At 42.6% G+C, this 72,089-nt stretch overlaps 1 long non-coding RNA gene across 2 annotated transcripts; it reads left to right on the top strand.

Annotated features, from left to right (window-relative positions):
- The first annotated feature begins 35,733 nt into the window (after window positions 1-35,733).
- LOC142600999 (uncharacterized) lies at window positions 35,734-48,834 on the top strand. 2 transcript variants are annotated; one of them, XR_012834543.1, is made up of 4 exons: window positions 35,734-36,902; window positions 41,933-42,013; window positions 43,489-43,564; window positions 47,594-48,834. It is a non-coding gene; the product is annotated as an uncharacterized LOC142600999 (long non-coding RNA). The 2 variants fall into 2 exon arrangements; XR_012834544.1 differs by lacking the exon at window positions 47,594-48,834 and adding an exon at window positions 45,840-45,938.
- Window positions 48,835-72,089: the final 23,255 nt, after the last annotated feature.

A 72,089-nucleotide genomic window follows, 5' to 3' on the forward strand; every position in this document is an offset into this window, starting at 1 on the left:
AGGCAATGCGGGAGCCCTTCTGTGGTAGGTGTTTGGCAGCGTGTTGCAGCAGGGAGCTGTAAAGGTCCGTCACACAGCTTATCTGAGGGGGTCCCGCAGAGGACTGTTGATCACCCAGAAACTGTCCCCAGAAGCTACAGGCAAAGGAACAAGAATCATAAAATCATAGAATCATAGAATTGTTTTGGTTGGAAAAGACCTTTAAGATCATGAAGTCCAACCATTAACCTAGCACTGCCAAGTCCACCATTAAACCATGTCCCTAAGCACCACATTTACACATCTTTTAAATACCTCCAGGGATGGTGACTCAACCACTTCCCTGGGCAGCCTGTTCCAGTGCTTGAAAACCCTTTTGGTGAAGAAAGTTTTCCTAGTATCCATTCTAAACCTCCTCTGGCACAACTTGGTGCCAAGAAGTGGCTGAAAGGAAGCTAGAACTGTTGCACTAAGGAGCAGGGTATTCCATTTAGCTGAATCAGGACACTATCTGATTATTAGAACCAGCCATAGATTTTGGACAGAAGACAGAAAAATGTCTCTTGTCAGAAAGATGATGCTGCAAAAATATGCTAAATTCTACTACATTTAAAAAATCAGATTTAAATATGCTGTCTTTATTTTCCCAATTATGTTTGATGCACTCAAAATATTTTTAATTCCTAATTTAGATATATTTTCATGTTTCATTATGAAGTCTAATGCATCACTAAATTAAGCATATTAGTATTTCATAAATTTTATCCAACATTATACTGCAATGTTTCAGCATTACCAAAGGCAAATACTGTAACCTTAGCGAATGCTGCAGCATTATAGAAAAAACAAACAAAAACCCCCAAACATTTTCCTTGATGTAAGACTAAGAACTTCAGTGACATGAAAAGTTTGAGCGTGTTGAACTTTCATTCCAGTTCAGAATGAAAACAAATGTCAAATCGCTGTGAATTCTTATGGGATAGAAATGCCATCCCTGACTGGCTCTCTAGACTGTAATTGAAGACAGCCCTTAAGCTGAGAATATTTTGAAGGTCAGTACAAGCGGATCTGTGGCAGAGCATAACAACTAATGATGCCTTTGATTTCAAAACCAGCAGTGTAGCCAGCTAGCCAACCAACAAGCAGTAAACAGTTGCTTCCTGAAAGGGGAGAGAGGATTAGAGAAAAGGGACGTGAGATCACCGCCTTGAAGCATCCTGAGTCAGCAAGTTAGGTGAGAAAGTTTGCTCTGGTCCCAAGAACTACATCTGCCTCCAGAAGTGCTGACTGGGCTCGTGCCGAGGCTTGCTCACTGCCGACCGGACACCCACGCAGCTGGGGGACTGCAGCTGGCTCCTGGCACCCGGGCAGCGTATGCATTTTGTAGTCACATTGAGCCTATGGCACTTTTAGATACGAGTTGTAAGAAACTGGCGGCTGGAAAGCAGCGAGCATGGCTTGCAACAGCATCTCCCTGGCTGTACTGCTCCTTACTCAGTCACCTGCCTGCTGGCGCGGCCAGCAAATCGCATTGGTGTCTACAGGTGCTGCTGCTGGCGCTGGGACGTGCCCTGTTAGCCAGTCCCTGCCCTCGTGGGGACCTGTCTGACCTGCAGAGAAGAGTTTGGAAGTTGAGTCTTGGTGTAAGAGCTAGCTCTAAAAGAAGTGGGTGGTTAAAATAGCAACACAGTGTCTCCCTAGGAGCTAAATCAGAGTTTTTCAATGCAATGGAAGTTGCAGCTGGACTAACTGTGTATGCAATGTGGCCAAACCAAACCAAGATATATTTCCTGCTGACTGTCTGGTGAAGAATTGTCCTGGGGTGTTGCTGCCATCAGTGGAAAGTAAAACACACCACTGTCACCAGGCACTGCCTGCCAGTGAGGGCAGGGAGCTGGCTGCTCTCTGCTCCCTTGTGAAACCTCACAGGTGTGCGCAAAGGCTTCTTTCCAGCTCAGATATTCTCAGAAATGATCTGTATGCCAGCACATACACACTTCCATTCCTTAATCCTAAAACCAACATTGCTTTGTTTATTATTTTCTGTCAAAAAGGGTGGCTCATCTAGGTACACATTAATTTTCTTTTCCTTTCTCTTTTCCTAAATATTGAAATTTTCTGATTTTGAAGGATCAGGAAAAGAGTTTTTTATCTCAGATATACTGCCTTGTTTGCTCCACAGGCAAACTAAAATAGCTCCTGAACAGAAACACAGTTGCCCCACGTCTATCAAAATATCCTATCCATTTCTTCTTCCCCTCCAGCTTGTGTCTATGGTGCAGGTTTAATCAAGTCATCTTAATTCTGCCACTCACTCACAAGCTGCAGTTACACAGTGTCTCACAGAGTCTCCTATCTGAAACCAGACTTCAGAATGCAAGGAAAAGCTTTTATTAATTTTGGGGTTGTTTTTTTTCCTCTTTTCTTAGAGTTTGGGCTGCAAGTGACTCATTTCTCCTTGTTTTCTTAGTGATAAACTACAAGATGTTTAGAACTTCTGGCTTGGATGCTTATCCTGACCTTAATGACAAATTGTAGGACCCTTTCTTCCTGTGACACAGAAACAACTTCTTTCTCAAGAAGTCCTGGCTGCTGTGGTAGCAGAAGTTTCTTAGGAAAGCTCAAACAGCGGTGTTCCTCCCTCCACTCAATGAGGCTGCTCTTGAGTCACTGAGGCATTTTTCTTTCCACAGTATATATTCAAGGGAAGAGTCCTTTCCAACTTCACACCCACAGCATTTCTCATCTCCTGTGCATGGTGTGGAGTGAGGATCTTACAACAAGTAAATAAAATCATAAAAACCCCAGCCTGCTTTGAGGCCAGGAGACTAGTGTTACAGAAGGACCATACTGTGTCCCCAAGGCTCAGGAGAAGGGAACAAGGCTGCAGCCACCTGGGATTCTCACTACATCTTGAAATTAATAGAAAGCTCCAGTGTTTGTCTGGGTCAAAGGTATGTGAAGGAAACCAGTAACTGTGGTGGGAGGAGAGAGGATGACAGATCACTGACGAAGTGCTTCAGATGATGGTCTGCAGCCCTGTTTTCTTCTCTGAATTGCAGTAGTGGCCCATGCAGACACCTTACTGCTGGCCAGTGTTGCTCTGACAGTTGCCACAGTAGGGTGATGCTCAAAATATCTCAGGGACACCCTTGCTCAGTGGCTCACCAAGGGGTTTTCCAAAGAAGCCACAGGATGATTATGTCTCTCAAGGTCTATGACAACCCCGCCAAGGAGAAACTGAGGCACAGAGGTGTCAGTAACTTCGGATATATGCACCTCCCAGAATTGGTAAAGCTGCCCTGGCATTTCAGGTGCTCTCTTATCCCTAACCCAATGACTTTGTCACCCAAATGAGATGACATCAGCTTGGGCAACACCATTTCCTCAACGTTCAGTTTGCCTGGTGCGTGTCCGGCTGGCTTTGGTATGTGTGTAGAGTGCTGTGGGCACGTGAATCCTGCATTGCCAAGGAGCCTCAGAGCAAGGCTCTGCGTTGCTGCCATCCCCAGTTATACTCCATGGCTATGTTCACCGGCTGGATGGGCTCAGAAAAACCACCAATTGCAACGCACCATCACACTTCAAACCTGGCCAAGGAGGCGAGCAGGCCACGGGGAAATATCGCTGGATCCTGGCCAGCGTTTGGAGATTTTCACTTGACTCGTAGGAATGCAAAGTAACACTTGCAAAAACCAGCCAGGGTGCCAGGTCAGGCCTTTTCTATCCCTTTTATATTTATAACTGTAATGTGAACTGTCACGGGGTTCATTTAAACATGACTTTTAGCAGGCATCTTACAGTTCATCTCTGCCATAGAAGTCCATGTTTTTGTAAGACCTTATTCTGAAGATCTATCTACTCTCCCTTAACATAAGGCAAACAGCACTATAAACCAGGCAATTTCTGTGCAAAGCAGTGTGCTTTCATAAGTACAGTAAAGCAGTTGGTTTATCTGTTGTTCCCTTAATAGGAATAATTTTGTTTCTCATTTTTAGGGGCAGGGAGAGGAAGGAAGGGAGGAAAGGATTTGCCTCTGTAATTCATCTCCCCTGACAAAGCTAGTTCTTGGTTATTCCTTAGGAAAAAAAAAAGTCTACAGGAATGAGGTAAAGACTTTATCATTTTGGCTGGCTAATGTGTCCAATTGCAGCTTTCAGAAGACACAAATCGAAAAATAAGATCAGCTGCAGGCTGGACAGTAAGCCGGCAGTCTGATTTATGCAGGCTGTTTCAAGTATGTATTTGAAGAAGACTTGGGAAAGAGGCTGGCAGCCCCTCTGCAGGTGATTAGTACCCAACACTGCCCTCACCATAGAACAGCGACACTGTGGGGAAGGACCAAGGGCCAGATATTCCACTCTGGATGCTATAGTCATCCTGGTTATAGAGGTATATAAATACAGGATAGTGTGCAAAGGAAGCAGGTCTGCAGAGAGACATTAAGTCATGACTAGGAGGGAAAATATCAGTGACCTATGAGGCAGCCAGTGGAAGCCAAAAGGACTTCATCAGTCCTCCAGCCACATACCTACCAGTGCTCGGGTTCCTTGTTCGTCGAGCACTGGCACAGGAGTTAGCTGACTCCGCATGGCCCATCCAAATCATGTTTTCAGCACTGACAGCTGGCAACCAGGAATCCTTGGGGCTTCCAAATAACCACTTACAGCTCCACTTACTCTGTAATGACCATTCATCTTCCATGCCTGGGCATCTCTTCTGTTACTCACCCATAGCCTTATTTTGGTGCTTCTTTCCCTGTTCTGTTTGACTTGTTTTGGAGAGGTTTCTCAGTAAACAAGCAACAGTGTGTCAGCTGCAAGTCAGTATTATATTATAATTACATTATATTGTATTATGGAGGCAATGACGATTTTCACGTAGAAAGAGATAGCATATACCTCACATTACAAAAATATATCCAATTTTAAAGCCATTGACAGCAATAAAATCAAAAGTCAACCTATGTATTGAACACGCTTTGGGTTAGAGATACAGCTAGTGTTACGTGAGTAAGAATAAAAGGCACCAGATGTTTTCTTTGCTTACTGTATCCTTTGCAAAGAAGCTAGCCACAACGTCTGCTCATAAATATGGGGAAGGTTGCTTCCCACCAGGTCTGGTCTTCCCAAAGGGGATAAAGAGGAATATGGACCCATGGCCTATGTGGAAAACAAGCTGAAAAGCCATATCAGCCAAGTGCTGGCACAGAGCATCCTCCAGACAGTGAATCCTGTTAGACTGGCCTGCACAATGTGTGGGACTTACTGGCTTGGGTCTCCTCAGTACACTAAATTTCATCCTGGGATGAACACATTCTGACTAGACTGATGTAACAACTATTAGCTCAAGGCTACATTCAAGCTTATAATGTTTGTCTAGACAACATCATTGGTTAATATCTCAATCCATTTTTAATTGGAAAATTGTCTGCATTTTTGCAAAATAGCATTATTTATTCCAGTTTATCTAGATTTTTTTTTTTAAATTAGCAATAAAGAAAAAACATACGAATACATCTGGATCTTATAATTTCAGTATATATATATGTTTTCAGTTTTTGTGGAGTAAATCTGTACGTCTGCTACTCCACACTCATACCACTACAGCTTGGAGCAGAACTTGGCTCTAATTTAGACTGAATCTCTAGGGTATGGATGTGTTGTAACTAGTTCTGCTGACTTTAGAGTCAGCCTTACAATTCATTATTCCTAAAGGCTTCCTCAGAAGTCCAACGATTACTGAGAAATCTCAACTTTCATTTAAGTGAAAGCCAAGAGGTTTTAGACACATCACTGAAAAGTCCAAAATATGCGAATCCTCAATTTTTTTTTTTTTTTTTAAAGAAAAACTCAGCATGGCTATTCTTTAAAATAATGTGGTTTTAAATCACAACTTGGTGGGTGTTGGGGGGTGTGGTTTCAGTGCTTGGTTTGGCAACGATGCACTCTGTATTCTTCCTTGCTCAGCATTAAGTATGTATTCAGACATGGTAATAAGCCACAAAAACAGTCACAGCAGAATTTATAAACACAGCATAGGGACCCCTCTCCTCAAAAAGCAGTTGGTATTAACAGGAAGCTTATACTCTGTTCTGTAACAGAGTGAGAAGGTGAAAGAGCAGCCCTATGATGTTCGTAGAGGATAGGCTTGTAATGAATGGGTCCTAAACCAAATGAATAAACGGGTGGTCTTAGGTCAGGGTTTATCTCAGAAAAACGGTCATCTCCCTTCTCAGTCTTAGACAAGACATGCCAGACTAAATAACAGCAGTGAAAGACTCGGTTGTCTGCTGCTCTTCAAAGTGGTCCTCTCTAGTGAAGTTTGTCGTATTCTGGTGCACAGCTGTAGTGAGATCCTGCCGTGCTCTCGTACCTCTTCTGGATTCATGTAGAGGAGCAGTTTTGAGCATGCTCAAGCCAACAGTGCTCTTGATGACTAAATTCTCTTTTTGAAAGACAAGAGTGCACAGTGGCTTGAGAGTTCTCCCTAGGATTTTGGTTTTCTTATTTACAGTGCCATTTTTGGCCAAGGGCTGATCTGAATATTAACGGTGCTGATTTGCATTTGTTTTTTGAGGCTACGCTTTTGTCTATAATGAGCCAAAACCAAACACTTTGGGAAAAATGTGGATCTAAATCTGCACATTCCATTTTTTGCTCCTCTCTAGCTTGGTTCTTCTAACCCCTGGAGGAATTTTTGTTTGTTTGTTTGTTTTAAAAAAGCAAAAGCCATATATAAACTTACTGTTACCAGAAACCTCTTAAAAACTCCAAATGGCATGAGTTTATACAATAGCAAATGCCCCACTAATATAATTAGGAGGTGGGAATCTCTCCTGCATCTCTCCAGTGTTGTGCTAGTGTAAGTCTGCTTGTGCCAGTAGATTTCATGCAGGGGAAAACTGAAGCAGTATAGTAGTGAATCAGGCCCGGTGGTTTGGTTCATATGCAAGTATGAAATACTTAGGAGTTATTGTGCAAGTTCCCACTGTGTTTATAAGGGAAAATATTTTCCATGCACCATTCAGCATGATACCCCTGCACAAAACAAAATGCTGTTTCTTCCAGTAGACACAACCTCTGAAATACCAAACACCTAGACAAGTAGCAAGGGCTGGATAAAACTAATGCCATTTCCATGTTAGAAACATTTTTTTCTTACTCATGCACATCTTCACACACACACAAAATAAATGTCAATACTGTATTAGAGAAGTAAGATGGAGAACACTGCAATTTTATGTAGGTTATTCAAATAGGATACCTATAAATAGGAAAACACAGGAAATTGCTGCTGTTGCAGAATGTTCCCTCTATCAGCTTTTTCAGATGTGTCCACTGAAAAGTTTCCAGCATGTTCCCCTTCCTTGCCTGCCTGCTATTTGCCAACCGTTCTCACCCTTCCCCTCTTCTCTCATTTCTCCCCTTTCTCTGCCCTTTTCCTTTCCCCTTTGGGAACACGTCTCTGTGGCTCTGTGTTTTACCCTTTCCACTGCAATCTCTCTGTCTCTCCCGTCAAGCCAAATGCAAGTCCCATACCCCTGCCATCCTGCTTTCGCCTGGCCTCTCTTCACCTTGCCACCAGCCCTGGCTGTTCTCCAGCCTTACACTATTCACCTCATATGTCTGGTCCCCCTAACACCTTCATCATCTCATGCCTATTGCTCTTTTGCATTGTTTCTTGAGAGCCAGCTCCATTCCTACTGTGATCTGGCACCGTTGAACTCAACATGACCTGCTCCTCTCAGCTGCTGGTTATGCTAAACATGTAGACCCACCTGGCAGTCTTTCTGCTGCGTTTCTTCTCTCACACTCCCCAGGCTGTAAGAATCAGCTTTTTCTCTTTCATTTCTTCTCTCTCCAGTTTTCCCCACTCTGCCTCCTATCTGGCTCCTTATCTTCCCTTCTCAACATTTCTGTCATCCACTGACTACCCAGGTCCTTCCTCTTTGATTTGCATTTGCTTGGAAACCAGAACTTTTAGTATTTCCTTCATGCCACCCTTCACATTAGGTAGTTAGCACTAGGAAGTTCTCTACAAACAATCACAAGAAACTGTTCTTCAGGTTCCCATGAACTTTTTTTTTTTTCTTTTTTTTTTTCCAGAAAACTTGGCAATGGCTAAGCTGCTGATGTGCTGGGGCAATTATTCAAGATATGTTGGTCAGTACTGTGTTACTGGACATAATATTCTGGATGTATCCATCTTTTGTCTCTCAATTTTCAGTAACCTTATAGCTCTTTGTAAAACACAAAAAACTCCTTTTTTCCCCCTGTGTTATTATATTGCCTGATACTAAGGAGACTTGATCTTTTTCTTGGGTTTTCAAACTCCACGGCAATGAAAATGATAAAGAATATAATTTCAAAACATGATAGCAAGACATACGTCAAATAAAGAAAATGCAAAGGAAAACTAAACTAAACAAACCTTACACTGCAAATATTCAGAAACATGGTTCCTTTCTATCTGGGAAAATATATCTGAGAGGAAGACAGTATAGTTTTCTGGATACATGAAAAATCACTTTTGAAGGATGATACTGTATTACTCCACTGTATCACTCAACAGTGATTGAACTGTTTCTGCAGTACTTGTGCGGCTTCCCCAAAACCAGAAACAAGATGAGTTTTAACAGGCCCTTTGTTCACCTCTCTAGGTGGTACCCAGCAGTCCAGGAGAATTCCTGCAGCAGATGGAGCCTGCTCTTTTTCCACCATAAGGACTTCTGCAGGCAGAGAGTGCAGAGCAGATTAGCCAGGTGGTTTTAAGTGAAAGAGCTAGGGTGCTGGGAGGTATTTAATTGTCATAGTATGCAGCTCTTCTTGGTTTAATTTAACATGAGAACGGGCAACCTGCCTGTTGATATAACCTCAGCGGCACCGTGAGAATGAAAAAACACTTTTCTCTGGTGTAATCTAACTTCAGACTCTTTCATTTTCTATTGCCAGAATAGCTCTAATGAACATATGAATGCAACTTCACCTGCCCCAGATTTAGATAGATAATGCTTTTAGTGTTACAGAGCCTCAGGCAGACTTCCTCAACGTTTGGCCACCAGCAGGAGAGATAGAGGAACAGAAACTGAGTTTCTTCTGAGACATTTACATCTTTTCTCTGTGCTCTGGACTGGAAAAGTATCTAATGCTAACAACAGCCTTTATACTGACTTCTAGCATAGCCCGAACTGCAACCACTTCCTTGCTTTACTTCTACTGTTTCTGTTTTTACAAAGTACAGATCTAGAGGTGGAAGTGAAAGGACTTCAGTGTCCCCCACCTGTTTTAGGAGAGGCTGGAGGGATACCAGCTCCTTCACCATTTGACAGTGTAAAGTGCCATGGTGCCTGTGCTTTGTCATTTGACTCGGGGTAGGATCCACCTCTATTTCACAAAAAAGATAGCTTTTATCAATTTGAAAAGGAAACATATAACTCTTGCCTTAGAGATTACATTCAGTAGAATGTAGATGAAAATGAAAATTCCTGAGAGGGAGACAATGCAGTAAGATCAAGATCCAGCACATAAAAAGTTATGGACTACAAAAGAAGTGAAGGGGGACTTTGAAAGTCCACCTCTGACACTATGCTCATATCAGTGGTGCTAGAACAACCTAAGCCTACTGAGACAGCTCCAGATCAACCTCCTAGGAGGGTTTTTCACTCAATTCGAGTTCACCATAAGTCCTCAGAATAACATGCTAGTGCTATTAAAGCCCCCTGCAGAGCATCTGTAGAGAGAAACATTTAACAGACGGGATTGGATTCAGCTCCTGTAACACCAGCCATCAAAAAAATAGGCAGCTAGCCTAGGGTCCCTAGTCAGGCAGTGATGTGCTTCTAGTGAGTGATTTATCCCCTTATAGGATGTGTGATAAGAGGGTCTTCGTCCCATCTTGAGTTGGGTAAGAGGCTACTTTCTCTTCTGTGACTACACACTTCAGACTATTCCTAACACTGAAACTGAAGAAATAGCAATATGAACTCTTAGAATAGAAAAAAATGTCTCTGTGGTGCTCCTCTGCCCCATTTTGCACTTGTGGTAAGTTCTGTCAAATGTTTTGGAAATGCTAATGGAGGAGGATACTGGTAAGCAGCAATTCATTTTGGCAGCTGAGCCTCAGAAAAAGGGCAGCTCCCAGCCAACAACATTTCAAACTTTCTGAAAGGGTCTGCTGAGACCTTGTTCAAGAAGGCTGGGGACTAAGGCAAATCACAGATTTTGGTCTTCCCCAACACCTTTTTTCCGGGAAATGTCTACTCCCAGCCAACTAGCAGTTTTGGAGAAGGGGATGCCTCAGCATAATGCACAAATAAATCTGTGTGTTAGTCTCTCCTGCATGTTTTCTGTGGGTAAAAAAAGGACTAACCTTCTGGACCATCAACCACTGACTTCTGGAAACTGCATTTACTTCACATGTGAGGTAAACTGAAGCTCCACAGCTCAGCTGCATTCAAATTCAGGGCTGAATTCCAAGCACCACACAACATGATGACTTTCAGTCCAACTGTTTGCCTGTTCAATTTTGTTATTGAATATAGATCTGGCTGAACTCTCATGCAATTGGAATTTCGATTCACTGCTCTCTTGTGACCAGTCTCTGGTACAAAACACACATGCACACATGCATACAGATACTGTGCTGCAAACTCAAGTGTTAAAGAAACCAGCAAATTCCAGAATTACAGTTTTCTATCCTTTCTTATTTCAGCTGTCCTGGGTGTATGCCTTATGGCAAAGATTTTTTGATTACAACAGATTACACTGGCCCTTGCCTCATTCAGGGCCTGAAATATGTGAAGCTCAGTTGATGAGCAGCTACTGAATGTTAGATTTTTTCCTCCTCATCTAGTGGTTCTCATTCTGCACAAGCCAAATCCCCTTCCAAGGGCAATATTATTTGTTAGCTCATGAGCTAATAAATGAGCTCTGCAAGTCATCACCAGGAGATCTGAGAACTTCTACAGTCACCAGTGAATTTGTTCTCATATTGGGAGGGGAAGAGCTGAGGAAGCTGGAAGGAAGCAACCTGGATGTTCATGTTTCAGTGCCTGGTAACAGATGTCTAGAACACATTTTCAGAGCATGTCACATAGAGAAATATTGTGATCAATAACAAACCTTTGCAAAAGCAATTTGCCAAGCATCACTGAGCCCCCTCTACAAAGAACTAGAAACTACTTCATGTGACAAAAGTACTTATTTACAGTTCCCTCCGCACACAGAGTTTAGATAAGTCTAACTGGGGTTAAGAGGCTTTTGATTCATCTTTCTATTAACATTTTTGGAAGGACAGTTTTGGATAAAAATAGGGGCAAGATGACAAAGCATGAGCTTTTACAAAACAAAATAACACCCAACTGACTTTAATTACACCCAGTACCCTTGCTTTTCATATATATGCATCCCAAGCCCCGACCCTTCCCCACGTTTATTTCCCGCCGTTACTACATCTCCAGCTCTCAGTAGTTTCAGCTGAAGCTTCAGGTGCTTCTGAAAAGTCCAGCTGCCCCCGTCTCGCTGCTGGTTTTGCTGATGCTGGGGAGCACAGACGCATGATGTGCTGCCCCCTCAGCTATGAATAGTTGTGTTATAGCTCAAGCCTCCAGCCAGGACTGCCACCTGTGAGGACTGGGTGACTTGGGACAGAAAGTCCTTGGCAGGAACTAAACCTTAATGAGCTTAAAATGCATCGAGGAGTTTGGCAAATACAAAGCCAGGCCACAGAATAAGTAGTTGCAGAAAGTTTCCAATGCAAAATGTTTACAAGACAATTATTTACATTATCTGGATGGTTTTAATTACAGGACAGTTCAGAACAGTTGCTTAAGTTTTCCCAAGGGGTAATTAGTCACCCTGTGAATTTGCATATTTTCCATTGCTGTATTGAGGCAAATCAGCCGTACTTATCAGAAGATTGACCTGGCAACCTCTGTTCTTGGCAGATTATAGTCTGAGTTTCATCATGACGGTATCTAATGTATTAGCAAATGTTGCACTGCAGTACTACAGCAAGCAAACCTGGGGGAGATCACAGGGCTCCTCATTTGAAATGTAAGACGTTTCAAGCACAGACAGAAGAAGGGGACCATTTTTTACAGCCACTACTTGTGACAGCTGCAGTACATTTCAACATCTTATAAATATATTAATATTCTAGCATCTGTTGGCATGGCAAAACGACTTGTTCATCTTATAGTAATATAAGTACAATAATCACACGAACTTCATATGTCTACATGATATACAGACTACCACATGTTATACAGTCTGTGCTTTTAGTTTTGGCCAGATTTACTAAACTGAATGGAAGTAGATTCATTCTAACCACAATTGCTCAGAAGTAAATGGGTTTCACAAAGAAATAGGGCATAGTATATTCCAAATAGCTCATGTTATGTTATTTCATCAGCATGTCCTAAGTTTTTATATATAAGTAACAGAACAGTTAATGAGTGACAGACACATTTTCAGATATCCTTGCCTTATGAAGCAGATCAGAATCTGATATTATTTAATAACTCACAAATGTATATATGTATAGACACATATATAAACATAAAACATCTTAAATAAAAACTGAATGGCAAGTTTAGGCAGATTAATTTCCATTACTTTATATATGAAAACAAAGTAGTAAATTCTCCTTTTCTTGGCATCTGTGCCTTTGCTTTAGCATGTAATGAAGCTAACCGTTTGGGTCAGTTAGTTTTTCCTCTGGTTATTTTTTAAGCCCTTGTTAAATAGAAGGTCAGATATCACAATCACAATAGTCTCTTTGGTCTGAAAATTGCGGAAAAGTGTTGATTTTCTCAGACAGAGAAAAAAACACACGACCAGATTCTCTTCTGCTGACAGCTTCTACCAGATGGGGGTGGGGGGTGGGGGATGGATCTTTAGGGAGCTGGTGGCTGCTGACACCTTAAGCACTCACCAGCAGCCCATTTATCACGTGCAAGGGACGGACCTGAGGAGGGGCTCATACTGCACACACCGTGTCTGTGATAAAGGTATCCTCTCTAGAGGATGCATTAGTGAACTACTGCCCTGCAAATGCTTCACACGTTCACTCTCTCTCCTAATGTACAGTTCACACCAGCGAATAAGATAGAGAACTGGCCTGCAGCAAGAGCCACTTCTCTGTACCAGTTCTGCAGGATCCAGCCGATCTTGCAGGAATTCCTTGCTGAGCCGGGTTTCGGCTCCTTCAGACCATCTGAGCACTGCCAAGACCCTGGCTCTTTGCCTGCCTGCCACATTGCCTCCCAGAGTACTTATGAAGCACACAGCAGAATGTCTAACCCGTTGTCTTTTACCCTGCCACCCATTTAAAAGTTCACAGTGATTGATGTAAAGCAGGAGAGCTGCAAAACCTGATGAAGAACAGCAAGAGAGCCAAGGTGGTCTCACCCATTTTTCTCATGTGGGATAGAAATATACAGATACTCACAGCCTGCTGGACAACCAAGGGAAATGAGCAAAGTTCAGTAAGTTGTGAATAACCACACATGCATACATGTAAATTCATTTAAACATGCAGTTATTCCTTGCTTTCTGAAATAGTATCCATACTGAATTTAGATCCAAGCAATAATATACCAGAAGAAGAAAGAGCTCGCAGATTTCTGGGGTTAACATGGAAATTAATGGCCTTGAAAGTGTGTTTTCTGGAGAGAGGAAGGGAGGGAGGAGGCAATTCAGTAGCAGAAGTTTATCTGAATCACATTAATGCGATGCTATAGAGGAAGAACCTTCATTGTAACAACAGCCTGGCACCAATGGCTAGATATTTAAATCGATGCTCTAATTGTTAAACTCAATTTCTTTAATTTTTTATTATGTACCAAGTTTCCAAAAGGAGAGCAATTGTTTACTGTAGATGTCCTTTTATGAATCATCAAGAGTCAGTGAAAATGTACTCACGTTGCAATCCTTAAAATAATAAATTAGTAATAGGGACCTACACACTAAGGTGCTTTGCATGTCATACCTTCTGTTCTTGTTATTTAACAAAGACATTTCACAGCTTGTGGCAAAAAATAATTTCTCCTCTTTAAAATAAAGCAAGTTGATGCCTGCTTTATTTCAATGTGCGTAGCGAAATACGAGCTTTTACTGAAGTTATCGAGTGACTCAGAATGCTTAAGTGTTTCAGTCTTCTGCTACAGGCAGCAAAGTGACCATGATTTTATTGCCTACTTTGCCTTTGCCAGAGAGCGAAGCTGTCTTCTGCTACAGGTGATGCAGACTTTTGTAGGGCTGGGTAGCGGCTACCTACTGTAGCTGTAGTCGCTACCTAGAGGGGTAACTACCCTAGAGGGGTACCCTACTCTAGAGGCAACAGGGTCATCCTGGCCCAGCAGCTGCCGTCCCTCATCTCAGGTCAGTTACTGGTGGTAGCGTGGTCAGGAAGCACAAGTCACCAGGCCTCTTCTCCTCTACCTTTCTTTGTGCATGGGTTGTAAATTCATGGTCTTTTTATTCTGCTTGTACAGCAGCAAACATAGCAGATGTCCAGCTTTGTAAATGTGCGGTAGATATAATAACAGCAACCTAAATAATGGTCATTGCATGCAAATAAAAGTTTAGATGTGCTGCAGGTATGTTAGTGGAAGAGAAAAAATAAGTGATAGCTCACATTAAGCCAAGTGATTCAATTTTCATAAGAAATGTTGTGAATACTTTTTCCACAAGCCACCCAGCTCTACCCATGAATAAAATTGGTTCTAGTGGCAGTCATACTGCACATGGTTGCAGCTCACTGTTCTCTGGTGAATGAATGTGATGGGGATGTCTCCATTTGCACTCTACCTAAAATCGGCTCTTCCACAGAGTGCCCAATACTGCTTAGGAATATGGACATAAGAATCATGTTTAACAAACACGGGTGAGCTGCCAAGCTTTAGCAAAGATTCCTTTATACTGACAAAGCTAAATCTGCCTACCAGTAGGGCGGGGAAGGGCTTATGGTTGTAGTTCTGTTGGTTAATCCATGCCAGCAAACACTTTGAAGCATAATAAAAGCCCAGAGTTAAAGGGCATGATGTATTTGTGAATGCATTTCCACCGAACATGATTGTGCTGGTTTTGGCTGGGATAGTTACTTTTCTTCGCAGTAGCTAGTATGGGGCTATAGTTTGGATTTGTGCTGAAAACAGTGTTGATAACCCAGGGATGTTTTTGTTACTGCTGAGCAGTGTTCACGCAGAGCCAAGGTCTTTTCTACTCCTCACCCCACCCCACCAGCGAGGGGGCTGGGGGTGCACAAGGAGTTGGGAGGGGACACAGCCGGGACAGCTGACCCCAGCTGACCAAAGGGATATTCCACACCATATGATGTCATGCTCAGCAAATAAAACTGGAGGAAGAAGAAGGAAGGGGGGATGTTCAGAGCAATGGTGTTTGTCTTCCCCAGTCACCGTTACGCGTGATGGAGCCCTGCTTTCCTGGAGGTGCTGAACACCTGCCTGCCCATGGGGAGTGGCGAATGAATTCCTTGCTTTGCTTGCATGTGTGACTTTTGATTTACCTATTGAACTGTCTTTATCTCAACCCACCAGTTTTCTCACTTTTACCCTTCCAATTCTCTCCCCCATCCCACCAGGGAAAGGGAGTGAGCGAGCAGCTGTGTGGTGCTTAGCTGCTGGCTGGGGTTAAATGACATCAATGATGTAAAGAATTATTCTTCCTGTCTAATGTTAATAGAATTAAAGCAGAGATATTTCGTCCCTTTATTTAAACCATGAATAAAAATAGAATAATAATAAAACTGTGCATAACCCAAGAGCTGCAGAAGGCATGTTCAGTAATAATTCTAGTGGCTCCTCCTCATCCCCCTTCGAGTGCCTTTCACCTGCCCCAGAGCTACATCTGGAAAAAGACTAGAAGTACAGCCTCCTGAAAGAGCTTGTTTTGCTGAAGTTGGCATGGGAGCACTGGGCAAGACTTCAAACCCAGGCATCAGCTGAGGATTACGTAAGGTCAATTCTCTTCATTGTTTCTGCAGATCTTTAAGCTGTTAGTATAGAGTCAGTGAGACTTGATTCCTTCTAATGGAAAACAACACAATGGTTTCATGATGAAAATGGTTGTACTGATTAGCAAAGCAGTTTTCCATCACGAAAGCAAATATGTGGCCATACTTCCATGTAGGTACTGAATGCCATGTGCTTACTTTTTTCTTTTTATGCAAGCAAACAATACCCCCAACTCTTGCTTGCTACGGAGACTTTTTATGTACGATGTGGACTCAAGAACTGCTTGAAGACTGGGGTTTTGGGATAGTCATCAAAAGCTGTCTGTTTTCCTCAGGATTTTGCCTTGCAGGTGACTGTCCTTTTAACAGAATTCTATTCATTTCTGTCTTCTCACCAACTCATACAAGCAAATAATCCTTTCTTCCTAGTAGCTGAACCAGATTGTCTTGAATTAACCAAATCTAGCTAAGGAAGCACAGTAAATGGGCATGGGAATGTCAGTACAGGGGAAACAGGGAGCCATCTCAGCTCCTGTTCTAACTGGCATGCTTTCCATCACCTATAAATCACAATAATCTGCACAGTGATATTCACATGCTGTGCTGGAAGAAGGAAAGCATGTTATTTGACACCTCGTACCAAAAGCAGGTGAGGAGGCTGCAAAGGGCATGGATAGTATTGACACTGTGGGATGCCATGGCAGCTCATGAGGGGTGGATGGTCTTACAGCTCTCATCTTCACTGCCTCATTAAAGCTGCGCTGCTGCCCTAGGTTGGCTTTCAATTGAGATCATCACACTGCTTCCTCCTCTTTTCTGACCTATCTTCTGCTGTAATGAGCCTAAGTCTCTTTTTCATCTCCTGTTATTGACAAAATTTGCAGGAAGTTAAATATCTTGGCAGCCTATCTGCACCTCAGCCAAGACAGCTTCAAATCAGACAGTCATCACAAGAAATGTTGATGGGGATTAGGCAAGGTGCATACAGTTATACAGAGCACTGACGTGTGCTTGTGTTTCTCTGGGAAGCCAAGCTAAGACTGAAAAATCCCACATGGTCCAGGCTGCTCACCACAGCTCAATTTTTTCCTCTTTTTTTTTTTTTTGTTTTTCTTTTTTTTAATGAAATAGACTAACCTCATTTTCTGCTAAGTTGAAACATTGTGATCAATTGAAAATGAAACATTTCATTTTTTTTCTTTTGGGAGATAGTTTACCTGGTAAAATCAGATCTATTTCAAAACTAGAAGTTGAAATTCTTGGAAAATGTAACCATGAACATGTTTCAATTTTTTTTTCTTTCTTTCTTTTTTTTTTTTTTTTTTGTAACACAACCCTTCAACTTCAGCTGATGATTGATTCAAATGCAAACTGTTTGGTTGCTTGAAACCATTTACTGATTTAGATCCAACTTCACAAATAGTTTCCATTCTCCCTGAGTGCACTTTCTGGCAAAGCAATTCCTTGCAGCTCTGTTGGCTCCACTCTTTTCAATGTCTTTACTCTCAAAAGCAAAGTATATGAGCCTATAACATAAATGGTAGCCACACACAAAGAAGGAACCAAGATGCATAAAGTGGTGGAGGAGATGATAGGGGATCTTGAAGTAGTTTTATTTTAAATTCATTCATATTGGAAAACTTAGGAAGGGTAATTCTTATGTGCCCCCATGAGTGGGGCAATGGATGATTTATGTGAGAATTGAGACAGACCTTTCCTCCCTGCTTTTGCCACAGCGGTATTCTGCCCAGCAGTGACTGGCATTGAGAAATTCCCATGTGCAGCCATAGAGACTTTTAACTTCTCCCTCCCAGTCTCCTGCTGCTGCAGCTGAGGAAGCTCAGCGTTGCCAGCAGCACATCAGCAGCTTCTTGATGGCTCCTCGGTCCCACGCAGTTGATGCAGCAGGATGCAGGGGAGGCTCGGCACTGCAGGCGCTGGGGATGTGCTGGGGCAGGTGATCGCGCTCCCCTCCAGCCCCTGCCGCTGCTGTCCTGTGCTGCCCCAGTACGTGGTGCTGCGTCGGGGGACAACGGCCACTTAAGGGCTGAAACTCTAAAACTTTCTACTTGTAAGGAGAAAAGTCCTCACAGGGGAAGCAAGAGACGCACTGTATGCCCCATCTTTCAGGTGAAGGAATTACAGCGGCATAAGTTTTAGCTCTCTTAGTCACGCTTGCACAGACAGTTCAACAACATCTCTGAGAACCTCCCGGACACAAAGATCAGCTGAAGTATTCAAATCTCCATGTGACCATTGTTTAGCAAACCTTCCTTCAATTCAATTATAAATTACAGTGCAGGACCAGGAAATGAAATAACAAACCCCAACCTATCTAGCAAGGAGCCAAGTCTGGTCTTTACATAACAACCATGACTTGGTTAGTATTTTGGAAAATACTTGAAAGCAAAGGTTGGACAAATCAAAGGCCACAGAACAGCAGGAGATGTTTTCTTTTCTCCTGTTCACTGTACTACATAACTTTCTGACCAAATACTGCTAGAACTGGCTCTTGTTGGCATCAACTGGTAATTAACTGACAATGAGTATATGCACTTATGAGATTAATTTCTAATCCTTAAAAAAAGTAGCACTATTGCCTTGCTTCCGAACAAAGGGTGAGAGAGGTTTAGAGAAAGAAAGTGCAGTGCACTCATTAACTAACAAGATTAGAAATCCAAAGGTACAGACCAGTTTGAACAACATATTTTTCACAATATTTGAGTTGATAAGCCGTGTCAGCTAGAAAAACATGCTAAATCATAACCAAGCACTAGATTAGGAAAAATAATGGGATTTCCAAAGAAGTATAGGAGAAAAACATTCAATAAAAATTGATCAAGTGTGTTTGGGAACCAAGAGTAAAACGTTGAAAATTTTCTGGTAGAAGACTAGTCTGATAGAATTCAATGAAATCAAAACATTTCACAGGAATGTAAATAACTATTTGATTCTCTCTAAAAAGTCATAAACATACATGTGAAGCATCTGATGGACTTGTGTAGAAACAAGGAGTCAAAAAAGAAACAACATTCTGACATAGCAATTTTATAAGGCCCTTTTGATATTTTGTGGGCCATTCTGAAATATCATTTTGCCCAATTGGAGCTAAAAGTAAAATTTCAAATTTTCACATTTTTCATAGAATGGATGTAATCCTTTGCAAACCCTTCTAATCAGAAGACAGATAGATGATATGCTTGTTCGCAGTCACTCCCACACCAAGTAGTCATTAGAGACTCTGGAATTAATGTTCCCAGAGATGGAGTGGCACTGAACAGAGGTTCAAATTCTCAGAATTAACCAGAGACAAATGGGGAGATGTATCTTCTGGTCAATTGTAAAAAGAATACCTGGGATTATACAGTCAAGCAACCAACTAAAAACAGTATGAAACAAAAATACCATGAATTTTATAACACCACAACAGATCACCAGACTATACAGCCAGTCTATAAGGTAAGTTATATAATATTCTCCCTGTGGCTCCAGAACAATTAAGTAGAGTTATTAAAACTAGCCTGTGCTCAGACTACAACTAATTTCACATGTCTTCCTTTGTTTGTACTGTTCCAGGTCATAGGAATGACTGGATCAAATGACAATGAGACAGTTGTGTCCAGATTTCTATGTAGTATATACAGATGAGAAATTTGATCTTGAAGGTGTGGAGAGCTATGCGTCACTGATGCATGAAAGCCTATTGGGAAACTGCATGCAAAATTCAGGTATATCTACAACTGGATATGCAGCTACATAAAATGTACCTTTTTGGTTTCTTTGCTGTGGCAAGTATTCTACCATTTAATTGCACACATATAATTAAATCTTCACGTATTGCGGCAACATCATGTCTGCTTTCATTTTTTAGCCATTCCCTCAAAGGATCAGTTCTGCTCCATTTAGGTCCAAAGCCTGACAGTGTTCCCTGAATTGTGCACTGGGTTGCGCTGACAGCAGAGACAGTGGCACAGTTACAAGGCTTTGGAACGAGCTTTGCATTGAAGTTCTTAAACCTCCAAAACAACTGAAAAGCAGTCATGGTAGCACAGAGTTCAGGCAGGCTGGTTTACCAGGCTCCTAAGCAGACTAGCTGTGCATCTGTAGCCTGTGTGTGTCTCTCCAGCAATATAGCCAGAGCTTACTATGTCACAGGGAATTCAGAAGTAAAAGATTACCAAAACGGCATGAAAAATTACAAACATAAAAACATGCTTGACAGGTTTCAGTTCTGTTCAAACACTATTTATCTCAGTTACCCACACCCTTTGCAAAGAAGTTATTTTTTTAAGCAATGCTTAATCCATTTCTAGTGTATCTGGGATGGGCGTTTGCTTACATAGGTAAAAGCAACACCAGTGTGTGCAGGAGGGCCTTTCCGAGGCATTATAGATGGTGTCGGCATTAGCATGTAATTCTGTGCAATAGGAGGGGATCAGTAAATTAAAGCTTCCTCTTTTGTTCCTAGCCCACCAGCATGCAAACTCCACCAAAGCACAGTCAGGGAACAACGAGGATATTTGTGTAGAAACACGCTGCTACTCCAGGCCAAAATGTCAGCACAGCCACACCTGTCTTTCCAGAGAGCCTCGGAAACCTAGCTCTTCATGGCTTTTCCTGTGAAGGAGATGATATAGAAGAGTCAGTTTTGCCACTGACAAATCTAAATGTAGACACAACCTCCTGCTTTTCTATAAATGTCTCCCTTGCAGGTAGCTTCAGTTCTATAGCAAGGGCATCCAGCCTGTCAGACTTGAGGCTACTTGGGGGTTTTTTTAATCATGCAATACGAACAGTTTTGTGGCAGGTGAGTGAGTGTATTTGGAAGCATCTTTCTAGTCACCTGACAAAATTTGGCCCTAAGCTTCTGCATCAAATCATTCTCGGCTCTAGAGCTCACTGAAAGCAACAGCGTGACACCGGGACGTAATACAGCTCTTTGTGTTACAGCAGTTATAATCGAACTATTGTGCTTCATGCTTTAATGGAGTTCCTAGAAAAGGAGATTTGAAAAAGAGGGTTAAGACTAGGTTTATAAAACTTAAGTATGTACCTAATCTGTCTGGGAAAATTCTTAATTCACTTTGCACACATTTTCAAAGCTGTCTCCGACCTTAATGTCAGAGCAGCATGCAGAGTCTGGAAGTAGGTAATTAATGGCTTCACTTATAAAAAACACAGAAAAGTTTATATTTAAACCTGTCTGTTTGTATGCTAAATACATATACAAAGGCATGGTGTATATTGTGTGTATGTGTATATGTATATAAAAACATACATACCTACCTAGTACTATGTATATAGTAATGAAAGAACATTGGTTAAAATGAAGTTGCCACTTTCCAGAACACCATTGTAAAAATGCCAAAGCCAGGCTTCAAGAGCTCTGCCTGACCCTTTCTACCAAGTATATGAAGACAAATGGCCATTGACCGTTTCTACATCACCAAGAAATGGGATCCTCTTTCAGCTGACATTAAGCCTGTCAAAGCTTTATTAAAGAACCAGTGGGACTGTAGCAATGCTCACCAGCTCAGGTGCTGCCTTCTGATTCTCTCTTAGTTACTCCAACTTGATGGTATTTGACCTAGCTTTCTGTCTATGGTATCACTCTTGGTCTTGGTCAGTGCTGGAGGAGCCTTCAAAGATAAAATATTACTGACCACCAAGACAATTCATACAGCAACTGAGGGCTGCCTCCAACAGCAGGTATAGGCTACATCTGTGCAGGGCAGTGTCACACTGACATGTCCTTTAGGTGCTGCAGTTCCTAGCTTTAGGTGCCTGCCTTGCAGTGCAGAGTTCAATGTTAGACTCCTCAACCCACTGGACAGCACAGGGGCACAAATGGCTGCTTCAAAATGGCATTCAAGGCAGTCAGCAAAGAGAGGAGTTTCCTAGAGTCTCCCAGGAGTTTCTTAGTTTCATTCAGATTTGCTTAATTAACTGCTACCTAGAACCAACTAATAGGAAAGGCTGGAAACCAAACCACTTCCTAAAATGCATCCCTGCTGGCCTGTCACTTGCTGGGCAAAGGTGGTGATACTCATCTAATGTGATTAAAAGTGACATAGGGCACTGGTCCACGTTTGGCCATATTTTTTGAAGAAAGCCACAACTGTCTGAGAAAAGTGTTCATTCATCTGTTGGTGTGCAAGACCTGCAGGCTGAATCATCATCAAAGGATGTGGTAGAAGGGTGGGATTTAGCTGAACAGAGATTGCAATGTAGAGGTGGGATTCCCACATGAACTGGTGATAACTATCAAATCATTGCAGATGTTTTGGGTATCTACACCTCTCGACTCCAGCTTTCTGTTAGGCCTGATGTTACACTGTCTTCAACTTTTCCCGAAAACCCATAGGAGCAGAATTATCTTTGAGGCTCCAGCCATCTTCCAAGCATGGTGTGAATTGTCCCAAGGGTTCAAAAGCTATCACGAGGAGGCAGGCAGACAGTGCAATCTCATGAACTTATTTCCTTAGAAAATCAGACTAACGAGCCTGTCAGAGAGCTTAGGTACTTTCAGGATTTGACAGGAGGTCAGCAGGAGTTCTCAGCTTTACTTAAATATTTACCGAAGTACTTCCTTTAATAATACATACTTGAATACTATGTGAGTCCCTTCTTCAATCATATTCTTAGAATTTCTTGGCTTTTTTTTTTTTTTTTTTTTACCCATTGCAATAACAAGCAAGTTCATGACACAAAGCCATCTGTCTGGCCCACTGGTGAACAGCAGACAAGCTTCTGCATGTTGCAAAAGGACATGGCCTTTTACAAGGTAAACTTTTCATCTTGCCTAATTGCTGAGCCAAGAGGGCTGGAGCCAGAAGGGTGGTGGAGTGGGGCTGGGGAAATGTCTGCAGAAAGTACAGGAGGGACACAACCCCTTCCTCCTGTGCTGCCTCGGGGAGGCAAAAGCCAGCTGAGAGGGGGCTTTTCCTCTTCCTCACAAGCTACAGAGCAAAGAGCAATTTGATATCTTGTATTTTGTATTCTGCCAAAGCAGAGTGCCACATGTCAGAGACATCCTCTGCCCCCCTGTCCCCCCCAGCCCCCCAGTTTTTGGCTGTTCCTAACCTTCTCAGGTTTCACAGTACATTAAGGAGAGTTTCAGGACACTGCTGCCACAGATTACTACATTTTAGCAGACCTAGCTAAACAATTTTAGGAGACCTATGAAAACAATTCCTTCAAAGTGCGAAGTCAAATTTAGAGGTAGTCTAAGCTGAGAAAGAAGGCACTGATGTGCCATCTGCCTTTTAGTTGTTTTCAGCTATTAATTCAGTCTAATTCACTGTGTAAGTGGAACAACTGTGTCAAGAAGTTATGTTTCGTACAGCTCACTGTTGCAGGAATGGTCCCTGTGCAATTTCCTATTCCCAGCACATCTGGATGAGTTGCAAGTGAAATCAGTCATTTTGAAAAATGACTACAATTTTCAGTAATTTTTCAGTAATTTTTCAGTCATCCAGTTAGCGGAATGAGTAGCAGGCTTTCGGTGAACTGACTAGTCTCCTAGCTTGCTTTTTATCCAGTTGTTTTATGAAACGCCTGAATGTTTCAAGCAGCTCATGAAACGTCCAGGTTACCGTTCCCATCACACTGTGAAATCGGCCGTTATTACACTTTCATTGTGAAAAGTGACTCTCCTGGGCCGAAAGAGTCCCAGGCTTGGTGTGACTCACGTGCCAGCCCCTCTGGATGAGGCAGGGCTCAGCCCGGGCTCTGCACGAGACTCTTCTCCGGCATTTTCCCAGTTGGAGAACAGCACTGTGTAAAATGTCACTATACACTTGGCAACAGGAGGAGAAAACAGACAGATGCAAATGTTCAAAAAGGAAGTCGGAGTGTGACAGGCAATGTCGCAGTAGTCTTAGAGGGGAAAATAAGCACTGGCTGCTCTTCAATTGCCTGTCAACATGCCTGCTCACAGCTCCAATGCTTGGCCTGGGGAGCGGTTTTTCCATTTGCGGTATCTGTGCCCCGTGCATGTGCTGCTTCCCGCACGTGCTGGGCACATTGCGCCTTCTCCCGCAGCTCAGGAAAACGCTGCCTTTGCCTGCTTCTTCCTGATTTCCTCCTGCTGGCCCTTTTCTTGTATTCTTCCCTTCTCTGCCTTTATAGTTATTTCTTTCAACTTGTTTGTCAGTTAAAAACAAAAATTGTTTCTTTCTGGCAGAAGACCCTGTATCTTCTGGGGCAGTTTTCACACTACCTGGTGCTTATGCAGGTTAAGGCCTCTCCATCCACTTCCTCCCCAGTCCTCCACCTTCCCCCACCTTTCCTGTGGAGCTGAGAGTGTAAAACTATAATTTTTACTTTTTTCTTTCCATTGGATTTAAATTATTTGCACATCTTTCTCTGACCAGTAATGGATATATTCATATATTAACTACAGCTCAGTTATGACTTTTATTAGGCTGTTTTACACTCTCTAGCTTCCTCCACATCCCCAGGTTTCCAATCTCTGTGAGCTGCGGTAGCCAGGGGCCGGTGATGGGCACTGATGTGGTGTTCTTTTACTGCCTTGGGGAAGTCCTGCAGTCCTTGGTTTTTCGCCCGCTCGCTCTGACACTTGCGGCCCTCTCCAGGTCCCAGTTTCCTAGCATGACTACTGGGGCAGAGGCAGCTCCCATAAAGGGGAGACAGAAGGGGACTGCCTTGTGCCGGACCCTGTAGATGAGGGTGTGCACCCCGGCTCGTGTCTTGGGGCTGGGGGGAAGACACTGGGCTTTCCCCACTGCTGCAATTTCCCACTGGCTCTGAAGCAGCTGGAAAGATGGGGCAGTGCTGCCTGGGGGGGCAGATGCATGTCTGCTCCTGGTGCTCAGTTGAGTTGTAGCAGAGGGAATTAATGAAGAGGGTTTTAAAGCTCACCTCAAATCCTCTCCTCGGGGAAATCCAAATGTGAGCGCAGCTCATCTGCGCCTACACATTCAGACTTCATAACAACACGCACCAGATCCTGAGAGCTAATTGTATAGAGTTAGCTCTGTTCATTAGCTGGGCTGCTCTACAAATTTGAAAGGCATCCTTTCAAGTAAGCAGTTGTATGTGTAACAACAGAGGCTTCTGCTCCAAGTGCCAGCAGTTTCCTGGAGGGTTTCATATAGCTCTGAAGATACACAAAAAAGAAAGCCAGCAGAGCAGCATGTTCTCTGTTTACCTTTCTTCCACTTATCACCTTGCCTATTTCCTTTTTAACCATTTATGATCAAGTAATTAGTGTTGACCCACTTGCAGTGGATTCTTTAGTTGCAGTTTGTTTTCTTAACTGAAAGAGTTCTATTTAATCTCAGGGCCTAGCCAGAGAAATGCTCTTCAGAGATGAGGATGCATATGGTTTTATTTACACTGTAATATAACTTCACTTTTCTTATACTGTTCAGTGCACCAGGTATATTAACTAGTGTTTTTATTTAATAATCTAGCTGAATAGTTGAGCACCCTGGAGAAGATTTATATTTTTTTATCATCTGTTAACTGGTTCTGAAAGCAAGAGAAATGGCGTGTTGATAAGGAGAAGGAGGAGCAGATCGCATTTCTAATCAGAGTTCAGAAGCCCCACAGGCACCTTGCCATGCCCAGGTAGGGTGGCCTGCACTGGTGGGGGTCATGACAGGAGGCTCTGCTCAGAGCAGCATCCACATAGCTGTGTGCCAGACTTCTGGAAGGAGATGGGGACTTGGTTCAGTAGTTCTTTGAGCTTAAGGAATTGACAGAGGAATAAAACAGAGAGTGGCTGACTCATGGAATGGAGAACCATGTCACTATATGCAGGCAGGAAGAACCTTGGTGGCTTCTGATCCTTGGTTTTCCGATCCCTTTTTTCACTATTTCTTCTTCTGTTGTTGAATATTGCCTGCCTTAAGGGCACGAAAATGTTTGTTATTCCAGGCATAGAGCTTCCTCCTCCAGTTCATACAGTCTTTTGTTTTTCAGTTCATATGCTCTTGAAAAACATTTCTCAAGAGAGCAGAGAAGGTTTTATGATACTACAGAGCTGGCTTAAGAAAGATAGCAGCAATTTTCAAACAAGCAGCAAATTATAATGGTTGCATGTGCTGGATGGAAAAATTTCTTTTGTATTTCATTAAACTCCACAGGACTGAATCAGCTGAGTCAACTCAAGTGGCTCTTCCCAGAAAAGATAAGTGGCCACTTATTTCCTATTGCCACACAAAGTGTTTCTCAAATGTACCTTAAGTTATAAATAAAGACAAAAGACAATGAAGAATTTTCTTTTTATTTTCTTCAGATGGGACAAAGGTGCAATTTAGTGCTGTGGAACAAACTGAAGGTGAGAGTACTAACATAAAAAAGCCTTTCAAGGAAAATTAAAGCTTTTATGTAAATTCCTACAACATGCTTCCAGATGTCACGTCCAGCCAATGTGTCAAACAGTTGATATAAGGCAGGCTTTGCTTCAGGTCTTCCTAGAGAATGTTTCCCCATTAGAGACCTTCCAACTGTTTCTCTTGTTTCTACTGTTTCTGTTTTATCCCCTTTGCTAAAGGCACCTTTCCAATCACGTTCCCTCAAGAGACAGGTTCCAAAACCTTTGCTATCCCTTGGCAAGATGATCTTTTGTCCCTTCAAAAGGTACCTCCTCTACAACTGGTCCTAGTAATGCCACTGGAGGTCATTGCTTATCACAGAGATTTGGGGGTACATGCAGTGTAGTATTTTGTCTTAGCAGTAGTCTTGCTGTGTCCTACAGGTAAGTAGTGCTTAGAATAAGTGAGAGAATCTGTCTCTTGTAGACTGACTACCAGAACATGAAGCCAGATGTTATCACTACTGCTCATTCTGTGGATATGGCCACAAAGCACCCAGCATAATGATCAGATCCTTGTTTATCTGAAGATTATTCTAAGGAAGAATAACGTGTTATTTATTTAATGATGTCAAAATGCTGTTGTCCTTGACTCCCACTACTACAGCATTTAAAAATGAAAAATAACTCCTTTGCAGACACTGGGTAGGGTCTAGAAAGTCATGTTACACCTTCAAGGTTAATTTGGCAAGGGACTAAAGCAGAAAGCTCAGTGGAGGAGACTAAGGCAAGCTGTTTGATAAAAGCCTCTGTAGATTAGATCACTGCTCTGCTTCCTCTTGTGACGCTAATGGAAATGAATTGATCCACCTACAAGGACGTGTGCCTGTTACTAACACAGGCACTTGTACATTTCTTCACTCTTCTCTTTCAGAGGCAAAAGATGAGAGGTCAGATGAGGTCATAGTAGCTCTTTATGTTGGGGTTTTTTTTTTCCTCCCATGTTTGCTTCTCCTGTGGAGGATAACAAGCAGTTTTAACAAGCCATGAAGCTTCACAACCACTTAGATTGCCCAACATCTTTATTGCTTTTTGTGGTATGTGTCAGTGAGAGTGTGCTAAGGCTAAAATTCAATCTGAAATCCCGTGAGTGTCGACAGATGTAGGAATCTGACCGGGATGCAGGGCACTGCTGTACCCTTTCCGCTGGGCTCTGCCAGCACCCTAAGCCAAACACCCTGAGTTTTGGAGAGTTCATAATTAGTCAAGATCTGCATCAAAAATGTGCAGTTCAGATCCACTTTTGGTCTAAAATATGCCAGGCTGCATGCCAGAGGACACATACCTAATTACCAGGCTCTGCTGATTATTCCTTCTTCTGTACTTTTCTCAGTAAATTTAGAATAAATTATATCTTTGGCAAATTACACAAAGAGATGATTATACATTTAATTAGATGTTTACCTCTTGTTTTCTTCATGCAATAGTAACTAGTGCAGATTACAGGAACTCAGAATAATTTTTCTGTATGGCCACATTTTCCCAGGGTTAGATTCAATGAAAAAAAAAGTAAGGCTTTTGGTTAGGGGAATATTTATAACATATTCAGCTTTTTTCCTTCCTTTAACTTGAAAATGAATAGTATCAGGGGATAGTGTCTCGGCTATTTGCAATCCATTGGAAAATGCATATTAGAGGGGAAAATACATAATTTATTAAATGTATTGCTTAAGGTGAGAAACTTGAAATCGAGTTTTGTAAGTCTGGGGATTTTGGGTTATACTTGGCATAGGCTACTCAGTCTGCTGAATTATTCCGTGCTAAACCTGCCAGTGGGAATAACAAGAAAACAGACATAGATTTTGAAATGTGTTTTCATTTGATTGGGAAAAAAAGTTTAAAAATTAAATAGCTACACTCAAAAAAAGCTTTGTTCCCTCCTCATTGAACAACTGTTGATGGAGGACTGCAGTTCTGCCTGTAAAAGGAGTACCCATGTGTATTCACTTAGTGGCACTTAAACAAGAATGTTATAAGAAACTGTACTGCCTATTACACTGCCACAAATGTTAAATATAATTAGAAATTGCTTCCCATTGCAACCATTTTTTCCCAAGTAACCAAAAAGTACACATTTGTTGGAAGATAAGGACAGAAGGTGGTCAAAATGCTGATGTCTCTTAGACCTGTTTGAGGGAATTGAAAGGAAAACCCATCTCTTAGGATTGCTCTTTCACCACAAAATCAGTTCCCTATGTTAAAAAAGCACTCTGATTTCCTTCAGAAATTGAAAGAATTGTGCAAATAGTAGTAATTTTTACTCAGATGTCAATGTTGTTAAAGGAAAGTCTGCCTTTGCTTTAATGGAAGCTAAATCTGGCTTTTTGTTATCCAAGTATCAGATTACCTACTGTCTGAAAGATTTCTTATGTATATAAAGAAAAACAATTTCTTGGCAACAAATATCTTCAATCATCACAAAGAAAGAATTGTTACAGGAACTGAAGTAACCCCCCCTTATTTTGTCAAATCCTATTTTTTTTCATCATTAATAGGGGGTAACTCCCCTTGATAGCAGTAGGATCTTTTTCTCCTCATCACAAGGTTGGGTACCTCAGGAGACAGGAGTGATCAAAGTAAGACAGACCACACTCCATCTTACCTATGCTGAATCACACTCTTTAGTTGGAAACAGGAATTGCAAGCAAGGGGCAAAAAACCCCATCTGAATCTGAAAGCTTTTCATTCCTGTCCATCCCATTTTTCCCACACCCTACAATATTCTACCCACAGGTCTCCTGTGCCCTACAACCAACACTTCAAATAATCTCATTGAGAAGGGATGAAGACAGAGGCTCTGCCCGTGGTTGCAGTCTCACACCTCTGTTCCTGCACTTGCTCAGCAAAATATAAGCTTGCAAAAGTGAGGAAGTGAAGGTAGCAAAATGACCTCTTGGCAAAACACCAGCAAGTGTAATGATTAAAAAAAAAAAAAAAAAAGTAGCAAATTTCCCAGGTCCTTCAAAGTGTGAGCATGGTCCTCCACACTCAGAGTCCTCCATGTAAAACCCCAGGCAGAATGGTGCACCACAGGAGCATGGCATTCACTTTTGGGGCAGAGCAAGGTGAAGCCTCCACTGCTACAAACCAAACTCTGAAACGTTGCAGCAAAGCCAGTGAGGAGTTACTATGTGACTAGTTAATACCACAGCACTTTACACAATGACTAAGAAAAAGGATGTACCAAGTTGATGAATTTTACATCTGCCCATTTCATCATATGACACCTTTCCTTATCTTCGGATGAGACTGAATGGATTCACTGACATCAGGGTAAGACAGTGCCAATGTGTTCGTTCACGGAGAGCTAACAGTTACAGCAAAGCAAAAAGCTAATTTCTGGACATCCACTTCCTTAAGCTGTAGGAAATAATTGACTTTCACAAGGAGAAAGCTTTTCAGAGTTTCATATGTGTGTGCTTTCTCTGAATCACTGTTTTTGACATTTTGTTTATTATGTCATAAATTCATGCTACAATTGACTGGCATACATCATGATAGCACTAATATTTCAATAATACACTATTTTATCTATTCTTCATTATGTTTTGGTAAAAAGGAAAATGGTGTTTGTATTTTCTTTGATTAATTTTAACAACAAGGGGAGCAGTTGCCAGGCCTAGAAGTAGCACTTTTGCAGATTAAAAAGGCTGTGGAAAATTTCTAGGTTTGTTCAAGGAGAGAGAGTCTAGGGTGAGGAAGAAACCAGTGGAACTGGAACTTTAAGACAAACACAGAAATATCAGTTTAATCAACATGTACAACTCCTTTTGGAAGAAAAAGTTCTGCTTTTTTAATACAAGCAAATACAAGCTAGCATTTCTCATGTTCAGAGAGTTCACCAAACAGTGACTAATAAACATACTTTTGCAAAGCTTTCTAAAGGTCTTTTTATTTAGCAATATGAGGCAAATATTTCAGCTTGATGACAATAGATCAGAAGTATGGAATAACAAATACAAATTGGATTTTTTTTTTCCACCCTAGGACTTGAGAAATATCCTTAAGCTGACTGATAACTCTGGTCACTTCCCCTATGTCTTGTTCTTGTGAAGGACTCTTAAATACTTGTCAAATGCAAACAAAAATAAGAAATAGGAAAGATATTGTGGCTATGTACAGGAAAATGGCTATCTAAAATTTTTAAGGAAAAAAAAAAAGAGAGAGAAGTCTAAATTACACACATTAGCCTGCTCCATGGCTATTGAATTCAGCTGGAGCTTTTCCATCAGCCTCAATGACCTCTGGAGCAGACCCACCACTGTTGTGATGAAGTGCAGAGTTCTCATCTCTTGCAGAAATTGCCTGTACAACCCAGACCCCAGTCTCTGTGCTGGAGCCCTCCCACCCCAGCTGGGGCTGCATTCAGACCACACTTCAGCCAGGACACCTGAGCTGAAATCCGACCTATTTAGCAAACACAGCACATTGTTTATTGAAGCAGATATTCCACTTAAAATGCAAGCATCATGTGGATGGACTCTGTCCAAGTCTCCTTTGAGTCCAACTGATTGGAATCAAATTTATCCGTCTACTCCTGCTGCTCTGTGACAGTCTGGCAACACAAAGCAGTTGTGAACTTAAGGGACCAATTGAAACATACTTGGCCCAGGTATAAAGGGTTACAAAAGGGACAAGGTAGCGTGATCTACCCAGCCCAGTCATTTTAAGGTAGGGTTATGTCTTTTAAAGATTTACTTTTCCATAGGTGACCTCCTTGCTCTGTGCAGCAGTGAGAACAAGGGACTGGACAGTGGACGGCAGCTTGCATTTGTCACAGGAATTTTTCCAGTGCGTTTCCTGCTCTGGAGAAGGTGAAATAATTCACCTAAATTTCCCCAGCTCCTTTGCAGTTTTATAAAAGGCAAAACTGATATGGCTATGGAAACAGAGTGTTTATGGGCAAGATGAAATCAGAGTGGTGCATTTTGTAGTCTTTTCCAAATACAATAAATTAGAGGTGTGGTTTGTTGGTGGGTTTTTTTGTTGTTGTTGTTGTTTTGTTTTTTTTTTTTAAAAAAAGGAAAACAGCTCTTGAAAAATTCTGGTAATTCAGAAATTACCTGAATCTTTCACCATTTGAAATCTTTTAACAACTTTAAAAAATGTAATCTTTTTAGCAGGAACCTTTCTAAACAATTCCTAAAATATTACTAAGTGCTTTTTTTCTTTCTTTTTTTTTTTTTTAAGTGAGCCTACTCAATCCTGAAACAAGCTTAGACTGATATTCTGAACAATCTTTATGTTCTTTTACTGTGTAATGAAGTACTCCCTTGGGCTTACCCAGTTCCAGTATGAACTTACATGAAAAATAATATGAGCTGTTACAGTACTCTCAGCTTAACTGGAATAAAGACAAGATTTTTTTTTCAGAAGCATTCATCCATTTGGAAAAAAATAGCTCAGTAAGTAAATGAATACATGGGTCCTCAAATACAATCACCTTCTATAACTCCTGTAATTAACTAATTTCCAGCTATATAACTCTTCATGCTGTTTTCATCTTCTTCCTATAGCCCTGGAAACCATGCCTGTTCCATTTGGTAGCTGGTTCTTACCGGTGTGTAAGTGTCTCAGCACTTCACTAGGTCACTTTTCTTCTTACTGACAGTTATACACTTTCCAGTACAAACCACAAGAGCAAAGCAGACTTCTATCTGCTTTACACAACTCAACTTTTGAAACAATTTGAAAACCTAGAGGCATTCGGATCTTCATTCACCTCTCCCTTTTTGTTATATCACCACACTCACTGCTTTTTCAGAAAGATAAGAGAGGTTGGGGTCTTTCCATAGTTTGGTCTCTTTGTTCCCATATTAACTTGCATGTTTTAGCTTCACAGTTTTTGTTATTTAAAATGTTAGCGTATTTTGTCTTGGGAAGATCTTAAAAAACCCTAAACTTAGAAACACTATGTCACATCTCATTTCTGAGCTCAAGACAGCCTAATAATTGTGGTATAGAAACTTAACTCCAGATTTCTGAGTATTAATTGTATTTATTAATGTCTGTGCATTGACAGCATTAATGACTATAGTGCAATTGATGGCATCACTTGAATCAAAATGAGTTGTGCTATATGAACCCAAATTGCGATCTTGCACTTCCATGAGAATAAAACCCCTGGCAGATATCTCTCACTAATCGTTGCACCAGGAGCAAAACAGGCTCTGAAGGGCTAGTAAGTATAATGTCAATAATGTCATGCCACCCTCTATCAGTGCTAAATGTTAGAGCCATTCTGGGGCAAATCACAGATGGCAAAGGGCCATTACTGGCCAGCATGGAGTAGGAAAGCCATCAGGGTACACCAATCTGTTTGAGGGCTGGGACTCCTAAATGAGAGCTACAGCTGACCCTCTTGTGCTTTCCCTTCAACTAAACTAGTAAAAACTGAATATATACATGCATATGTACATGTACATGTTTATATTTGTAAACATTTCCTGCCAGGAGCCAGATTTTCCTCTTCCATGTATTAATTTGCTCTCTAACACACTCACATTCCTTAGACCATAATTCATCAATACTTGGAGGACCCTTAAGTTTGCTGTGTTTGGACATGGCCTACTAAGCATAATAAATATAGGCTGTATCCTACAAGCTAATGCTGCAAGGCAGAGTTGTAATTTCTTTTAAAATCAATTTCATTCAAAAAAAATAAAAGTTACATTCTCCTCAGATACCCCTTAACATTTCACACTGATAACCTTACTAGACATTTAAGGTATGACATAAACCAGTGAACAGATCAATGAAGACATATTTTAGGTAGTCTGGGTGTCTGCCAGCTGCTTTTCTCTCCTCATAAAGGTGCTGTAGGACCACTGCTTACGATCCACACTGATTCACATGTGCCTCTGGTACCTAGTGACTGGGCTCCTGGTGCTCCAGGTCCTTTGGCTGGCATCATGTGGCTCCTCGTAAATCAGACAGAGACCTCTGCTTGACTGCAGCACCTGGCATAAACACAAAGCTGTTCGAACAGCTTCTCCCACAGCAGGGTGCCTTGCCCGTTGCAGCAGTGTCTTTGAGCTGTCACGGCGCCTGGTGAGGCAATAAAAGTCGAAAGGAGGGAATGGAGCCTGCGGCCTGCCGCAGCCCCATGGAAAGGGCACTACGGCTTCCCGTCTGGTAGGAAGTGCCTGCTCCGTGACCTGTATTTCTGCTGTCTGGACGACTGTCTCTCCGCTTCCTGGAGCAAAACAGCACCGAAAGAGAGTGTCTCTCTCTTCCTTTTGTTTCACTACTGCTCTTCCACAGAGGGTCTCTGAACTTGTGTGTCCAGCTGGAATTAATACACCCAGAGTCTCTGCGAAGGCAGCTGGGGAAGTGGAAGAGGCCCAAGGGGGTGGTGTGAGTATTTGCTGTTGATATACACATAAATCAGAACCAGCATATCACTCTGTTGGATCTCTGAGGCAGGATCAAGGACAAAAGAACCTCTGCTCCTAACTTTTATGTGTCTGGTCCCAGACATGTATGGACAGTCCTAGGCATAAGTAATAGGAAATGCCAAGGAGAGAAAAGCATGTCTGTCTTCAGCTCCACATAAGCCAGGATGGATGCACTATAAGCAGACTGCAAGGACTCAGGTACATCGTCTACCTGAGCTGCAGAGCTGGCACCTCTTTGCAGAAGAGGCTGAGGCAAAGGCAAAGTAGTCAGGGAGGGAGGAGAAGGCAACTGCAGAAGTAGTAGACACTACTCTCAAGTTAGTTTTTTGATGCCACTTTGTTGTAGAAGCAGCGTGGCACTGATTGGTACGTGATCCAGCAGAATATCACCTGCTGGTGCATCTGCATCACAGGCAAGAGTCCAGCTTCTGGATTTCTGCTTTCCAATACAAGGGGGATATCAAGAGAAATGGTGAAGGAGGCATGACAGGGTCTCCTCCAGATAATCTTTCTGAGAAAGTCTATCTTCTCATTCACACACAGTGATATACCTGGTTTTGGCTAGAATAGAGTTAATTTTCTTCGCAGCAGCTAGTATGGAGTTATGGTTTGGATTTGTGCTGAAAACAGTGTTGATAACCCAGGGATGTTTTCATTACTGCTGAGCAGTTCTTACAGACAGCCAAGGCCTTTTCTACTCCTCACCCCACCCCACCAGCGAGGGGGCTGGGGGTGCACAAGGAGTTGAGAGGGGACACAGCCGGGACAGCTGACCCCAGCTGACCAAAGGGATATTCCATACCATACGATGTCATGCTCAGCATATAAAGCAGGCGGAAGAAGGAGGAAGGGGGAGACATTCAGAGTGATGGTGTTTGTCTTCCCAAGTCACCATTATGCGTGATGGAGCCCGGTTTTCCTGGAGATGGCTGAACACCTGCCTGCCCGTGGGAACTGGTGAATGGATTCCTTGCTTTGCTTCCCTTGCATGTGTGACTTTTGCTTTACCTATTAAATCTATTATGTCAACCCACCAGTTTTCTCACTTTTACCATTCTGATTCTCTGCCCCATCCCACCAGGGAGGAGTGAGCTAGTGGCTGCATGGGGCTTAGTTGCCGGCTGGGGTTAAACCACAAAGGTGAGCGAGTTTTATAGCGCTTTTTTTCTGCCAATTCACTCCAGACTATAAGCCTGGAGAGCTTCCTGCTGTAAGCCTTTGCTTTTAACTTTAGATCCCTGGCACACTGGTGTCTGAGAGAGATAAATTACTAAATGGAAGAGGGCCAGCTCAGCACTACACATACACGTGTCTACATTGCTTAAGTGTTACCTCACTGGTTCCGATCACTGCAGCTAGCTCTCTCTAAGACAATCTCCCAGCATAGTTTGAGTGACAAGTCACTCAACAAATCAATCTCAAAAGTTCTTGTGGATGCTCTAGAATTGGCTCCCCTGCCTTACATAGTCCTCTAGTAGGCTTTGTCCCCTGCAATGGTTCCACATGGCCTCTAGCCTCAAGCCATAGCACGCATGGCTTTCAGGGCACAAAAACACCAGCTGAGTGGGCTGCAAAGCAACTCTGCCGTTATTTCAATCACTTTGAATGGAAAAAAATACAGAAAAGATTGTGTCTTAAAGGCAGAAATATGCCCCATCAGACCCAAAGAGACCCAGAGCCAACTGCTACAACACATGAATGTAGCCAGTTGCTCCAGAAGCGCTGGAACAGAGCTGCACGGGTGGAGGACATTCTGATGCCTTTTGGCTTTTGGGCTAGGAATCACTTCATTTAGTCTGCAGTATAGTCACAGCCAGATAGACCCCAGTCTTGACATCACACTGTAGTAAGTGGTTCTCATTGTGCTCTGATCCTTACTAAATCTAAAAACTATTGCCAGGAGCATTTACAAATGAGGGAAACGCGGTACAAAATGGGTGATGGTGATCAAGAAGGTGATCAAGTCCAAAGCATTGACACTAATCAAAGAAGATAAGAGTTTTATGATAATTTCATAGTAGAAATAAAAAAGTTGAGAAGGTTTTCTGAGGTAAAGACAAGAAGCCTAAATTTGATTCAGTAAGTCTCTGTACTGATTTGCATCCCTAAAAATAACCATCATTTCAGAACATAGATTTGGCCCGCTGGGTGAAGTTATTAGTCAATCCTGTCTGGTATTCAGCCTGGGTAGTAACAAATAGCACGTGGTGATCAAATGGAATTACAGACAAAACGTGCTGTCCTTACCCAATTAGGCATTGCTACACATGGAGTGAAGCATTTATTTCTAGCTCTTACTGCTGATGACTTTATGCCTTCGAGTATCAGGCTGAATTAGCCTTATCTCCTGCAAAGCTATATATAGTATTATGCTGTTGTAAAACCTGGCATTAAAGGGGTTTTTGTACACGTTAACCTTAGGCCGTTTGTGGTGGTTGAAACTACTGGGCTTTCCAACACCACAGTATTCTAAAAATATCATAGAAAGCCTTGACTGTCCACGTGGAAAGCAACAGTCCCTCAGAAACTCTTGGAACAAGGTGTACAGTTTGCTTCCAGGTAAGTTATGGTGTCATGACTGCAGCAAATCAGCTGGGAGCAAAGCTGAGCAAATAGAGCTGGTGGGAGATTTATTGATTAGATGAGAAGAATGAGTATGTGCCAGACCTTCTACACATCTATACTGACAGATCCTGACATCTCCACTGTGCATGGTCAAGAGAGTCATTGCCCAGGGTCATGGATCAAGCTAAACTGAGGTGTCTCAGTTAAGAAGCAGTAAAAAGTAGCCAGGTGTTCCCTTTTCTTTCTTGTGCTGAATAGATTTCTATCAGAACAGAAAAGCTGGACTCGTGTACTCCTGAACCTGGATTTGTCCTAAGGGAACACCAATGACAAACTATTCTTCAGTATTTTTTCCCTGACAACACAGGCTGCCTGGAAATGATGTGAAGAAGTAGCATGCAGGCAGAAACAGATGGCATTAACTAAGAGGAAGCACCACCTTAGTTTGTTCCTTGGACCTGATGCATCTCTTTATGATTGTAAATGTTTTTAATGCCCAAGCAGTAAAACAACCTTAGCAGTAGATGCCAACTGACCATGTTCCTAAGTGGCAACTGGGGAAGGGCAATTCATGCAGCATCACAGCTGCTGTGTCTTCAGAAATGTGTATCTACAAAACAAATGGAACAGACAGGAAAGAGGTGAGTAATCAGACAATCCTCTGCTTTTTTGGTTTTTTAATTTATCACCGGAAATGCTGAATGAAGAAACTGTAGGAAATATTCATGTCATCAGTAAGACTTTGGGTGGGGAAAAAAAACAGTACACAAGCAAGAAATTTGTATCTATCATGTTCATTTAGCAAGTGGTTTTTAGCATTTGTTTTCCAATTCTACTAAGGACTTGTGCCATGCCTGTCTGTTTCTATTGTCAGCGCTGCAGACCTTGCTGCTCTGGAATTGCCTTAAAGTCCCTTTCAACTTGCAGACTAGGAACAGTGACAAAAGTACATAAATTTTCTCAGCAAGTTGCTTTCCCTGGCAGCCCTCTAGCCTAGTCCAGAAGCTATGTGTATTTATCACCATCTAACTGAAGAGCAGTACTGCTTCCAAAGGAGCTCTTTGCTTTTTTGCAACAGAGCTGTCACTCCCTCAGTATAAGCAGGTCCTAAGTGAGCAGCTAATATCTCCTGATGGTGGTTCCAGGAGCCCTCCATGATCATGTTTTTCCAGAAGAAGAAGGGCTTGCCTTTGTGGTTAACTGGGAAGACTCCTTCCTGAGGCTCCTTCCAAGCATGTCTGGGGTTTTTTTTGTTTTTAATTCCTCTTTTCATGGCACCAGGGCTAAAGCTGATCATTGTCAGCTAACGGTGTCAACGCAGTTTGATGCCTAAACATGTAGACAGGCACTGACTGGGAGTCTCCAAAGCGCATTGCCCTGCAGCTCACAAACCAGTGGGAGCTAAGCACTGCCAGGTGTGCAAAGCTTAGATATTTAACTTCTATCTAACCTTTATTTTGGGGCACTTAAACACAATCCCATAAGCCTCAAAGGCTCCAGCCTGCTACCACCTGTAGGTGTGAGCAGCAAAGTCCCCCCGGTGCTCAGAGACATGCTCAGAAACAGCTCCGTGGTGACTCAGCTGAGGAGGGAAGCAATTTGTTCTTGCAGGTCCCCTTACCTTGGCCTTCACACAGATCAGTCTAGGGATGTCTCATGGCCAGACCGCTACAAATTAGCAACCATCCTGGTAAGTATGGTGACATTTTAAGCTTTTCACAGTTTCAGTCCCTTGCCATTTTTTTCCAATCCACATAAGTATTTCTCTGCTTCCAAAGGCACCCAAATGCATCTAAAAGTCTGTCCTTGGTTGCAAGTGAAGGATTGATATTTTCTTTTTTTTTATTATTTGTATATTTTCACTTAAATGGTAATCCTACTTTCAGCTACGGCTTTTAGTGGATTATAGGATAACATAGGAATTTTAAGCAACAATATGTGTGATTAGTAGTTATGGTGCACCTTGACTACTCTAAGGAAGGATAGCTCTTGCAGCCACAGGAGTTTTCACTGTTGTGTGTTGTTGGATTTTTATTGCTATCTCATGGTGTACCCAAATACTAGTGGGTGCATCCAGAGCTGCCTTGAGCCCTGCCAGATACTTAACTATTGAACTGACCCATCACGGCCAAAGGAAATAACACTCATTGGCACTCATCAAGTTGCTCTGACATGCATTAGGAACTACCCACCACAAATTGGTCTGTAACATGGGAAAAGAGTTACGGATTTATTCTTTTCTCTTTTGCTAAACTGTGCCAAATATTTGCAGTTCAAGCCTGTAAGTGAACTGGGGATTTCATGCAGGGATACCTTGAATTTCTCTGTGCCACGCATTTTAATGTTTTCGGTTTTGTTCATCCAGGACATCCCACTGCCATCATGTCAGCTCTTAATAGTATCATTCTTTCTCCACGAGCCGTATGGCATACTTCAGAAGCCACAGATGATATATCTGCACTGATTAATGTGCTCATGTGTCAGAAGTTATCTCCCCGGCTTCCACAGAAAAGCATGGCATCCTTGAGAAAGTGATTTAAACATAACCATGGGCCAAATTAATTCTTGAGGTAACCACTAAACTAAAAAGTTCATCCAGGCATACATTTGGCCTTATTTGTCAGCAGTTTTTTCAAAACGTCTCTCTCCTTCTGTCTGGTGGAGGCTGGTGGCAACATGCCATCAGCAGCTGACTAGCATGACACTTTGTCCAGAAATGGGGCGAGCAAGGTTATCAGGAGACAACTCAGCATCACTGTCACCATTCAGTCATCATCTTCCCTGGCTGGGTTGCCATGGAGTTGCGGCATATGCTACACAAAATAACAATGTTATTTTAGGAGAACTATGCAATGAACTTCTGTCCGTAGTCCACCAAGCTCCCTGCATGCCAATTGCTCAGATGCTAACTAGCCGGAGCTTGCAGGGTTGCCATTGATGGAAAACTTGAAAGTTTGTGTTTTACCAAATGATATGATACACCTCTACGGCATGGGCATAAGACATAGTTATGCATGACCAATGTAGGCTGAATGCTCTTAGACTGTATCTGTGGAAAATTAGCGTTTCCCCCTGATGTGCTTGACTGGCTTCACGTCATTCCTCTGGCGAGAGGGACAGAATTACAAAAGCTTTTTTTTTTTCTTTTTTTCCATGTGCCATAGCCAACAATGTTGTACGTTACTAGCCTGTAGCACAGTTTCTAAAATTGGAATTTCCATTGCTTGGAAGGCAGACTACATGTTTTCTTTTTGGAAAGGCTCTATCTGTTTCTCTCTCTGCTGGCTTTCTCCCATACCTCTCCAAAACATATGTTTTCAATCTTTTTTATTTATATGTAAGAAATCACTGCTGGTAGACATTTTTTATTTGCAGTTTATCTCCCACTGACCTCAAAAAAAACCCCAACTAATGAGATAAGGAAGAGAAACCAGAGATGGATTTACTGATATGATAGATGAGAAAGAAGAAAAAAACCCAAAACCAAATAAATTCCTCAGTTCAAACATGAGCCTACCAGACTGCAAATCAAAGATTTGATGAAATCCGGAAATGTTCAGATCATTTTTCCTTTTCCTTTTTTGTGCTTCGAGGTGCCGCCTGGGAGCCATGGTGCCAAATCATTGTGAGAAAAGTGGTTGTTCCCAGTATCTTCAGTTGGCACCGGAACACCAGTTCTAGGAAGTCTCCCAGGGAAGCTGCTTTTTATACCTCCGCTCTAATTTTAGAGACAGGAGGTTTGGATAATGGGAGCATGCATCCACCTTACAAGAGGCTTCTGCAAACTGAACCTGACTGGAGCCTTTCAAGGGTCATGTGTGTCTCCCAGAAACTCTGGATTTCAAATGAAGGTCTTTAAAAGCATGGATCACTCCTGATTTCCCTATTTGAGGTGGGTATGACAGAATCAAGCTCAAGGTGCCAACTATGGGAAAGAGTTTTTGGAAATTAATAATGCCTGTAAGGACAAGGACAAGGACATCTCAGTTTCTGAGACTTTGTCTGAGACTCACATTATTCAGTGATTTGATTGCTCCAAACAGTAGTTACTAACTGCAATCAACAAAAAGGGCTGCATTTTATGAATCAGTATCCACATCTGTGATCGCTAAGGACTTTGTTAGCTTGGTCTCGCAATGTAGCCAGAGATCTTTGTCATGAGCCTGGCTGGCCTCCCAGCACCACCTACTTCCATCTGAACTGGATGCCATGAGATCCCACCCAGAGGAGTCAAGCCTCCCCAGGAACAATGAGTAATTCTTGGGAGACGCCACTGGAAGGCTGCTGCTGTGGCACGGGAAGACCGATAACATCTCTCGAGCCACAGCGGCCCTTTGTGTCAGCAGACACAAGTGGGATGTTCCTTCTTAAGCTTTCCAGAGTCAGAGGAAGTGGGCCTTGAAACACAATGCTCATTGAAATCAGCTTTCATCTGGGGGATCTCGCGGCGTAAGCGCCACTCGGTGATGTGCTTTCCATCTGCAGCTGAGGCCTCCTGATGCATTTCCTCTGTTTGTTCCAGAGGGATGGATGGCAGCACCTTAAAGCAGGCACACATTGTACTGGCTGGTGGGCATTATTCTGGACTGCGGAAAACAGTAGTCCTGAGCAATAACAGTATCCTCAGGAGCCTCTGGTGGAAGTGGATGACATGTCGAATTACCTCCTCATTCTCCTTCCCTCTCCGTATGAATAGCACACTCATTATAGAAGAGTTTAAAAGCATTTCACATCTAGCCGTGGTGATGTTATGTGCTCTGCTGTTCAGAGTTTCTCTCGGCAAGGAAAGTCCACGTACACTTAGGACGCTAAACAGTTTAAGCTCTGGAGAGCAATACTGTAAATGGGGTAAACTACAACTGCTAGGAGACTGCTGAGTGTTACACACTGTTGTTTCACCGTGCTTGACAGAGATTGGATGATACAAGAAATAGAGTCAAGAAGGACATTGTCACCAAGAGAGAGTCACTTCAGCCATGAACTGAGACACTGTGAAAGCAACTCAACCCAACAGTGCTTTTCTTGTCATATGGCTACAGATTGGTCTTCTGCTTCAGGCTGTGGCTTTGCAGGACTTCTGCTTGTTCATGGAGTCTTGTAATTAACCACAAGGGAGATCTAAGATGAGACTAGTTGCAAGTAGAAATGAGTACCGTATGTACCATATGAGTCTGCCATGTGGACAATTGTGTAATTGAATATGGGAATATAAAGACAAAATGGGGCCATTTCTAAAGAGTAAATGGTCTCATCAAATCCTATGGAATAAATCCCCTTTTCTGCTATAGGGTACTCTAGAAAGAGATAGACATGTGCTCTACTTATTGGGATCTCCTTACCAGAACTATTTCAGGAAAGCTCTTAACTGCAGCGAGATGAGGGTGGTAAGAAGGAACTGGAAGTAACTTGTATTTCACAAACTAATTACAGACCATTAGGCCTGAGCCCAGCTCATGGATCACAAGCAGGTTTTGGTAGCTGGGGATAGCTCCACTACTTAATCACCCTGAGAGGTTTAGAGAGGGAGGAAAATGCCGGACCAAAAATTCATTGAGTGTACACAGGGATGGGTGGTGTGTTGTGTGGGAGGAGGAGATTGTTACGAAAAATTGTATCATCCCCTCACAGTCCACTTTGGTAACAAAAAGTATTTTAAAATTTTCCTATCTAGAAATACTGCTGGCAGATCCCCTCTGCGCTGCCTGTTCAGGCACTCTAAAAAAAAATCCTTACTTCCATCTGCTTCCAATGAGTAAGTGCCATCCATTCTGAAAGGGAGAAGAATGTCTTTTTTTACTCTTGATCACTTGTCTGTCTAGATCCAGACATCGTGAGGCTTCCTGGGAGAGCTCAGAGCAGCGGGGTGAGGTGAAGCTGGAGCAAGGGACACAGCAGGCAGGGCAGGCAGGGCAGGCAGGGCAGGCAGGGCAGGCAGGCAGGAGGGCAGCCTGCCTGCCTGCCCCACGATACTGCTGGAGAAGAGCCACTGGAATCAGAACTTAGGGCAAAGGCAGACTGAAAGGAAAATCACACCAAAGAATATAACACAAAAAAAAAGTTTTAAAAGGGAAAAGAAATGTTTTATAAAGATCTGTAATTCTTCGTTTTACTTACTGAGACAGGTCAGGGTATGCTAAACAAAGGGGAGTAGGATACACATGAGAGAAATCAGGAGACTGTCAATTCATTAAAATGTTAATTTACTGTAGCAAGGGGAAAGCAACTCAGCCCAATGACCAAAGGAAATTTTTGGTCAAAAGCTAGGAAAAAATATGACCTGTGAGAATTTTGATAATAATACTGAGGATTACAATGGTGCCCAAAGATTTCAGTCAAGTTAGGCCTTTGCTCTGTGTAATGTTGTATAAACATATAGTGCCCATTCAAGAATATTTTATAAAACTCACCCTAAGAGCAGCTTTAAAGCTTCAGCAGAACAGTCATTTAAATAGCTGAGCGTCTGATGAGTAAACAAGCACGATGGCCACTACCATAGGTATATGGTCATCTGTACTGTGACATGTATTCAACATGCTGTTTTTTCCGTGGCTGACATTTGGGTACCATCAGGAAACTTAATGGCTCACACAGGGAGGTTCAGGGCAAATTGATAGACTTGAACTGGGAGAGGATGAATTTTCCTCTTGATCTGAGTTGACTGAAGAGTGATCGTGGTTTAAACTGCGGCTATTCCTGTAACTTTTCGACAATTAAAGCTAGGTGAAATAAATTCCAGCCTCAGCGTCTTTCACCTGAATGGCAATCATACCTGAAATGACATTAGTGTTGTGATGAATAGAATATAATAGAAAACAAACCTTTAATTTGCCAAGCTTCTGAGATTAAGACATCATTTTAGAAGTTAGGTGCTGCTGAAATGTATTATTCCCACACTGCAGAGATCAAGGGAGTTGACTGATAAAGAGTACCATACGGTAAAGAGTGTCTTAGTATGACTGTCTTTTCAAAGTAATATATACCTTCAATATAAGCACTGTTTAGAAAGCAGCCATGTCACTTCCAAACATGCCTAACCCTTTTCTGGGGCTTCGCAGAGTCTCTGTGTTGAAAGCAAGCTCTCTGTATTGGAAGGCTGAAGATCTCAGAGCTACTTAATAAAATAATTATTTTGATTCCTGACTCTGTGCAGAGACTTGCTGTATTTTTCATTATTCTCAATGCATCTCTGAAGAGACATCTGCCTAAATCCCAAATCCATTCTTCTAGGAGAAATGAGTGCCTGAAAGGTTTACACTGGCACTTAAGAGTCTACTTGAAACAGAAGGAGGATCAGTAGAGTAAGGTGAAATGTCCTGGCAGTGATTTAAAGGGACACAATGGAGGAATATAACCTGTGCAATTAAACCTACAATTTTTGTTACTCTCCAGGAGACCGTTTTTCTGCTTCATTATGTTCCCTGCATCTCTATCCCTGAGTCAGTAAAGGCTGAAGCTTTTCAACACAGTATGCTTTTGTTGAGGAGCTCATCTTCAAATTGACAACATGTTCCATCTAGCATCAATTTGGCATCTAAATCATCGATAAAAACTGACTGGAGGAGGAATCAACATTAAAAGCACTAAAACCAAAATTTCCTTCTTGAACTGGGATACCTGTGAACCAGCCCACAGAGTCAATGAGAAAGAGAAGGCCAGATCCCAGGTTCACTGCTGAATAGCAGTGAATCTGCCCCCAAAAGTGCCTTCTAGGCTGACCCTGTGCCCTTCAGTCCTGTGTCCCTTGGGAGCTGCAGTGCAGGAACAGAACGGCCCCTCCGGGTCTCTGCCTGCCCTGCCCGCTGCCTCCCCGCCGGCTCGTGACGCATGCACCCGGGTGTAGCGGGCGAGGGGCTGAAATTGTGAGAGGCTGAAGAGGCTTCGGGAGCTTTGTGTTACGTACAAAAAAAGGACAGAAATAAATAGAGGCAGGGGTTTGGAGTCTCTAATCAGCCGTGATTGCTTCCTGTGCAGAAGTCAGCTGTTTCCATACAATAGCCAAGCTGTTCAGTCTCTAGGCGCCATACCAAGGTCATCACTTTTCTATTGTTGTTCCCCACCCCCATGGAAAATTCCTGTGCTCTTTTATGTATATAAGGGTGGTTGTAGGTTTGTTTGTTTTTTTTTTTAACTTGGAAAACTCATGCCTGCCTCTCGTGGTTGTGGAAGGGTTCAGCACTAGGTACTGCCCCAAACTTGGCTTTTCAGGGCTTTTCCTTCACTCTGCATCACCAATGCCTGATGTGCCTCTTATCTCAACAACTTTTTAAGGTTTTTAAGCAAAATACTTATCTTCAGTGTGTTATGTGGAGGATATAAGCCAAATTCAAATCTGACATATTTATTGCTACTTGCTTTTCTAGTAATTCATGTGTCATTGCCGTCTGAGACAGTAAGAAACAAGGCCATGTCAGCTCCTAGATATTGTTCCCTTATAGAATATTTATTTACTGACACGTATACAAACCTTGCTCTTTTAAACCTACCTAGTGGAAACTCTGTGAAAGGAAGTGGTTTATCCTAAGAAGCCATTGAGCCATCGTTGCATTGGTTTATTTTGAGACCTGCTGAGCAAAATCCTAAAACCTTCAGAAGTCGTGTAGAAAAATATTCATTCTGGGCAGCTTCTCTGGTTTCTCTAAATTTTTCTAAGTCTCTGTCATTGGGCTAGACCTGATCCTGGGCAACACTAATCAAGTTCTTAAAAAAACCACTGCTTGTTATCTGTTGCTGCTGGCCTCAGTTGGACAAGGAGGTTTAGCTCTTTGCAGTTTTAATGCCACCTATAGCCCGGTCTACAGTTTTCAGAAGCTTTGACTAATTCACTATGAATTTTTCTGGGCAGCTGTAGTTTACTAAGCGGAATTGGAAAAAAATTGTGGATTTCAGGAAGGGCCTGTTTGCTGGCACCCCATGCTGCTCAGGAATGCAAGATGGGAGCAGTTTATTAGCATACCAACACTAGGATCTCTGCATGAGATATTGGTCTCTCAGGATGTTCAGTGGTGATTGCGGTCTCACAATCTCATCTCTGGTGTCACTTACTGTTAATGAAACAATTGTGCTCCTCAGCCTGTGGCTTGCACAAAATTTACGACAACTCAGTGCTTTAATGTGCAATCATCGAAGGAGGCCAAGTCAGATGAAAACTATGTATTTAGTTATGAAAAATGTTTTTTCCTGATTTTTTTTTTTCCTCCCCCAAATGAACAAGTTTTGATGGTCCCTGTTGTTGCTGAAGCAAGCAAGGCTGAGCCACTGCAGTGAGTTTGGGAGTTGGGGGCACTTGCTTGGATATACAGACTTCTTTTAACCTATAAGCTATCACTGCTTAAAACTCACCCTTTAATTTATCTCTGGGTGATTTTTTTGCAGTTTGTGGTTCTTAAGTTCCCTCAGGGGCACAGAAATCTACTACTTAGGTGCCAGCCAAGTTCATGAATATCTGTGTCTCTGAGAGTCCTCTTCAGGAAGGTGTGACCAGACAGGCTTCACAGTTCTGCCGGGAACAATTGCTGTTAACACACTTTTGTTTGAAGGCTTCTTCCAAGTTCTATGGGCTCTTATTATTTCTTTTCCAGTGCATTATTCCACTGTAATAGTTTCTTTGGGGCTACTTCTAGCTACTGAACAGGTTATCACTCTACCATTAGACAAGATACCACAAAAACCCTCTCTGATGACTGTGTCATTTTGAAAATCCTGAGTGAGTTACCATTTAATGTTAAACTTGTGTAGCATACATAGGACACAAAGTAAATGCTATGCTTTTTAGCCTCTGTGAATAGATTTTTGTACTATTTGGGGTTATTTTTAAAAAAAATGTATTGGTGGTAAACCATTGTTTTGTCATGTTAGCACGGTTTCAAAATGACAGGTAGAAACTAAGCAGAAAAGGCTATCGAGATTTACAGATGGCATCTGTACACTGCCCTCCTACCCTTTCCCTTTGGCTGTCACAACCATGCTATGTCAAGTGCCAACAGGATTGTACCATTATGTTGAAATGTTGGCATTTTGTTCTACTACATACAGCTTTTAATTAAAGGCCCTTTTTCAGATTTATCCCCCCAAAATAACTACGAAAGCCTTTTCTTTCTCAAGGATGATTTTTCACATCTAATATTTACTGCCACGACAAGATATCCAAGCACTTCCTACTAAGTATGGTACTCTTCGTCACTACTGAGTATCTGCACTAGTACAGTTTACTTGTTGCTGTTTTCCAGAAACTGTTACTTCCTCAGTTGCCCACAATAAGGCTTAACACAGATTTCTCTACAGCCCCTGCAGTAATTGCTCAGAGCATTATAGTTCTTAATAACGCGGTCCTAGAGTTTCAGTTAACAGTGTCACAGCACTACATCTGGCATCATTGATTCTTAATGAGAACAGTGAATGTACATATTTAAATACTGAGACAGTAAGAAACAAGGCCATGTCAGCTCCTAGATATTGTTCCCTTATAGAATATTTATTTACTGACACATAGACAAACCTTGCTCTTGCAGTGAATGTACGTATGTAAATACTTTAGTGCAAAAGCGTAGTCAAAATAATGTTTCAGAATGGTGAAAGAAAATTAGCAGTACTATAAGAAATGTTCCTGTAAATTCTTTGTTTCATTTCATTTCACATATAAATAAAATTAAAAAGAAAATACTGCTCCTAATTTGCACAATACCACTCTAATTAAGCTCTTATACTGGACACTTTGTTGTAACACCCAAGTGACACTCAGCAGACTGCCATGCAGACTGAGCTGCACCTTTCTTAATGTCCTTGCCCTCCCTCTCTCCCCTCCCTCTCCCTGGTAGAAAATTGTATGAGATTTATTGTTTAAAAACAAACCAGACAAAACCAACTAGAGCAGAACAACCTTTGCTTCTCAGGACAATTGCAAATTTATTCCCAAGAAGCACAGTCAATATCACCTCCACTCTTTATTGCAATGGTTTGAATATTGTTTTCTTTTAATATTATTTATTTATGTGCATTTGTTTCAGGGCAATGGGTCATTTAAAGCTAATAATATGTAATACTGCAACCTCCAAATTTTATGATCATATAGGAGCTTTGCGCTGTTCACTGAAAAATATAAAATATTCAAGGAAAGGCAATGAAATGGCAATAATTTGGGATGAAGTAGAAGATTAATGTGGGGCTCAATTTTATTTAAAGATGAGGTTTGCCCTCATATGCTATTATGTGCTATAATAATGTTTCTGAAAAGGATGGACAGATTGACTTCCTCACCTTTGCTGTGAGGTATTTCCCAGATGGGTTAATAGCTAATATTCTAACAATTTTTTTCGTGTTTGTCTTCTCTCCCTAGATCTCATTTATACCTTTGAAGAAGATTATTCCTTCCGGCTACGATTCAATACCTAGTTTATTAAAATCTTGCCAGTTACTTAGATCGTCTTTACTCTCAAAATTGCTATTGTAGAGGTGAAGCCTCTTGGAATAATGACTATGACATGACTTTTTAAAATCCCTCAAGTAGTTAATTATATTCCCAGAGAGCTGGGGTAATAACAAGAATACTATGAGTTGTAATAAAAATGTAAGAAGATTTTCGGAAAAGTATAAATCAGTCTTTAACTATAGTCTGGTTTGAATTATCAAAGGCAATAGGGAGAGGGAGAAGGGGAGCAGAAATGAGATAACTCACGTGAAGCAATACCACAGGAAATGTAAACCATATGTAAGCTAGGCTATGCAAATACACCAACATATTCACCTTCAAAAAACTTTTAAACACATTTCCGTGGAGAGCAGAAATAACTGTAAGAGCAGTTGGTCGCTGGGGGCCCAGCTCATGTGGCTTTTGCCCCCCAGGGCTGAGCCCAAGGCAGGGCACTACCTCCACACCACCGGGGTGAGGTGGAAGCTGGTCACAGGGGACTGAGGGTGACGGTACCAGGAGTGCCTCCAGGCAGGTTACCCACACCTAGATGTAGGCACAGCATGGTATGGTACGTTTTCCACATGTGTGGTACTCAGCAGCTCTGACAGAGGCAGGGCTCTGCGGTGGGCAGGGGCTTTCCCACAAGCATCCGCCACCGCACGGGAGCTGCGCGCAGATGTTTCCAACCATTGCAAGGGGGGATGAGACCTCACCTTGCAGCAGGAAGCTGCACAGGACGAGTCTGTGCAAACACACAGGTCCTGCAGAACAGCCAGCACCAGGTAATTGCATATGAAAACTTTATATACATTTTAGCACTTAGCAGGTGGAGGTACTGAGCAATGGCTGGGGTTCTTGCTGCTGTTAACTAAGAGCCATTATTTTCTAGCTTGTGGCAGCTGAGTACTCTTCAAGAAAGGAAAATAGAGTTAAGCTCACTGCTGACATGAACTTACGCAGCAATTTCTATGTTCCTGCTCTATTCATCTGACATTCAAAGAGTAATTATAGTATAAAGGAGTATTCTGGGTGCTACTTTTTACCCTCTGCTTTCTAGGAACGCCACTGCTTGGATGAGTTCCTGCTGCCACTTTATACAAATCATGTTCTTTCTTTCTTGGCCTGTAACTCTGACACAAAAGAAGCTTCTTTTATCATTACTTAAAAATAAAGAACACTAACAAAAATTCACTGATCAAAGTCATTCATTCATCAGCAGAATGATTTTTGCATGTTGCTACTTTCCATGTGAGAACTACTGCACAAGGAGAGCGACTGTGAATAGACTTAGTGTTTACATAGTACCAAAGTATAAGGTTGCTCCTTGTCACCAAAACAGCACTGAACCCTCATGATACACTAACATGTGCGTGGTAGCCGATGACACATCATTGCTGCCTACATTAGCACAGCAAAGATGCTTTGTTCTCTGATGTCATGAGTTTCAAATCCCAGATGGGGATTTACTGACTAAGCCACAGTGAGCTGCTGTGAGTTGCCTCCCAAAATGAGAAGAGGATAAAATAGAAAGGCTTTCTCCTTTCCGTTTCACTTCAGAAGTACTGCTAAGCACTGGGAGTTACTACAGTTCTTGCTGACAAGAGCTACATACACCCATCAGTGGAGAAAAAGCGCATTAGCCACCCCAGGACAAGGCATAGTAGCAATTCTTCTGAGTTCAGATATATAAATCACAGATGAAATTCTCATTCAAATAAAATTAGAAACTGTAACTCCATCCTGCTACAGGCTGGAACTGGTAATTGCTCAGCATATCTGTATAGCAGGACACTTGTTCCTCTGCACAAATGTGGACTGAGGAATTCCAGTTTTACTGTCAGGTAGTCACTTCTTAAATTCTTCTCTTGTGTTTCTGCAAGTTCTTGTCTTTTAGTAATGGCACAACATATGTTGCATATGGAAGATGTTACAACGTACAAGCCTTGTACAGACACACAGAAAAATATTTTTTCTGCCGCCTTCACTGTGAGACGTGGGTAGTGCAAGTGCATCACCAGAGCCGAGGGTAGTGAACCTCTGCAGGAGGTTCTTGTGGTGGGTTGGCCCTGGCTGAGGGCCAGGTATCCACCAGAGCCACTCTATCACTCCCCTCTTTCATTAGACAGGGGAGAAAAGGTGCAACGAAAGAAAACTTACGGGTCGAGATAAGGACAGGGAGAGATCATTCTCTAATTATCATCACGAGCAAAACAGACTGGACTTAGAGAGGGAATTCATCTAATTTATTACTAAGAAAAACAGAGTAGAGGAATGAGAAATAAAACCAAATCTTAAAACACCTCCCCCCACCCCTCCCATCTTCCCAGGCTCAACTTCACTCCCGGCTTCAACCTCCGCCCCCCTCAGCGGCACAGGGGGACGGGGAATGGGGGTTATGGTCAGTTCCTCACGCGGTGTTTCTGCCGCTTCTTCATTCTCAGCAGGAGGACTCATCGTTCCCCCGCTCTAGCGTGGGGTCCCTCTCACAGGAGACAGTCCTTCACGACCTTCTCCAACGTGAGTCTCCTCCACGGGGTGCAGACCTTCAGGAGCAAACTGCTCCAGCATGGGTCCCCCACGGGGTCACAAGTCCTGTCAGCAAACCTGCTCTGGCGTGGGCTCCTCTCTCCACGGATCCACAGGTTCTGCCAGGAGCTTGCTCCAGCGCGGGCTTCCCACGGGGCCACAGCCTCCTTCAGGTGTCTCCACCTGCTCCGGCATGGGGTCCTCCACGGGCTGCAGGTGGAATCGCTACACCCCCTCATCCTCCCTCCATGGGCTGCAGGGGGACAGCCTGCTTCACCATGGTCTTCACCAGGGGCTGCAGGGGAATCTTGCTCCGGTGCCTGGAGCACCTCCTCCCCCTCCTTCTGCACTGACCTTGGTGTCTGCAGAGTTTCTTACATCTTCTCACTCCTCTCTCTGGCTGCAAAAGCGCTCTCTAACTGTTTTTCTCTTTCTTAAATATGTTATCACAGAGGCGCTGATGGGCTCGGCCTTGGCCAGCAGCGGGTCCGTCTTGGAGCGGGCTGGCATTGGCTCTGTCAGACACAGGGGAAGCTTCTAGCAGCTTCTCACAGAAGCCACCCCTGTAGCCCCCCTGCTACCAAAACCTTGCCACGCAAAACCAACACAGTTCTTCATGCTGAGAACTAAAATAGAAGAGGACTGCAGCCCGGAGTCTTGCTGTAAGTGTTGGTTGTGACCTTTTTGAGTGATGATCCCAAAGCACTACACAATGCTTGAAGAATTAGCCTCACAGCATTCCTAGAAAGCGGGGATTATTACTTCATTGTTAAAGATGTGGAAACTCGGCCACAGAAAAGTCGTGACTTTTACACGGTCACACAGGAAGGAGTCAGAAAGAGGGAAAAAAGATCTAACCAGTGACTTAAATTCTTCATCTTTTCCTCCTAGTTATTCACTACATGATCTTGGGCATTCATCCCAGAGAAGTGCTTTAAAGCTTCATTTGTATATGGACAGCACATGGAGATACTTAAATGGAAAGGATAACTGTTGTCACGAAGCATGGGCTGAAGTCAGGTGGCACCTGAGTCAGGCAGGGTTTGCAGAAGTCTCATGTCCCAGGGGGTTGACAGAAGAGCAAGCGCCAGCCTGGCTTTTCATCCCACAGCAGCAATCCACTGCCAGAATTGCTTCACAAAAACAGTGTAAAGAAGGAAAAAGTGGATGCTGGGGGAAGAAAAGAGACTTGAAGCAATCCCAGAGCATGAGAGCATTCAAAATCATATGACTCCTGTGTGCTGTCACTTCTCTTCCCCTAGAGTGAGGGCCAGGTGGGAATCAAAAGGATGAATCTCCATCCTTATCCCTGGGAATGGGCAGATCTCAAAAAACTCTAAAACTAAGGGAGGATATGAAACAATACCAGGCACTGAAATGGAGAGGAATAAGCAGGGAAGACTGACAAATCTGCGTGAAGATAAGAACCCAAGAACAGTGCGAGAGTACTAAGGAAAAATAATTAGCAAGAATAAAAAAAGGATTATAATTGCTCCAGTGAATTGCAGATGTCCACAAAAGTCAGTCAGAAAAAATGAAAAGTAAGATTGAAAAGTGTTTTCTTATCCCTAATTCTTGAAAAAGCAATGAGAATTTACTTCTTCAGGGAGCAGGGAGAAAGAAGTCTTTTGCTCTTGCAGAGATTGCAGCACATCAGATCAGGGGGTTATGAAAGTTCAAACACTCAAAATCTGTCAGCTTCCTAACTACCCATTCTGGAGCTAAGCGTGCACCAGGCTAGAGGTACAAGCAGGGGCGTTGCAGGAAAAGTAGCTAATGGTTGTGTTTAAAATAGCACCTACCCTTCCTATCTTACTGGCATTGACTGCAGAGACAGGCACACCCATTCGGGCCTGCTTTGCACTGCAAATATTTTACTAGTCTGACTATTTTGGTTAGAGATGTGATTTCTCTTTAACTGGAATTACTGTGGCAGTAAAAGCCCTCAGGTAAAGGCCACTGTACAGCCGTATAAATATGACCATATTTCAATTTCCATATGGAATTAGGCAAAGCAGTATAAAATAATATTTTATTTCTAAACTACGCCGGTGCAGAGGCTGCTGTATTACGAACACCAGGTAGCAGTTAGATTTTCTGGACTGGAAACAGGCACTGGAACAGGTTGCCCAGAGAAGCTGTGGATACCCCAGCTGTTCGAGGCCAGGTTGGATGGGGCTTTGGGCAATGTGGTCTAGTGGAGGGTGTCCCTGCCCGCAGCAGGGGGGTTGGAACTAGATGGTCTTTAAGATCCCTTCCAACCCAAACCATTCTATGATTCTGTGATTCTATGACTTAGCAGCTTATCTGGGTGGAAATTGCTGTCTGCAGAGGTTTTTTTTAACCTTCACTAAAGCTAGTCTGCCTCACAGTAACTGAGGGTATAAACTGTGTCTGGCTGGACTGTTTGATCAGTGTCCAAAGTTGGGCTTAACCTTGCATGTTAAGTTGATTCAAACCTGAACGTTGCATTTTGCTGTCCTTTCCTTCTGGTGACTCTGGATCATCTCTAGATTACCCCTTTGGCAAAATAAGTCAAAACTAATGATGCAATTGCAGTGAATTTAATTAAGTTACACCCTCAATTAATAAAGGTTGACCAGCCTTTATTAACGTCATCATTGCTGTCTCAAAATAGGCATTCGTAAGACCTGCTAAGCATTGCACAAACCTTGCACAGCTCCTTGCAGACACGCTCCAGGCTGACCTGTTCCCAGTCAGACAACCCAGCTGCAGGGGGAGTGTAGCAGCACCAGGCAAAGCCTGCTCGAAGGACCATGGCGGCCAGAGAAAGATGTTGGCACCTTGAGGACAAAGGCGTAGGCCATGCAGCTCCTCTGCAGAAAGGGAAGGAGAGGAGAGGTGCAGCACGACAGCAGGGTACTGCAGGGAGAGACTTGATGCTGCCAGTGCTGGTGCTGGCATGGGAGGTGGTGGTGGTCGCTTTCCAGAAGGCCCTCCCAGCCCTTCTGCGGTTCCTTTCCCCTTGTTCCCCAAAAAGTAACCTCAGATCCCAAACACCCTCACTTTCCAGATGTCCTGTGTGGCAGGGCTGGGGCTGTTTGCTGGCTCCCAGATCTTCCTGGCTGAGGAGCAGCACAGGTGGCAGCTGGCCATCAGGACAGGCACCATGGCACACTCAAGCCCATGGCACACTCAAGCAGCACCCCTAAAATGTGTAAAGTGAGTCCTGGAAAGATATGGGAGGAGGCTGATACTTGAGGAGACCCCTAAAGCAAAGGGATCGAGTCCTTCCCACACTGCCAGCTGCTTGGAGCAAGAAAGAGTATGAGCATGCAGTGGTGCAGTGGGAGCAGGCATCGGGGGATCTCTACTGGTTTATTATTTTATAAGCCACTGTGTGTCTGGTATGGATCTGGTCTTAGCCTGGCTTGCAGTAGTTCAGGGGGATCTGACACGCACTGTCCTGTGTGCAATCTGCCCGTGGCATCGCACGCAGTGGGAAAAGGCCGTTCTCCTTCCCCCCACTCCACGCAGTTGTAAGCGTATCTCCAGGTGAAGGGAATATCTGAATGAGCTTAGTTAGTAAACTTAGCAGTAAGCCTGTGCTTACACATTGAAATCAGCTATGTCATTCTGGTCTAAAAATAGAAGAGACTCAGTCCCAACTTGAACTGGATCCTAAAAAACGTATTTATGGCCTTCTCTGCTCCACGAATTATCCTGCAAGCTCAGCAGAACCAATTACCCATTGCATTTACGGACAGCCAACAACAGCTGTCCTAATTCCTGCCACTACAGGCCTTTGGGGTTTTTTCCTCTTCAGATCTTCTGTCGGCAATGGGGGCACCACATCTGGAGCAGGGATTGAGCAACAGCCCACGTTTGATCCTGCGCATAGCGCCGTCCTGCTCTCAGCACGCACGGGCAAGGGTTTCGTTAAGGAGCTGCAAGCCCAGCTGCACTTGCACTCCACAGAAGTCACGTGGGGAGGGCATTTGGAAGGGAGGGAAGGGGGGTGATGAAGACCCGGTGTCTGCCCATCTCTGAAGATGAATGCTGAGAGAGGGCCCTAATGGCTTGGCAGGGAAAAAACACCAGTGCATGAATGAAAAAATATGTTCGCATCTCTTTAATCCATTCTCAACGAAATCCCCATCATTATCAGCACTACATATAATTAAAGGGTTTATTTTTGTGTTACAAAATCTCTTTGTAATTATGGAGTGGTTGTGAAGTGCAGCATTTCTGTGTGTATGTTTGAAGAAGTGAGAGACCTGCCATTTTCTCCATTTCCTACTATGTCACTTACATTTTCCTTTGTGCCCACACACCATTAGCTTCCTCCCCTCTACGATACAACCTGCTCCATTAAGATAATTTCTTTTTTAATAAAAAAACAAAGATGAAACTGCTTGTGAAGTACCCTCACATACACCAAGCAAAGTGTCTGACAAGACACCATTTCTGCTCTGTCTTCTTTCTCATCTGGAAGTCTGGGATACTTTGAAATGAAAAGTAACGATGTGAAACTGAGTTCAGAGCCAGGGGAGAACTTTCCAAAGATTTCCTATTTTGCTGTTAAACAGTTACACAACTGTTAATTAGAACTCTTTTGTATCATTATAGACAAAGAGAGAGAGACAGGAGTGACTGAATTTCAGGGTGATAGGAGAGTCCTGCAGGTTCACTCATTCTCTACTCATTCAGTTCCTCCTTCTCTAAAGGATGTTGGCAGGAGGATGAGTTTATACCACCAGAGAAATTGAAGTTGTGAAAAAAACCCACAACTCTACAAAATTTAGAAATGAAAGGACTATCATACAGAAATGTCAATAGCTAGCTTGGTACTTACACAATACTTAAATGAAACTTGCATTAAAGTCTGTTGTAAAATAGGTACTTGCAATGTTGGGTTTACATTTGCCCAATATGCTTCATAAAACTGTCCATTAAAATTCCTGGATTATTTTATCCCATGTATTTGCAAGATGTTTGAAATGAGACATTTCAGTTTAGCTATAACTGTATTAAAATACAAAAATAGAAGGGGCAACAGTAAAAAAAGATAACAGCATTTGATTTTAGATCATCATTTGATAACAATGAGCTAACTTAACATCTTAAATTACAAGGAAAAACAAAATAGACAAAGATATATACATACATATCTTCTGATCTTTACAAATATCAGTCCTATTTCATTACAGTCTGGCATGTGTGTACTTTCCTTTTAGACTTAACAAGGAACTACAAAGTTATTATGAAAACTGCACATCACTGATTTGTTTGCCACTATCAACTCTGACAGGAGTTTTCAGCACATGAATCACTTATGATTTTTTTATTCATAATACCGTTCCTCCTTTGGCCTGTGTGGCTTCTCACATCTTGATTCACAAATAATTAATTTTCTTAGCGGGAAGCATGCAAAATTGTCACACCTGAGAACAGAATTGCTTTGTTTACAAAACCTTTTTTCAAAAGAGCAATTTAAATTTGACCTAGTAAAGTATCAAGTGTTTCTTACCTACCAGCAATGGTATTCTTCTTATCAAGTTATGCAGTCATTAGGACAACTGAGAAGTAGCATGCCTCTGTGTTATCTATTATAATGATGATAATTATTATTTATTAGTATTGCAGCTATAATATGATCCCTGGAAGCTTCCTATAATTGAGGTTACCACTTTCAACAGTTTAATCACTTGAAGCTCTTTTGACATGAAACGGTATAATTATCTAATTAACTGGAGAGGGATGTAAGTATTTCATATTTGTCTTTGACAAAAACAATAGAAGTGTCCCTCATTTTAGATACTTCTCTGTGGACAGAGTAAGGCAAAGGAGCCCCTGTAAAATCATCTGGTTCTCCAAGCATACTCATCACAAAAAGCCTGAATGGGGCAGAGAAATCCATTGCTGGCCCAAGGTGGATTGGGTTTGGAAACATTCCTCTGATGCACACACATACTTAAGCTGCAGCCAATGTCACTGAAGTCAGCTGGGACCCCAGCAAATGGTTATAAGGCGAGTATTTCCTGTGCTTGTGTCATTTCTGTGTCACATTTCTGTGACACATTCAACCCAGGAGAGTTTTCCCAGGCCCTCTTCGTTGTTTAACAGAAAACCAAGTTGAACTATGAAACTCTTCTGCCAGAACTCTCTCTAATTTTCAGGCTTTTTGAAGGCATTTGTCCACAGGCTTTAAGAAGGTCAAGTAAATGTATTGGTTACTGGCAAAATAATGGTTGGACTCAGTGATCTTAAAGGTCTTTTCCAATCTAAATGATTCTATGATTCTATGAAAATAAGGTTCTATAGCTTCTGATAACATGATTTTAATACAAGAGTACACGTGCTACACATGGTGCTCATTTCATGCAATGTTCTTGCATCATGGGTTAAAAAATGTGTGAAGAGCAGCAACATTTACCTAAACATGGGTTAGAAATGCTGCACATTAACTGGGATCATTAAATAACATAATTATAAAAGCTAATCTTTCAGCTGGGATAGGAAAGAGCCATGTAGGTGACTACATTTTGCCCCTTTATCTTACAATTTCACTCATTATTTCCTCTTACGAATTCTCTTGTAGGATGATTTTTGCATGGCGCTCTCAATCAGTATTTGCCAGAATGCAAAGGGGATGGATAAAATTACCAACTCAGGAAAACGTATTTGCTTTAGTGTTACCAGTGTCACGAGATACAGGATATCAGAGAATCAAGCTTTTCAGTCTTGCTTACTAGATAAGAAGAGCCTACTTTCCATAGGAAAGCCTGTTTTACCAGCTCAGCTATACCTTTTCTCCTTTCTTTCTGCATTATCTCTATTTAGCCGAATTGGCTATTGAAGAGAACACGTTCGAATTAAACAGAAAATGCAAATAGGCCAACAGAGACCCTTGAATATTACTTGCATCTGAAATGAATTTACTCTGGCCAGCTGAGCATGTTTATCCAGTTAGGGAGCAGGAAAAGCCCCATGTCTTACCTAGCCAAGCAAGACTAAGGAACATGGCTCACAGGCAAAGGATGTGCAAATAGTCTATTCATTACTATTTTAGCAGCACCTGGAGGCATCAGTCAGGACTGGGACCCTGATGTGCTCTACAAACACTGAGCAAAAGACACCTTCTACCTGCAAGAGCATACAGCCTAATTAGACAAGAGCAGCAAACCAAGATACAAGGCTACACAAAAACACAATGTAAGTGCAAGTCTCTAGTTATACTTCACTCCCGGTGACTGCAGACCTGGGTGAGGAAATGAGTGCTGGACTTTGTCCCAGGATCCCACAGCTAAATGTAAAGCTGCAGAGAGCCCTGCTCCTGAAACACCACAGCACCACACCACAGATAGTATTCTCTTCATGGTGGATAGTCTATGCCATTCTTTTTTTGGACAATATTGTTCTTTTAAAACTCCAGTGTGTTAAACACGTGTGCGTAAGTAGGCAAGTAGCACACCCCCCCCTCTACTTCAAAATTTTCTATATCAGGACTACCAGCAGCGAAAAAGTATTACAGCTGCCAATACAGCTCAGCGCAGATGTATCATGAATTTCAAATTATGAAAAGATAGCCGAACAGCCATGTGGCTGCCAGAGGTGCCTACCACAAAAAGGAAGAGAGTAACCATGTCCATCGAAGACTAGGTCAATGACCTTCTGCTTACGATGAGCTCACAGCCCTCTTCAACTTTATGTACTTTTTAAATCAACCTGTGATTGAACATATGATCCAAATCCAGCACACCAATGTGCCACCTTGAATCTTACGTGCTGATAGCTTTCCCATCACCAAAGCAGAGGAAATTGTCTCTGTTCCTGCAGAGATCAGGCCTTGTTTTTGTAGTGCTTAGATGAAACACTATGTTTCATTTTAGATAACCTACCCATGCTACAGGGAAGACACCATGAAATATCAATGTGAGCGTTCACAGTCAAGAAAAAAAATTGCTTCAGTATGATCTGCACAACAAATGACTGACACCAAAGAAGGACAAGGGAAAGGATAGCAGGTTCATTTGGTTACACATCAAGGCCTTAGTGTAATTATACAGTGGGATCTTGCTGTGTTATTATGCCTTTATTAAATTGAGTTTGGTTTTGTGCTGTTGGATTTGACACAAATTCATGGGTATAACAGCAGAACTAAATGATGAAATTAAATTATGTAAATATAAATAAAAGTTTATTGTATTGTTATTGCTCCTGTTACCAAATTCAGAACCTTGCAATCTGCTGCCTAAACTGCATAGCTCTTTCTCCAAGTATGCTCTTTAGGCCAAAAGGATAAAAGCTCATCCCCTCTGTGAAGGTCTCAAAATCTGACTTCGGTTTTTTTGAAGGACATGACAAATTGCTATAGATAAAGATGCTGAGATGGCACTAAACACGTGGCTAGGGCTTGCTGGGTTTTGATGACTGAGTGTCACATGCTGCCAAGCTGTCTCTAAACAAAATCGTTTATACAGGAACAGCAGCTGAGATGCGAAACCCAGATTAGATGACTTGTCGTTCTGAGAGATTTTTCTTCTGGGAACGGCGTCTGGAGGCCTGATATGAAAAAAATGAGAAATCTGCAGAAAAATTAAAAGGAAACTGTGATGCGGTGCTTTTTCTCCTCTGAATGGAATAGTGAAAAGAGTGGGAAACATGTTTCAAATCTTCACTACTGCAGACAAAGTACATAAAGATCAGAGCTGAAGTTAAGATCAGAATATCCAGATCCAATTCTGGTTAGAGAGGTTACAAGGAAAAACTTGTATTATGCAGTCATTATAAAGATTATTTTATTGCATAAAAGGTTTAATTTATATCATATTTGTATATAGAATTATAATTCTGCCTCAAGCTATAGCATTTTAGCTATGATGATAAAGTACTGCGTAGGTACCTAATGACTACTAGAAAGTCTGGAATTATACCAGTATTACTCTCAGACCTTACGACTGATCTGAGTTAACTACACTAAAAACATATATACAGAGATATCCTTTTCTGGACATTTTTCTAGAAGTGTATTTCATCTCCATCTTCATCATAGCATACTTTTATAATACTTATGAACATTATGGCTATAACTTTCTTTTACACTTATAAATGAACAATATCGATGCCTTCTATTTGCAACACTTACATTTTCCTGTTGTTCAGAGATATGCCAGAAAGCAAACATACCCATAAGCACCTTACATTGCAGTATATCTCTACTAGTGCATATATTTGTCTTTATGCAGTGGAAAAGAATTTAAACACATCTGTGAATATACCTATGGCATAACCAGTACTTTCCACTTGCTAAATGAACTACACATAAAACATTTCTTGATCATAAATAAATAAATAATGTTTCTTTGACATGCTATTTTATTTTTCCCCACATTTTTGTTTCTGTAGTTATTTTTACCCCTGAGAGGTATTTTGAGAAGGGGGTTGTTTCCTTGAATTTGCTGACTCAGAATATTCCACCTCTAAGTGTCCTCAGGCAGACAATCCTTAAAAGTGGAATAGAGCTGCTAAATATTCACAGTACTATAAAGGAGCCCCATGCATCTCAACTGGGAAGATGTTTGTTCTCAGCAGAAAAAATTTACATACAGAGAACTGAAGGACATAATATATATAGTGCAGCTCCTCCAAGACACTGAGTTACCTCAAATAATTTCTCTGGGCCAAGCCAACTCAAGCAAGATAACTTCATCAAGCTTTGATGAAGGACAGATCTTCTCAAGCCAGCTCTTAAAAGGGATTCTTCTTTGTTCCTGTATTGCTACAAAAAGGAGGAAGAAAGCTTAATCCCTCTATGATGCAACTTGAAAGAGGAGCTGGGGTGTTGAGCTAGTCAGAACATGCTGATCTTCATGGAGATCTTGCACTGGGGTGACATCAAGACAGTCTCTGCCTTACGGTCTCAGTGCTCAGCTTGCAAGTAAGTATTGTCAGACTCACAGTCGTGCTTACTGAGGGAGCAAACAAGTGTGGGTGACATCGTTGTTTAAAAAAGGGTCACAAAATAACAGCTGAGAACTAGGATGTCCCAAATAGACAAACAAGACAGGATGCAGCCTGGACAAGTTGTGGGACAGATCTAGACAACGGATCACATTCATGACTATTCACCAAGACTTGATCTGCAAGGACAAGCAATTCCTTTGGTTGGGATGTGAGATTAGAAGCATCTGACAGACTACCAGAATTACAAAAATGAAAGACAACCAAGACACTTGGGTGAAAATACAGAGCTGGGTATTACTGAACAGCTCAGAAGTCAGGGAGATTAATTTACTTCCAATTCAAAAAGATTTTAACACAGTGTCTTGTTCAGCACTGAGAAAATTGATACTAGAAAATGTGATACTTAATTTATGTAAAGAAGAGGAATACAAAAGCATGAGAAAAAAACTTTGTAGAGACTTCTCCTCTCCATCCACCACATATTAACAAAGAAAAATGATGTACACTACACATGTCAGTGGCTGGGGACTGTGGTCCTGTTGTCTCTTGGGTCCTGGCCACTCCATGCCACATGATGCCCACTGGGTGTACGCCCATGCTATATGAGAGGAGGGTGGCCGTGTCATTATGTGCTTTCTTCCAAAAAGAACCAGTTTGCAACTAGGCTGTCTCTGTTATAGTTTGCAAAAGCCTTTAAAAAGAATATTGGCAGATTGTCTTTCTCAAGTTGCTGTCATGGTCCATTTCCTTGAGATTCTTTCAAGGCAGGGACACACAGACAACCAGAACTAGTGGTTGCAGTTGTGCAGTCATTTTTAGTGAAATTAACCACTGGACGCTGGATAGCAGTAAACACTGCAACCCAACTGTATATTTTTTTTTACAAAACGGGGCTCTGGTTTTAAATGAGACAGTGAATGAGAGCAACAAATAACAGATAGCAAAACTAATGAAGTGGAAGAAGAGTGAAAGGCCAGTCAAAAGTTGACAAAATAATTAAAAAATGTTAAGTTTTTGTGGAGATAGAGTTACAAATTATGTGCACATTTTAAAGCATACTTGGATTCCCTATAATCTTAAATTTCAGAGTTCAAAGGCCTGCCTGTGTCACTAAGTTGAAGGGAGAAAGGATGGAGGATACACCAGAGGAAGGGACAAATCAAGCAATTTGGGATAACTCAGAGGAGAGTGACAGGAAAAAACAGAAGGAAGGAGGAAACATAGAATTATGGGAGTGATATAATGGGAGAAGGAGGGACCATCAGTACATGCGGCCACAAGAATATGGTGAGGACAATACTTTTCACTCTTGCAGGAGCATGACATGACAGTTACCACCACTGATGTAGGATCTTCCTAAGCCTTGGAGCAAAGACATTGCCCATGGAGCTATGTAGACCACTGCTGGCCTGTAGGAGAGATATGCTCCTGTCTCTCCTCTCAAATGCTGCTGCCTGGGAACCATGGCAGGGTAATACTGTGCTGAAGGAGGCTACGCTTAGAGATGATCCTGCTGATTATAAACTCCATGAGGGAATGTGGCAGGCCAAGCTAACCCTGAAGCTCTGGTCTAGGACTGCCAGTGTAACTGCAGGTTCATGCCGGGTGAGCAGAGGGCTGGGGAACCAGATGAAGAGATTGCATCTACAGAATTATTTATTATACTCTGAAGTTATAAACAAACATGTGAGAGCAAGCACATTCCAAACTGAAGTGCATTCATCATTATTGTTAGCAATAATGATTAAAATAATTCTTTGTGCTGCCAATAGGAGTGCAAATCTGAGGAAAAAAAATCCTGAAAACATGAGAATATTATAATGAATTTAGCTTCACACAGCCCCTGTGAAGTAGCCACCCTTATCTGCACATTACAGAGGAGGAAACTTTGGCATGGAGAGATTGCGATTTGCCCAGGGCCAGGCAGGAAGCCCAGGGAACAGCTGAATAGAGCCCCAAGCTCATGAATGCCAGCGCTGTGCTTCAGTCACAAGATCTTTTTTCCTTTCCTTCATTTGATAATTTTCAAAAGAATTAAGTTAGGCAAATCCATAGTTGTGGATTCAAAAGTAACAATTATGCCATCTCCCAACCCAGGATGTTCAGAACTACATGGGAACAGAAGGCTGGTACAGGAGGTTTTCTCTACTTTCTATGTAAGCCAGGAGTGTGGATGAGTTAGGAATCTTAAGCATCAAACTGGGTAGTCTTTATAGACATGTCCAGTATCAAGATTTAGAAAGGAGTGCTGAAACAGACCCAAAACTTTACTAGATGCATTTTAAGCCCCAAGCATGAATGTTTTTAGTTCTGTCTCTGGAGCGATACGTGTTTAATTACACTAGGGAGGCTGTGCTGCTTTGCACAGGAGAGCGGGCAAACCCTGCCACAGAACACATGGGCATTCTGTGCTTGGGGCAATTGTATAGAGGCTGGATAAGGTTCAGAATCCTTTTCACCATGGCAGGACGTAAACATTGCTCATCCTAATGAGTGAATGCTTTCAACGTTAACCAACTTCTCAACAGGTGGAAATAGTCACTATCTTCACTGTTTTGCCTGCAGCCTAATCTGACAGTGATTTTCAGAAAACTCTTATCAGCTCAGATCTCATGGGCTGATTCATCTTGCTTGTGAAAGCCCTTCGGCATGGGCCTGAGGTGAGCACCCAGCTGCACAACACTGCAAAGATCATCATCAGCTCTGCTCAGCCCCGTAGCAGAAGGTAGGGCACATCTACCCTGTCTGTTATCATTGCAGTGCAGCCGTTTGCCCTGACTATTTTGCCTGCCTGCAGCATCAGCCCAGCAAGCCTTCACAGCTTCAGGTTTCTGGGCTGGTATTTCTGCACAGCGCTGCACTGTGGCAATTACATGTGCCAAACCATTTGAAGCCAGGTTGGAGATCTCTTACCCATCACTGTGTAATGTATGTAGCATAAGCTTGGACACACAAGCAGTATTAGTGATGGAAGCATAAGTGTTTCCAAGACTAAGAGCAGCCAACAACAGGTTCTGAGGATGTAATTTTAGATTTAATGGTCAACAGTGCTGGTCTGCTATCTAAGTCTTCCCGTGGATCTAACTTGAAGCCTTTCACAGACCACTACCAGAGCTGTATCAGAGGCAGAAGAAAGACTCTGTAGTGCAGCTATTCAGTTTTCTTGTACACTTCTTACCTAAATACATAATTTCATACATGTTTTTCTTCCTTTAAAAATCTAATCCATAATATCTTATTTGTATGCTTCTGCACCCAATGTGTCTTCTACCAGCTTCACATTCAGCCATGGCTGAATGATGCCTTTGGTGGACTTGGCAGTGTTAGGTTTATGGTTGGACTCAATGATCTTACAGGTCTTTTCCAATCTAAATGATTCTATGATTCTATGATACTGCTTTCACAGCTTGCTAATAACTAGGCAGAATAATGTCAGTCATAGTGGCATACGTTAATCTCAAGAGGAACCATGCATTGTGCAAAGCCTATTCTGATATAACACCACTGCTGACTGCTGGCTGTATCCCTCCCATCAGCCAGTTTTATCATCCACCTTTTTTTACTATTGACAAACAATGCTCCTTCAGTGTGCCTCTAAGCTATCAGTGTGTGCTGTGTCCATAGTATCCCTAAAATCAAGATAAACTGTGTATGCTGCATTTGCCATGTCTTCCACATCTTTCACTGAAAAAGACTGTCAAGCTGGTTTGGCAGAGACTCAAGTCCTGGACCTAGACCCCTTGATCTCTGAGGTCAGTGGGCCACATTCAACCCCTATGAAATACCACTGAGGGTGGTGACAACTTGGCACTAGAATTTTATTATTCACACCTGGAATTAGAATTTGGTTTGGCACAAGTGGACTTTTATCCATCCAACATACACAGAAAGCAGAGAAGAGTGCTAAGAGGCAAAATGAAGAGGTTTCTGTGAAGAGTCACTCTGCCACACCGTAGCAACACCAGAGATGTTGCCCTGCCAGCCCCAGGCAGTGCTGCAGTGGCCTGTGTCACACCAGCCCTGGGGAGCAGGCATCCACATTCGCACAGAGACAAGTGACATGCCGAAGGGACAACTCGCAGCACCCTGGGGGATGTGCTGGTATCGCAAAGACGGCAAACAGGGCAGCACGCAGTGCTACTGCCTCACATGACATACTGTAGCCTCAGATCAGCTGATGGCATCACTGATCAACAGAGAGGCTATCTTTAATCTTTCCTCCTTTGGGATCACATATTAACCATGTGAGCGTGACCCTCAGGATCTCAAGCAGGAAAACACGTCTGCAGTTATCACTTGCCTAACTTCTTGTTTCCTCAGTAGTTTCACAGGGATTCCTCATCTGACATCAGGAAAACCAGTTCCTTTCTCCTATTGCCAGTTATCTCATCTGCAGCAAGAATATTAATTTCTGATCTCACATCAGCATGCAGGATTTACTTTCAGCTCTCCTCAAATGATTGTCAGTTTCTAATCTAATTGTTGTCTCCAGATATTTTACAGAGAGTAGAAAAGAGAGCAGAAAAGTACCAAATCCATGCAGAATAATAAGCAGGAAGACAAGCCTTTAACCTCAGAGGAAAAGGACCTACTAGGAACAGCCTGTGCCAGAACAATCAAAGCCTGAAACTCTTACAAGGAGTAATGTTTTATTCTTTAAACAGTTCATAGTAGCTATCGGGACTACTCATTAAATTAAGTGCCAGCCATTATAAACATATTTAGCTGAGTCTTAGGAGAGCAGCCTCAGGATCATTTGATCCACTTCATGGAAGGACTGTGCTAGGCCCCTTTTGCAGCGGAGGCGATGGTGATGAATGGCCGCCCTGGCCGCTGTGACTGCCGCTGCGGGGAGAACCATTCCTCATCTCCATGGCCCAGCCCCAGCCTGCATGGGGAAGCTGGGTGGGAGCTGTCTCCTGCTAACTGTGATGGATGTGAGGGCTGTGGCACTGTCTGCTGTGGCAAACAGAGCACAGCAAGAAAAATCATCCCAAGTATAAAGCCAGTCAGCCTGCAGAAGCGTTAGCCCCGCTGAGCTAGAGCAAGACCAGGAAAGGCACCTTGTGTGGCCAGCTCTGCTAGGACTTGTTCCCACGCTCTATGCCCTCTGGGCTTCCTTTGCTGTACCAGCTCTGTGCCATCAGAGTGCCACACTGAAGCACCTGGGTGTGGGCTGGCTTGCCCACGGTTCCCCATGCCTGAGCTGCAGAGAGGACTTCTGCCACTGCTGAGGATAGTGCCTGGCTGCCCACAGGTTCTCCTGCACCAACGAGTCATGCCTGAGTCACTTGTGCCCACACCAGGAACATCAAGTCTTCTGCAGGGGAATATAGCAGCCTTCCTGGCTGATATAACAAGACTAACTGAAAAGGACAGGTGAGACATCAGTGTGCATTTGTTCCCAGCAAGGTTTCCCAGGTATTAAACCATCAGCACCTAGCAACAGTTTGGAGACAGGTTTAAATTAGCTGCTCCTCCCTCCCTCATTGATTTTATTTTCCTTTTTGTCTCTGAGAAGGAAGTTCTCAGCAGCCGAAGTGTAGAGAAGCGTTGAGAGAAGATGAGAGGCAGCTGTTGTCAGCTCTGAGGACTTCTGCTGCCAGATCAAAGTGTTCATGCCATGCAACATTAATAATGCCCTCTAGGAAGTCTCAGGGGAACACTGATCTCCAGAATAACAAACAGGTCAGCCCAAGCTTTTTGTTGGTCTCCTTCAAATGGATTTGTAAAACCTCAGATCACTCTCCATGAACTTTCCTGCTGAAATGCACACTTGTTGTATTGGGTTTGTGTGGTAAGGTTTTGGGAGCAGGGGGGCTACAGGGGTGACTTCTGCGAGAAGCTTCTAGAAGCTTCCCCTGTGTCTGATAGAGCCAATGCCAGCTGGCTACAAGATGGACCCGCCGCTGGCCAAGGCCGAGCCCATCAGCAACAGTAGTAGCACCTCTGTGATAACATATTAAAGAAGGAAAAAAAATAACCTAGTGGGACTTTTGCAGCCGGAGAGAAGAGTGAGAAGATGGAAGAAACTCTGCAGACACCAAGGTCAGTGCAGAAGGAGGGGGAGGAGGTGCTCCAGGTGCTGGAGCAGAGATTCCCCTGCAGCCCCTGGTGAAGACCATGGTGAAGCAGGCTGTCCCCCTGCAGCCCATGGAGGAAGGATGATGGGGAGTACAGATTCCACCTGTAGCCCATGGAGGACCCCAACCTCCTGGCAGGACCTGTGGCCCTGTGGAGAGAGGAGCCCACGCCAGAGCAGGTTTGTTGGCAGGACTTGTGACCCCATAGGGGACCCACGCTGAAGCAGTCTGGTCCTGAAGGTCTGCACCCCGTGGGAGGGACCCATGCTGGAGCAGTTGGTGAAGAACTGTACCTTGTGCAAAGGACTCATGTTGGAGAAGTTTGTGGAGGACTGTCTCCTGTGGGAGGGACCCCATGCTGGAGCAGGGGAAGGGTGTGAGTCCCCCCCCTGAAGAGGAAGGAGCGGCAGAGACAATGTGTGATGAACTGATCACAACCCCCCTTCCCCTTCCCCCTGTGCCACTGAAGGGAGGAGGTAGAAACAGGGAGTGAAGTTGAGCCTGAGAAGGGAAGGGTGGGTGGGGGGAGGTGTTTTAAGATTTGATTTTATTTCTCATTCCTTTACTCTGTTTTGCTTGATAATAAATTAGATTAATTTTCCTCTAAGTTCAGTCTGTTTTGCCCATGATGATAATGAGTGATCTCTCCCTGTCCTTATCTTGACTCACAAGCATTTCGTTATACCTTTTCTCCCCTGTCTAGTTAAGGAGGGTGAGTGATAGAGCGGCTCTGGCGGGCACCTGGTCTCCAGACAGGGTCAACCCACCACACTTTGTGCAGGCCACTGACTTCCCAAAATAAAACCTTTCTTCTTTCTGATGAATTTGCTGGAATGGGCCAAACATGGCTCTCCTTACGCTTGAGGGAACTTCTGATGATCTTTGGAGTGACTGGCCCAGGAAGCCATTACTCAGAGGTGATTAGTCCAGGTGAGAATGTAAAGCCTCATATTCTACTGTCAGTAAAACCCTCAAAAATGACCCTTTAAAGATGGACTTGCTCTAAATTGACTGCAGAGGGAGGTCAGACATGTACATTTAGGGACATTTTTCCCCCTTTATTTAGGGAATAATAGTGAGATTTTCCAAATATATCTGTTTTCCTTTTGTGTTGGCTCCTTTCCGATAGAGACATTAGAAATGTGCCCTCATTCACACATCAGTAGGCCTGCTTTGGCTGCAGATGCCTGATATCTTTCTAACAAGAATAAATACAGAGAGGGAGTGTATCCTGGTTTCCCCTCTACTTGGTGGCCAAAGGTGATGTAAAACCCAATGATTCAAGCATCTGAAAAAAGACAAGTGACGTGAGAAGCAGAACCCCAGTAGCACGCTTCTCCTCAGAGGAAACATCTAAGACTATGGTGAAGTCAAGAAGCCTGTATAGGATCTTCAGAGTGTCCTTCACCAGGCCAGTGGTGCTTCAGTTGTCTGGAAGTACGATTCCCCTCCTCTCTGCAGAAGAAATACCTTTGAACTCTGCCCTTTGAACTTCTCATTGCCAGCACATTCAGAGAAGTTTCCAAAGCACCTTCAGCCCTCACTTGGTAACCCTTAATAGACAAAAAAAAAAGTCAAAATAAATGTTCTGACGCTTTAGCAATAGACAGAGATTGCTACCGTGATACAGAGCAGCATGGGCCAAGATACCCTTTTGCACATCTTCATCCATGCAAAGGGCAGCAGCTGTTTTGTGTTGCATATCAGCGAAACTGAGTAACACTGGGTTTCTCTTTAGAGATTGTTGCCTCACTTTCAGGTATTCAAACATTTTGCCAATATTAGTTTATTTTGGGGAAGAAAGAAAGATTATAAACTTGATTTTGATGGTGTGAAGCAAGGACAGAAGAGCTCATTTAACCTTCTGCATATGGTGATGCAGCACAGGCAAGAATGTCACTCCAGAGTTGTGATTCTAGTTCTCTGCTTTAGTTAATAGATAATACTTCTTTTCATAATATGTTGCTCTCCGTGTCCCTACCATGACTCTGGAAATCAACCTGTTTTACACACAGACTGCAGGAGTGCTTTCTTTGTGAAGCAATCACATCTTTAGGAGCAACATTTTTAGTACAAAGATGTGAATTTTTTTCTGCAAAGCAGAGGAAAAAGATGCTACTTATTTTGTGCTCTGCATCAAGATAAAAATAATTGCAATTGTCTTCCACTCATCTTTAGCACTCTCAATGGGAGAAATGAATCTTGCTGGAAAACTCACCTTGTAATCTTTCAGTATAATAGCAGTGAATTTCACAGTAAACCTGGTTTGATTAATGCTCAGGTCTGCATTTACTCCTAATCAGGCTATAAATACAACATACTTGATGATTTTACTTAAGCTGCCTGAGTTAAACAGCTTCCATCACAGGGTCATTCAGGGAAGCTGTTGCTCAGGCCATGACATTGAGCCTTATCAGGTTTGTACTCATTTCTGGTCCCCTGGTAACACTAACAAAACATGTGGGCACAGTTTAAATCAACCACTGTGGAAGCATATTTTTTCTTCTTTTTTTTTTTTTTTTTAAGGGAAGCATTAAATTTTTTGTTTTAACTTGAACTGTCTACTGATAAAGGAAGATGAAAAGATAGTGTGCTGGATGCTTCCTCTGTCTGCTTGGTAAGCATTTACCCCACACCCATCCAAGTGGAGACATAAACATGGTGAATCATGCGCGGTCCTAAGAAAATGTTAAAACAGCCTTTGATGAGGTTTTTTCATATTTTTCCCTCTGGGAAAGTTCCCTACACTCCTTCTGCAGGAAATAATGTCGTTTCTTGTGTTTCAGTATTTGAGAGGACCTGCAATGGAGCACTGAGACCAAAAAGGGTTAAAATACTCTTAGAAATAGTCAAGACATCTGCTGTCTTCTCTAGGTAGTTCTGCAAATCTAACATACATTCTGTTGAGAAAAGAAAATGGCTCTTCCCTAAACACATAGGACTCATGGTCTTTCAGACTTTTGTGAGGTGAAAGAACCAACCAAGGGGCATCGTATAGCACATGATTAATATTTAGTAACGAATGAGTTTAGCAAATTGGAAGAAGTAAGTGTTTTACTTTCTACTCTTTTTTTTTTTTTTTTTTTTTGTCACAATATGAAAACACTGCTGGTAGCTGAACCAAGGCTGCCAACCTGTCAACTATCAGACAGGAAAAATGGTTCTTTTAGCTCCTGTTCTGAGCTGCAAAGCAATGCCCTAATGTAGTACCCAAGACCAGCTGTTGAGGGATTTATCTCTCTGAAATGCTGGCGTGAAGAGAAGGCCAGGCTCGCTATTAGCTGGCACTCAGGTGGTGAAAGAGCTGAGCATTGCATGGGCTGGAAAGTAAGCTTGTGTGTTTTTAGCTCAGACCCCCATCCCGAGAGCCGGGTAACCTGCTGCTTCAGGAACACAGCAGAGGGCAGGAGCTGTTTAACACAGAACATAAAGATGCAAATTCTCATGTAAAAGTGTTCACCTTTGCCAATAATTGAAGTAATGTAGTTTTAGGCAACTCCACACCCGCCCAATGTGTGCTTTCTTGAACTGTCATGCAGTAACATTTGTATTGCAAAATCCCCACTTCACTCATTCCCCTGACTCGGAGATCGTGATGAATGTATTAGCTGATCATCCCACACTGGCTTCTCTGCTTCAGCCTGGAAAGGAGAACTCTCATGGTATTGCCATGAAAGTAGCAGCTGAATACAAGCATTGGACTTACTGGAACTTCAAACTCTAAAACCCAACAATAATAGAATTTGGAAACTCAGTTAAGGGACTTGCTTTCTCAGGCCTGTCCATTTTTTAATATTTGATCAAGCTAGAGTTGGATGTTCACAGTAATTAATTCTCCCATTTGAAATTGTTTTTCTTGAAAACAACAGAATCTGATTTCCAAATAATGCAGTGGAAAATTGGATACTATATCATAGGATCTCTGATGAAAAAGTGTAGACACTGGTAAGTTAAATAAAGTTTTGAAGTTGTAGAAGCAAGGTGAAAAGCAATGGACAAAAAATTTCCTGAACAGTGGGTTACACCTGTGAACTAGCAGGGAAAAGACTGAGAAGAAAATATCTCTATAGCTATAGCTAAACCCTGCATAAATGTGATAAAGATCACAGGTAAGCCCATATGCCCTCACACTTTTTAAGCTGGCACCCAGAGCAACAGATGCTGGGATTACTTATGAGGTTGCACAACCCAACGGGTGCTAATTCCAGGTTCTGTCATGAGGCTGGCACTTTCTAAGTCAAGATCCAAATTATTTCAGCCCTGTCGACTGCAGGGAGACCTTACTGCTTGCTTTGCATTAGGAAATGTTTGCTTTGCGTTAGGTACCAAATCCTATCCTACCTCCCAATCTCAGTGAATTCACCTCCGTTTGAGTGTTATACTGGGGAGGGCAGGCTTTGTCACTCAAGCTCTCAGATCTACTTGCATCCTGCTGCACACGCACTGGGAAAGTACTTTCACATATGTCTTGGGACTGGGATTAGCAAAACGATCATGAGGCAGAGCAGCAGTTCAGAGCGGTTATCCGGCAGAGACAGCTCAGAAAGAGTTCCTCGTAACCTCCATTACACCGGTTTGGGGGCGGCAGTGGGGCTTGCCTGGCACATTTGCCATGTCATCCCCGTAGGCATCCCTCCTGCCCACAGATAATCTCCAGTGCTGCTCTTGAGGTTTGCAAAGCTAAGTGAGACCTACCTCATGAGGAGGTAACCCACTCCAAAATAGATTTCTCCAAGAAGGCTTTGCCCTAAGTGCTCGAGTGATTAAATACCTATAAATAGCTTAAAGTGATGAGACACAGATAAACAATGACCTCTCCTCAGGAAATAGCGTCCCACTAACTTGATTCTCATCTGCTGCCTATTAGGCCTGGTAATGAGGTTGGGCATATGGTCATTTTAAATTTGTTATGTGATGTAGTCCACCTTTTTGGGCCACCACAGCATGTATAGAGAGGATAAGAATCATCCAGATTCCACGTGCATAGGACAGTCTCTCTCAGCAGCACCACTAGCAATGCAGCAAACTGCTGGTCAGATCATTTTCCTAAAAAGAAAATAAAGCTGTTGCCCACGAGGTGTCCTTTGAAGTGTGGGACTCCAGGCTCTTGGCCGACATCCCTTTCCTGGCCAATTGGCTTTGTTCATGACTGCAGTAGCATGCTACAGTCCCACGGGACCTGCTTATTACTCCCAAGTAAACTTTCCCCCTTCGACATGGGAAAACAGATTCACAGTGATAGAAAGCCAGGACATTCTGCATGCTTAAAATCATAAGGCTTTTTAAAGTATTTTTTCTCTCTTTTTTTCTTTCGGTCAAATGCCAAAGAAAAGAATCATGTTAACCCGTGATTATAAAACATGCCTTTGATGGCTTGTGTGTTTGCCTTGTAGTACCTCCAAGTCAAATATTGTTTAAATCCCCATCAGCTCGCCAAGATATATGGAAGACACAGGGTTCAGGAGGCTGGCAGCAAGCTAACCGTGTTAGCTGCAAAATAACCGGCTGCCACAGTGCCAGGGCCGATGCACATGGATGAGGGGAGTTGTCAGGAGATACAGCTTCTGCATCCCACGGGTTTCTTTGAGGCCAGCAGCCTGGCCGACCCAGCCACTTTGGTCTCCGACCACGGGGCCGTCGGCAGCTGCCTGCCCCTGGTGCTTCAGGGAAGCTCTCGCTGCCTCGCAGCAGGGGGGAAGGAGGGACGGACCTCTGGGCATTACAGGGAGACTACATGAGGGAGCAGGAGAGAGGAATTAATTGCTTGGTGTTGCTGGCAGATGGATTTTGAAAGTGGCAGCGTCATATTTGTGACCTGAGAGGACAAACCAATCTGACCTTTGTAATGATTTATAAAGTACTGTCTTCTGGATGTATTTGCTGTG

Source organism: Balearica regulorum, chromosome 3 (genome assembly GCF_011004875.1).
Source record: "Balearica regulorum gibbericeps isolate bBalReg1 chromosome 3, bBalReg1.pri, whole genome shotgun sequence".
Taxonomy (NCBI): domain Eukaryota; kingdom Metazoa; phylum Chordata; class Aves; order Gruiformes; family Gruidae; genus Balearica; species Balearica regulorum.